The 61,358-nt window shown below is 37.0% G+C and overlaps 1 long non-coding RNA gene and 1 pseudogene across 1 annotated transcript; both read left to right on the plus strand.

The window, feature by feature from the left end:
* The first annotated feature begins 10,572 nt into the window (after positions 1–10,572).
* On the plus strand, positions 10,573–41,757 carry LOC121019142 (uncharacterized). Its single transcript, XR_005785471.1, has 3 exons — positions 10,573–10,722; positions 31,383–31,503; positions 41,639–41,757. It is a non-coding gene; the product is annotated as an uncharacterized LOC121019142 (long non-coding RNA).
* Positions 41,758–49,387: 7,630 nt separating this feature from the next.
* Positions 49,388–49,674, plus strand: LOC121019122 (small nuclear ribonucleoprotein F-like; annotated as a pseudogene).
* Positions 49,675–61,358: the final 11,684 nt, after the last annotated feature.

Consider the following 61,358-nt stretch of genomic DNA (forward strand, 5'->3'; position numbering starts at 1 on the left):
GCATTAGTTCCTCAGGGCTTCTACAACAAAGTGCCATAAACGGAAAGACTGAAACAACTGCTATTTGCCTCACAGTTTTGGAGGCTACAAGTCTGAGATCGAGGTGCTGCCAAGTCCACACTGTCTCAGAAGGTACTGGGAAAAAAAGCTGTCCCAGGCTTCTCTCCTAGCTTCTGATACTTCCTGAATTTGTGGCAATATAATTCCAATCCTCACATGGTGTTTTCCCTGTATACATGCCCAAATTTCCCCTTGTCACAAAGTTGTATTAGACTGGGGCATTTTCTAATGATCTCATCTTACTAGAACATCTGAAAAGACCTTATTTTCAAATAAAGTTGCATTCACAGATACTGAATGTTAGAACTTCAGTACTTTTTTTGGATGACACATTTTAACCCATAGAAAGGTCGACCTGTCCTATTGAGAACGTAAACAACTTCCGAGCAAGAACATTTTATTAAACATATGTTTCACTGAGAGCAGGTAGCAGAAGGCTTTAAACATAATCATTACTTAATAAATATTCTGATTGATCATGATTCGAATCATCCTCTCCTGACTCAGTGTTAACCCAAAATAAGGTCCAACAAATTTCAATAAATCTTCTATGAAGGAAAAAATAAATTACCAAGGATAGAGATTCGGCAATAAGAATGGAGTACCATGGGTTAAATTCTTTTACACAGTTTATTTCCCCTCTGGGAAATTTCAAAGACTTTAACATGTCATATAATGTGGATCTTTCAAAGGTGGGGGGGGGTGAGTTATTTGGTATTTCTCAAACATAAGGGCCATTTTTAGTTTCCCCACACAAAACACTTTTTAATCTCCACATGAACAGTATCATGCTATAAATACTATTTGGGAAATCTGTTCATTAGGAACTGGCTCAGAGATAACAGCTAAAGAAACAAATAGATCTAACTTTATCAGTTCCCAATTTGTATGCTAAATCACACATCTAATCCATTTTTAATAGATAAATCTTTTGGTTTTATGATATACTATTTTTAACGAACACAAAGATTTAAATATTTTGCAGTCTTAAAATAAAAACCATCCAAAGAGAGTATGATTTTTTTTTTTTTGTATAAAGACAGATTTAGATGATCTTATTATCTTTACATTCTGTTTAGATAACTAAAAGTGTCTACTGCTATTATTATATATTGGATTATTCATACTTCTTCCTTTTACAATATTTCATATGTAGTTGGTTGTATGATTTGTTCAATTGGTAGTTTTCAGATTTGGTCACATTTAACTGTGATCATGTAGGAATATGATAAAAAAGGCCTCAAGTTAGAACTGAAAGGGATAAGAGAGAAAAGAGGAAAATATGAAAAGCCAAAGGTATGCACTGAGGAAGCTTATTTAAATGTTATTTAGATCAGATCACACTAACACTCAGAAAGGCTGGTGCACCAAGAATAAACTCCTCACCCCAACATTCCAAATTCCTATCTGTTTTTCAAAACCCAGCAAGATGGCAGCCCAAGAAGCCTTCTGCCTGTTTTTTCTGGGAATATTGGTTTTCCCTTCTCTGATCCTGGAGGGAGTTGCTCTCTGCCTTAAAGCCAAGCTAGAAAGGCTTGACTCCATGTAGTTCACAGAGTAAGATGAAAGGTTAATATCCAAAAAGTAAAGAGTTTATACAGCTTAAAAGCAAAAGAACAATCTGATTAAAAATGAAAAGAAAATCTAAATAGACATTTTTCTAAAGAAGATATAAAAATGGCCAAAGGTATATGAAAAGATGCTCAACATGAGTAATCATCAAAAAGTGCAAATCTAAATCACAATGTGATATCATCTCATACATGTTAGAATGGCTATTATCAAAAAGGCAAGAAATAACAAATGTTGGCAAGGATGTGAACAAAAGGGAACCCTTGTGCAGCCACTATAGAAAACAGAACAGAGATGCCTCAAGAACCTAAAAATAGAACTACCATATGATCTAGCAATTCAATTCTGGGAATATATACAAAACAATGAAATCACTAACTCGAAAAGATTTATGTACCCACATGTTAACTGTAGCATCATTTACAACAGCCAAGACACGGAAACAACCTAAGTGTCCACTGATGGATGAGTGGATAAAGAAGTTGCGATGTATACACACAATGGAATATTATTCCACCATAAAGAAAGAATGAAATCTTGTCATGTGCAATAATACGGATGGACTTGAGGTCATTATACTAAATAAAGTAAGTCAGAGAAAGACAAATAGAACATCATCTCACTTATATGTAGAATCTAAAAGATCAAGAAATAGGTGCGCCTGGGTGGCTCAGTTGGTTAAGTGTCCAAATCTTGATTTCACTCAAGTCATTATCTCACAGTTGGTGAGATCGAGCCCCACATTGACTAATAATAGCACAGAACCTGCTTGGAATTCTCTCTCTCTCTCTCTCTCTCTCTCTCTCTCTCTCTCTCTCTGCACCTCCCCCACTGGTGCACACACTCTCTCTCTCTCTCCTCTTTCTCTCAAAATAAATAAACTTTAAAAGGATTTTTAAAAAGACCAACAAATAAAAAGAAAACAAAAAACAAGATCATGGATACAAAGAGGACAGATGGGTGGTTGCCAGAGGTGCGGATGGAAGGAAGGGAAAAATGGGTGAAGAACGTCAAAAGGCATTATTTCCAGTTACAAAATAAGGCCTGGGGATGTAATGTACAGCATGGTGACTATAGTTAATATTACTATTATTACATTTTTGAAAGTTACCTAGAGTAAATTTTAAAAGTCTTCATCCAGAGAAAAAAGAATTTTGTTACTATGTATACTGATGGATGTTAACTAGACTTACCATGGTGATCATTTCACAATGTATACAAATATCAGATCATTATGTTGTTCACCTGAAACTAATATGTCACTTATACTCCAATTAAAAAAAAATCTAACCTTCACTCAGGACTCTTACTCTAGCAAGGCTGAATTTTTTACCAAATTGATTTGATTGCAGAAACCATGACAGCTTGAGGGTTCTGAAATAGACACTCAGGGTTGAACCTCAAGTCAGTGGATCCTCAAGTTGGTAGAGTTTGAACTCAAAAGAGACTTTGTTGAACACTAGTTGTATTAACCGCAGGCTTTGTATTTTTGGAGCATGCTACTTAGACTCTCTATTCCTTAGTTTTTCCTTCAGCAAAATGGATTCACGGATATTGATTAGGTTGAAGAGTATGAAATTCCTGTTTTTGAAAGTCAAAATATTCAAGTATGACAATTTCCCATACTTCAACTTACTGTACAGAATATTATTATGAAAATTTTTCATGAACGTGAAACTAAAGTTCTTGGTCTGCTGCTTCAGAGCAGCAGTAACAGAAATTATTATCTATAAGTTTTTATCTAAAGGAAACTTTATTCCATATTAAACACTGGAAGCTACAAAAAGGAGGTACTGGTCACTCCCAAGGAAACTCCTGATTTTATCAGAAACTCCAAACTCAAATTTCAAAATTTCAACTAAGATATCAGTACATCTTTGCATTCATTTATACTTTAAAAGAAAAACAATGTAAATATAAGAAGACTCAACATGTGTTATTTTCATGGATATTTGATTCACAAACATATTAGCTTAAGCCAGAAGGTTTTCCTAAAGGCTCAGCCTCTCTTCCTAAACAAAGGAGTTAAGAATAAGAACTTAAATTGTTTTTAAACAGAGAAAAATGATTTATTGTCACTGCCTGAAACAAATCTGCCTAACAGCTGTTCGCCAACCATACAACAGAAAAATAGAATCCTATTTTGAGACTCTGCTAGATCTGGTGCTACTTCTAAGGCCAAAGTTGCAGTTTGAAACAGTGAGATTAGAGTTGGCAGAGTCTGCTCTGGCCACCTGGGCTCAGGTTTGGAAACAAGGCTGGACATGCTGTTGCCCTTAGCATGACTTCAGGCAAAAGTTCTATACTCCAATCAGCACCAGCTATACGGGTCTACGTTGGCTACAGAAAGACCATTCTTGGCTAACAATGTAGGCAGTATATTAAATCAGACTTCTGAAGCTGACTCTTTCAGTTTCAAGGTTGGAGGTATTACACGTGATAGACAACAGCAACAACGACAACCAAGAGTCAGCATTTGGTGCTAGGAAGTCATACATTAGGATGAAAAAAAATGAGGGACAGACTTCACCTGCAACAATACCTAGGAAATATGAGGTCTGGGCTTGACACTGATCATCACTGCCATTGAGTTCTGCATCCCTAGTCCACCCCGAGAGAGATGCACCTGGTTCCAGGACTCTCCAAGCAGAGGCTGATAATGATGTTTTTGTCTCTTTGGTTGCCATCCTTTCTCCTAAATTTGATGAAGCCTGTTGGTCTTGAAATATATACAGGATGACACAATGATGTTTTTATTTTTGAATTTAGATACAAATAGAATGTTTAACTCGAAGTATGACTGGTTCTTAGTGATTTCATTTGAGGGATTTGGAAGGTTGTCTGTGCTTGAACAGCCAGCACTGTGAATTGGCTGCCGTAGATAAGAGTTAAAACCACACTCAGTCAATATCATATAAATGAAGTTCTCTGGTCCTCTTCCCAATGCAATCCAAAGTAATAGGAATCGTGTTCATTTCTGTTTCCATGCAGTTAGTTGGTAGAAGCCACTTGTGGGATTTCTGTCTTCCCCTACCTAATCTCAGATAACCCAGTACTCCCAGGGTCTGGCAAACCTATGGAAGAATGCTTCCTTTCTTTCTTGATTTTACTTGCCTTCTACATGTGCTTACAGTTACAACTCTTTTTTTGTTTTCTGGCTAAGGACCTTTCTACTCTCCCCTTTGGGTTGAGGAGGATTTGCTCATACATGATAAATCCATATTCTATGTGTAAGGCCCTCCTGGGTCAGAGGACAGAGCCTACTCTTTTTCTCTTTAAAGTGAGGAAACTATCCATTAACTAGATAATCCCAAGAAATAGCTGTTCTTAAGGTGAATTAGTCTATCTTCTGTCTTTTAAAATAGAAACATATAGGGACACCTGGGTGGCTGAGGCGGTTGAGCATCCGACTTCGGTTCAGGTTATGATCTCACTGTTTGTGAGTTTGAACCCCATGTCAGGTTCTGTGCTGACAGCTCAGAGCCTGGAGCCTGCTTCAGATTCTGTGTCTCGCTTTCTCTCTACTCCTCCCCTGTTCACACTCTGTCTCTCTCTCTTTCTCTCTCAAAAATAAATAAACACTAAACAAAATTAAAATAGAAACATATAGACTCCCTTGTTAGTGAACTAGAAGAGAGATTTTAAAATTCAGGACTATTATTCCAACAATTTATCAACCTCTCTTTTTATGAGTTTCAATCCCTATATTTCAAATTTTAATAGTTTATAAAAAGACAGTAATAGACATCCTTTAAAACTCCACTGCTCAGGGTCAGCTAATTTACTCTTCTCCCCACATTAGAGTCTTATTCTTTTCCCTTCCCAATCTGCCTCTGGGATCTCTCTTCTATGGTCTCATTCTGGTGGAAAGTTTCTGGTAAAACTTTGCTTAGCCACCAACTATGATTTTAACTAAGGTTTTCTGGATTCACAGATTTTGTTGTCACTTCTGCTAATAAACCTGGCAGTAAAAAAGTCAGGCCTTAGCAGATTGTACATTGGGTTTGTGACCTTTAAGAATCCTTGGCAATCATGCTGGATAAGAGATTTGTTTACGTATATGTTGGGCCCAGAATATCACTTATACATTTTTTTTTTCTTTTCTGCCACCTTATTTCATTGAGTCTATAGGAACGAGGGAAACTTCTTTGAAACACAAGCCAATATATGTAACCTGAATTTTTTACATGTCAAAATTAGAATAGTCACCATGTGAATTAGAACAGTAGTTCAATTATGATTTTTTTTTTCTCAATTTTAGAAGAAAGATGTACGCATGACCTGAATTAACTTCTACAGGTATCAAGACCATCTTATGCTTGACTAGATCACTAAGATTACGCTTGGTCATGAGAACCAAGTTAACTATAAAATTTGATTTCAATTATCAACAGTAAGTTCTCAGCCTTTATATGGTCAGTATAAGAGTAGAAAGAATGAAAAAAATATTTATAACTAGGTGCTCAGAGATTGAAAAGCAAAAGAAACTCCATTTTGAAATCACAGGTGCCAGAATCGACTCCCTTCTTATTCTTAAAGTATGTTTACACGTCATTTAGCCATTGTCAAAGAAATTGCCCTGGACAGAATTAAATAGGCAAGGAAACTTTAAGAGTATTGCAATAAGGGAGAGAAACCAAACTCAATTTTACTGAAACAAAAGGCAGAAGCATATTTAAATGTTGGGGTGAGCTAGTGGAAGGGTACTAGAGTGCTTTAGCTGGGAGGTTGGTCAGTGTGATTAGGCCACCTGTGGTTGTTAATTGTTGCTCTTCTAAGTTAGGTTCCTACCCATTCACAGAGATTTGGGAGGTAGGTCTACTATCTTCCTTGATTAGGTTTCAAAAAGTTCCCAGGTCTTTGAGAAAGATATTCCTACATCTTAAAACTGGCAACTGGCTTTTAAGATTTATACTTCTCAGGGGCAGAGAACAAATTTTGCATTTCAAGTATTCTAAAGCATATGCTCTAAGAGGGAGGAACCTACAATTATGAAGAAACCTATCTAAAATTTAGTCAAGCTGATGGGGACATTAAGGTCATGTTAGCCACCATCCCACTGATCAAAGTCATTCATGCAGCCAGGGTAATTGTGATCATAACAAATTACTTAAACAGATGACAATGCGTATCCAACCAAACTATTAAGGGCTAATATTCCCTTCACTTCATCAGTGCAGAAGCTAATAATTTGATTCCTCACCTCAAACATATCAGCATAAATGGGTGTCTGAATGGTTCAGTTGGTTGCACATCAGACTCTTGATTTCAGCTTAGGTCATGATCTCAGGGTTGTGGGATCAAGCCTCACATCAGGCTATGCACTGAATGTGGAGCCTACTTAAGATTCTGTCTCCCTCTCTCTCTCTCTCTCTTTCTCTCTGCCCCTCTCCCCTGATCACGTGCTCTCTCTCTAAAACACACAAAAAATTTTAAAAACTAAAAAAAACACATCAGCATGCCAAATTGGAATACTTCTTATTATGATTATTAATGCTGTATAAGGAGAGAAGCCATTCTGTCTTTCATATTTTTTTTCATTTCTCTTAAGAATTTAAGGTGGTAGGGGCGCCTGGGTGGTGCAGTCGGTTAAGCGTCCGACTTCAGCCAGGTCACGATCTCGCGGTCCGGGAGTTCGAGCCCCGCGTCGGGCTCTGGGCTGATGGCTCGGAGCCTGGAGCCTGTTTCCGATTCTGTGTCTCCCTCTCACTCTGCCCCTCCCCCGTTCATGCTCTGTCTCTCTCTGTCCCAAAAATAAATAAAAAACGTTGGAAAAAAAAATTAAAAAAAAAAAAAGAATTTAAGGTGGTAAACTATTTCATGTTTGCCTGTTTTGCAATATTCAAGAACACTGTTTAAAAATTGCTGTAATGACAGATTTTAGAGAGTATTTGAATTTAGTGTCCACAGAAAAGGGGAAATTCAAAGAATCACCTCAATAAACCATCTCTCATTTCTCCAGATCCTTTGGAATTTTAGGAACAGCAAAGACATGTACTACTAAATAATGAAAATTGGTTCATACACTGGCAACCTGGGAATCTGCCCAGGCAGCTGCACAGAGACCCTTCAGCCAGGATTGCCCTCAAATTCTCTGAGCACATGGCTGATTAATCCCTTCATAACTACATTTACATATAGTCCTATGAAAATCAGTCTAAATGATTTCAGGGACACGGTCTTCTCTGTCAAAATAATAGTTCCAGAACACGGAATTCCAGAGGAGAAAATGCCACCAGCAGTGAGTACTTTGTTTTTGATAACTTTTAGGTAACTGCCTGTCTTCCCTTGAAGCACTTTTTTTTCAAATGGATTTGCCTAGACATGTTTGCTCGTTTAGCCCTTGGAGACAGCGGTAAATGGACCCTCTGTCCATTTCTCCCTTCGAGGCAGTCAACATCTTTCACTGGCCACTTCCCTAATGGCTTTTACAAAGCAGGCAAATAAAATCATTATGCATTTTATATCAACACACAGATTACATTTTGTTGTGTCTATCCCTTCTATTCCCAGAGATACTCTCAACTTTATTAATATATCTTAATTAATACATTAATATCTCTCTGGCCCAAGAAATATCACTAATCATTTAAAATTCCTCAAACAGAACTTTGCACAACTTTATGATAAATTTTTACCAGGTAAAGTGGGGTGCAGCAAAAATGCATTTAAATATTCCATTTGCATATAATGTAAAACTTGTTTTTCTAGCATAAAAAAAGAAAAACTTCTTACACTTCGCTTGTTTTGGTCAACAGATGAAATTAAATCACATATAATAATTAATTTTAATATTTTAATCTAAGTTTCTATTTTTCAAAATAGAAAAAAATTATCTACCTTGCAGCTATGTTGTAAATACCAAATGTGATTATATGTAATATTTGTGTTTGTATATGTATTTGCAAATGAATACATGTATGTGCACAGATGTGTGTAGGCATATGTGTATATAAATACACATACATATTCCTTAGCCACCATTTGCATCATACTATGCATTTCATATACTTTAGATAGAGTAATTGTTTTTTTCTTGTAATTATTGTGTACCTGTGGTATTACTTCAGACTTCACTGGAATTTTAACATGACCCAGCAAATTACCTTACAAGAATAATTAAGGAAAGTTTTAAGAAAAAATTTTGAAAAAAAAAATTCAAACATATCAGGGATAACATGCCAGACAGATGGAGTAGAAGGTGAGGAAAAATAAATGTAGATGTACAAAATGGTGCATCTGACCTAAAGAGATCATTTGGCAAGGCAGAGTAATAGGAGTATGAGATGTTTACTATAGGAAATTATGTAAGGGCTTTGAATCCAGGCTATACTACAGTCATTTTGTGCTGAACAGTCAAATGCTAAAGACCTGTCTATTAAAATCAGACATATAACAATGCAGCTGTGTGTTGGAACAAATTAGTTACTACTTCTCTCAGGCTGGATTGGTGTTTATAAAGAAAATAAATATCATGAATAAAATGTGGATGGGGTATTGGTTCTTTGAATGAAGACTCTCAAAGAATAGGTTACCAAATTTAAACTGGATTGGAGGATATAACTGGGACCAATGCCAAAGTAGGGACATCTTATTTTCTCATCTTAGATTTTAGTACCTATGTATGGAGAAATCTAGGTCATAATGCAGTCTTAATACATTAACCAGCCAGCTGCCCAGAGGTCACTGTCTGCTTTACAGATCCATGTTCTACCAGGGCAGCGCCCCCAGTGCCTTCTCAACGATGAGACTCTGTCATCTGGGAAACACAGCCCAAGGAATATGAAGGTTTTACTATTTTCACATAATGGGAAAGTTATTCCTCTCAAGGAAAGAGTGAAAAGAGTGTAAGGGACCTTGATTTTGTAGGAACACAGAAGTTCCCATTTCTACGGCAAGATTAAGGTTTTTCTTTTAATCACTATGAAGCATCTACATTAAATGTCACTGTTGTGGAAGTTCTAGCCCATGTAAATATGACGTGGAAACAAGAATAGAAATAAATTATAATTAAAATATAATTATTTTATATAAAATGATTTAGGAAAGTGTTTGGAAGTGACTGGGCGCAATAGAGTTATATAAAGTAGTGTGTCTTTATGTCAGAAATCACAAGTTAGAAAATAAAATTTAATGAAATCCTATTCCCACTACAATAGAACATAGAAAGATACATGGACATATCTAAAACATGATCCTAGTGAAAAAGAGGGAGAAATTTTTATTGAGAGACAATATGCATATCTGATTAAAGGAGACACATAATGGTGATATATATTTGAGTGGGTTGATTAAAAAGTTTAAATATGGATATTATTCAAATATACCATTTGAATAATGATAGCGGAAACTAATTTTGTTCTTTAGAAAAAAAATTTTTTTTTTAGATAGAAAGCACGCAGGCGGGTGAGGGGGGCAGAGGGAGAGAGAGTGAGAGAATCTTAAGCAGTTCCACACCAAGCGTAGAGCCAGACGTGGGCTTGATCCTATGACCCTGGAATAATGGCTTGAGTCAAATACCGAGTCAGATGCTTAACTGACTGAGCCACCCAGGCACCTCAAAACCAATTTCATTCTTAAACAGAACTTACTTTTTATGTATGTTTCATCTACATAAAGAATAACTATCCATAGGGCACTACAGTACTGAATTTCCCATAGGAAACAGACTTCAGGCTTGAAGATCACACTCAATTATTGAGGAGCTATTCAGGAGGTATGAGCAGGTGAAGTCATAGACATGGGGTAGTGAAGCCACCAGAGACTGGCAGCAGTGGAAGCCATTTACCACCTTAGGCCTGATAGAAGAAGAGAGGGAACTGGGTCACTGGAGCTCATCTCCCTAGAATAGGGACGGCCATCTCACAGGATTTGTCCTGTGGAATGCAGCCTCTGTCATAATGGTGAGGGAGAAGGCTGGGGGAGAGGACACCTACCTGACTGACCTCTTACTCTTCCTGCATTTCTGGCTCTTGCTATTATTAACCCACTGTCCAAACCCAACAAATATTCACGGGGCAGGAGTGAGTGGATCAGGCCAAGAAGCATGGATGGGAGAGGAGGGGAAAACATCCTAAACAGGAACCACAGGTATTTCTAATATAATAAAAATAATGGTTAACTATGACATATGAGTAATACATTTATTGAAATAGTCATGTCTATGTAATCTGAGACAAGTAGAAAATGCAGAACAGGGGCGCCTGGGTGGCGCAGTCGGTTGAGCGTCCGACTTCAGCCAGGTCACGATCTCGCGGTCCGTGAGTTCGAGCCCCGCGTCGGGCTCTGGGCAGATGGCTCAGAGCCTGGAGCCTGTTTCCGATTCTGTGTCTCCCTCTCTCTCTGCCCCTCCCCCGTTCATGCTCTGTCTCTCTCTGTCCCAAAAATAAATAAACGTTGAAAAAAAAAATTAAAAAAAAAAAAAAAGAAAATGCAGAACACTACTTACAAATATACAACTATAGATTAGTAACCTTAGGTTACATTATGCAATGGAAACAAATAACACCAAAATCCCAGTGGTTTACAATGACAAGGGCTTATTTCCTGCTTAATCATGTGCCCACTGCCTGTCAGATGTGGCTTTGCTCCAACTGACTTCACTCTAGTCCTCGGCTGAAAAAACATACTCAATCCGGAATGCACTGGTCTCTTGGCAGAGAAAAAAGGGACATGGTAAACTATATGCTGGCTTATAAAGCTTATGAAATTTCACATGGAAAGCTTAATGTTATCCTTACTCACATTTCACTGGCTAAAGAAAGTCATGTGACCAAGCCCAATGTCACTACTGGTGGGCAGATTTAAGCATTCTTGGTGGGGAAGGATGGTGGTGGGCAAGACCCTTAAAAGTCTGTTTCTTTGTTTTTAAGTTTTGTGTTTTTTTTGTTTTGCTTTTTGTTTTGTTTAGTTTTGTTTTTGTTGTCGTTGTTTTTAATCTTGAGAGAGTGTGAGTAGGGTAGGGATAGAGAGAGAGAGGAAGAGAGAGAATCCCAAGCAGGCTCTGTCCTGGCAGCATGGAGCCCCATGCAGGGCTCAGACTCATGAACCATGAGATCATGACCAGAGCCAAAACCATGGGGCCACCCACGTTTATTTTAATTTTTGTTAACAGATAATATAATTTATCACATTCCATTATTTGTGAGTTGATATGTGATAATGAAAGCATAAAATATCAATTGAAAGCCCATGTAAAAATGTGTTCATATAATTACATAGCCATAGTGAGCTGAAGATAGAAGGGAGCTAAACCGATATCTGGATTTTACTAATGTAGGAAATGAGCCTCAGAAAGATGTAATGATGTGTCCAAGGTCATAACATTCAACAACTTGGATCAGATTGGTAATATCTAATTCTGCACTTAGGCCTCTTTCCAGCACAGGTCAGTTCTTTGTGAACAGGTTTTGTTAGGAAGGAAGGAGCTCGTTTTTCATGAATTTAATCCTATTTGTTGAAGGTCCATACCAATCACATTTAGGTATGAGGTATAATGCATTTTTAAGGACCTGCAGAGAGATCACTGTCAATTCATTCTTCTTCAAATCTCTCTTCTATATCTACCTCTGTATACAAGAGAGTGAGTAACAGAAAGATCACTTGGTGTTTGATGGGGATAGAGAATACAGGCACCAGTCTCAGATTTCAAAAATCACATGTTTTCTCTTCCATAAAATCTCCTAGATTAACTTTTGATAAGCAACTAATTTCTGGGCCATGATCTTTTAATGGAGAATTATAAAGAAGATACAAATAAACTGATATATTTAGGTAGAGAGGCAATCAAAACATCTTTGTTGCAAAGGTTGTCCAGAAACCTTTCATTAATGCTGTGTAACCACTGAGTTAATTGACTTCCCTGTTTGAAATAACAGGCCAAATCATAGTAGTGGAAAAGAAGGGACTGCAATAGCAAGCTTTCCCTTTGTCACCTGAGAGGACAAAACCCAGTACTAACCGTCTATCACCTTTATCCGTCAGAATAATGAGAAGACAGCTTTCAGATTGGCCTCCTAGGAATCACTACCCTTTATAAGATAATCAAATCTGACGTGTTGTTTATAGGTTGAATATTATTAAGTTTGGGATGCTTATAATGTACAGTTGTAGGTTATATTCTAATTTGTTGGCATTTTCTCATCTGACAAAACAAAGTGACTAAAAAATTAACAATAGCCACTCCAATGTGTGTGTGTGTGTGTGTGTGTGTGTGTGTGTGTGTGTGTGTGTGTGTGTAGGTGAATTTGTAGCTACTAAAGATACTTGCAACTTGCAATGATTTGGTAAGTATGTGACATTTATCCTTAACTGCTCCTCATAAAAGAATACTCAGAACTGCCTCTAACTCCTACTTCAATCTGTGTGGCATTATCAAAATTTGGTTAGACTGGAGTTTTCAGAATTTTAATGAGGTCGAGGAGTTAGACAAACAATGATTAATTTATAGGAAGGTCACCTTGGAAGTACAGTGAACATAGTTTTGTGATACAGCAAGAAAGATGATGCAAAAGAAAGGGAGTTAAAAAAAAAATTCTTATGTGCTCCGAACAGTAGGTTTACTACTGAATTATAACTCATCTGACAAGGCAATGGGATATTTTATTCATTGTGTTTAGACATTTTGATAAAAGTTTGGCTCAACTATAATGGGACAATTTGAGTGGAGACAAATCATCAGAGCCCACCAGACTGACTGAACATCTTTGTGCTTATTTGGTGTGTCTACTTCTCATTCTTTAAATATAACTGGCATGCTATTCTCAGAGACCAAAAGTACTTGCTTGCCATGAGCAGAATCTTGCCTGTGACCTTTGGTGTTCTCTCTGTTAAGCCATGTCAGTTCTCTCTCTCTCTCTTTTTAAATTTTTTCAATGTTGATGTATTATTTTGAGGGACAGAGAAAGATGGAGCATAAGCAGAGGAGAGGCAGAGAGAGAGAAGGAAAGGGAGATGCAGAATCCGAAAAAGGCTCCATGCTCTGAGCTGTCAGCACAGACCCCAACGTGAGTCCTGAACACACAGACTGTGAGATCATGACCTGAACTGAAGTCAACTGCTTAACCAACTGAGCCACCCAGGCATTCCCATGTCAGTTCTTATATAGATGCTCTCATGTACTTCAAGAGAAACTCCACATACAACAGGAACTTGACCAGACAATGAAATGTATAAAACCGAACATGGGCTCTAATTCCTACCAGGACAAAGTGACTGCCTCACACATTTAAAAAGGTAGTTTCAAGTCAGTAAGCATTTGTCTAGGGAATGCAAACCAGCTTAACTATTCAATGAAAAAATATAAGAAGCAATTCACTGTTAAACACAGTAGATACATGCATATGGCAAAAAAAAAAAAAAACTTTTATTAACAATGGTTTCTCTTTCCTAGCTTTTAGAGCATCCAGTCAAAATTTGACTGGATTCATACAAAAACATTTCCACCTTCCAGAGGATGATTTTTGCCTAAAATAACCCAGAGAACATTTGGGAATGTCCCAAATTATAGTTGCTATGTCAAATAAATCACGTCTACTATTTTGTAATTTTAACTACTAGAACATATTAGGAAATATGGCCTGTCATTCTTTTGGCTGAAGCACATGATTAAGCAGCTTGGTGAATGGAATGAACAGGTGCTGGGATGAAAATCAGAAAGTCCATTCATCTTCATGCTTCCAGGGGAAAATAAACCTTTTGGGGATTTCAACCAGTAGGACACCACTTTCTTGTTTTGGTAGGTTAGTGTGTTTTGGGTGTTTCAGAGCTTTTTCCGATAATTTCATGTTAGCTAATGTGGGAGACAATCCTATAATGAATTGCTTGCAGTACGTTTGATGCCTCATTGTTAAATCATACCAACTATTAGGAGGGAAGAAAGTTGCTTCCCACCATTTGGGCATTACTGAATGATAAATATCTTTTAGATACTAAGTGATGATATTAGACAGTAAACTCTGAATTCAAGACTATGTCTAAATCCTTAATATCACATGTTCTTTACATATAATAGCTATCAAAAATGTTGGTTGAAGGACTGAATAGAAAGTAACAATTAACTCAACAGGTAGATATTGCTTCTGTCCCTGGGATATCCTATATGCTGTCCCCTATACTTGGTTCAAGCTCATTCATCTTTTATATTTATCATCAGAAATCACCTCTAACAGGTGTCCTTCCCTGGTCATACCCCAAAGAGAGATGATTACTCTCTTTTCCGAGCTATCTTGATACCATCTGTATGATGTTATGTTGTGTATATATACGCTTTTAAAGTTTGTTTAAATGTATCTTCACTTCTGTGACTGAAGAGAATTCCTTTTGGTCATAGAATAGGGTTTTCTCTACTTAAAGGTGTGTGGTTATAAATATTGTATCTTGGGACGCCTGGGTGGCTCAGTCGGTTGAGCCTCCGACTTCAGCTCAGGGCATGATCTCACAGCTCGTGGGTTCAAGTCCCACGTCGGGCTCTGTGCTAATGGCTCAGAGCCCAGAGCATGCTTGGGCTTCTATGTCTCCTCTCTGTGCCCCTCCCCTGCTCGTGTTTTGTCTCTGTCTCTCAAAACTAAATAAACATTAAAAATCAATCAATCAATCAATAAATAAATAAATAAATAAATAAATATTCTATCTAGTATAGGCTATGTAATAGACTTTTGCTATAACTGGATAAATCCAGGATGGGTAAATGGGTTGAAGGAAGACGTGGTATCTTTACATCTGAATTTCCAAATATCTTAAAGGTTTTGTTGTTGTTGTTTATTTATTTTTGAGACAGAGACAGAGACAGAGAGAGAGACAGAACATGAGCAGGGGAGGAGCAGAGAGAAAGGGAGACACAGAATCTGAAGCAGGCTCCAGGCTAGGAGCTGTCAGCACAGAGCCCAACGCTGGGCCCAAACCCATGAACCATGAGATCATGACCTGAGCCAAAGTTGGACACTTAACTGACTGAGCCACTCAGGTGCCCCTAAATTTCCAAATATCTTTAAATAAATATGATCTGTCATTAGCATGAAATCAGTTGAATGTGATATGTGAGCTATTAACTTTCTCTCCAATTGCTAAAGAAGAATCCTTTGAAGATCTACTTTTATCTAAATCCTGGAAAATGTATATGAGTATGCCATAAATATAAGGGAGGAATGACATTTAGGGCAAATGTCATTGCAAATACAAAGCTACTTATCTGAAAGTTAGTCTGATTTATCCAATGTGATGAAGAGACATTCACTGTTATACTAATAATAATAAATGAGAATATAAATGTAGTCAGGAACAGGAATAAAGGTTTTATCCTATGACTATGGAAATGGAAAGCCAATTTATTTATTTATTTTCTTTCTAAGCAGAAAAGTGATGTGATAAAACTTTAATCTAGAAAAAAAATGGAAGCAATGTGACAGATGGTTTGGAATGGGCATAAATCCATTTCTATGGAGAGGAGTTAAGAGGTTCAAGCACAAGAAAATGAAGACCCTTGGTGAATAAATGGCTTCATGGTTGAAGGGGAGTGGGAGGGAGGGGAAAGTGGGTGATGGGCATTGAGGAGGGCATCTGTTGGGATGAGCACTGGGTGTTGTATGGAAACCAATTTGACAATAACTTTCATACTGAAAAAAGTATCAAATGACAAAATGGAGGAAAAAAATAAAAAATAAAAAGAAAAGAAAAGAAAAATAAAGATACACCTAAAATACAATTGACCAAATATGTGACTATTTACATAGGGTTGAGAGACATATTGTACATTGTTTTTTGTTGCTACTTTTTGTTGTTTGTAATTCTAAGGTACTTGTTGGACTGTAGTATCATTAAGATATAAATAAATACAAGAATTGGGGGAGAAATGGTACATTACTTATAAAAGACTAAATTCTCTTACTGAAATATTAAATGTTACTGTATTTGCAGATGGAAATGTTCAGTAGGCACTATGAAAGGAGTTTATCTCATGGGAGGGTTATCAGATTACAATTACAGATTTTGAATTTAATGACCTAGAGATAGTAGTTGAGGAAGTGGTAACAAATAAGGTCACTCAGTGAGTATGGGACAAAGAACAAAAAAATTAAGTTTAGAATTTTGAAGATGATATTACTTTTGCGCTTAAGGATTAAATCCTGGAGAAAAACATCAACAAAAATGAACACAGCTGAACACAAGAGGTAAGCACTCTAGTCAAAATATGTTTGGCTGCTGGCAGAACCCCTGACACTGAAAAACTGCTTACATGCCTGTTTAAGTTTAGAGGCATGTTGACAGGATGCTACAAACAAAATTACTTAAAAATGTTGCCATAAGACAGTGTTCCCAGGCCATAATCCAGTCTTCAGGTAACAGTGATGAATCATATAGAGTTACAGGAATTCCTTCTTTTATATGTCACATCTCCTTCTTAGTATGCTTGCTTCGGTCTTACTTTAGACACTACAGATTTTGCTAATCCAATGATGAGGAAAGTTAAATGCAAAAAAAAAAAAAAATGCAAACCAAGGAACACAAAACAGCACAAGAGAAGGTATTCCCCAAAGGTCCACAGCAATTCTTTTCTAGTTAGCTCATCAAAGTGTGTCCACGGAAAAATTAAAACTAATCATGAGGTGACTACTCAAATTTTCGAGTTTAATACAGTAGAGCATTGAACTTTTCCTGGAGGTCAGTATCAAATAAGGGCAACAGATTGGAGATAAGGAAGAGAGAGTTACAAGGAATAACATTCACTCAAAAGTGACCACACACACACACACACACACACACACACACACACACAAATAGATTTGATGAACAGTGACATTACATTTTGAAAATTAATAATTAAGTAGTAATAGGTGGCTTATGAAAAGTGACAGTCACCCACATGACACTCAAGCAAATATGACAAAATGTTAACAATTGACTCCAAGTGGAGTATAAACAGTTTCACTACCTAGAAGATGCAGTTGTGGAGAGTGAACAGTGGAGCATTTGGGACAATAGTGCAGTGTGGTTTCCCCTTACAATGTTAAGAAGAAGATAATAACAGGTAGAGATTTAAAGAACATGAAAAGCAAGATGATAAGTGTAAAATAATAATGAGAAACTATGTAGAATAATAATGGATGATGGAACTAATCTCGTTAAGGGAAGCTCTAGAGAAGCCAAAGGAAATTGATAGTTCAATAAGAAAAATGAACAGTGATGCTGAATGGGTCAGACCCTCTGAAAATTCCAGAGACCTAAACTAGGTAAAATGTCACATTAGGGAAATCACGGGGTTAGCTGACAGTATATAGGGTTTCTCCCTATACAGAAGAATATTTCACTTGTTCTTCAGTCCTCTCCTCACTGTTAATTTTGAGAATTCACTCAAAAAAATTAAAATTGATATGTGAATCCAAACGATAAATGAGAAAACTCAATATTTTACATTTAGTTACATTTTGTGCACCATGACTAATAAATTAAGGGAACTTTAAATTTTCTCAAAGCTTTGCTTTGAATATATTTCCTAAAAATGCATTTCAAAGATGAACAGGTATAAAGCTCAGTCCTTTTACTCTAGAATAAAACATCTTGGGCGCAAATGTAATATAATCATCTCTCAAAGAATTTGCATCAGTAGTCTGCTCAATTCAAGTTGTCTGGCTAATGTAGTAGGGAAAGGACTGATTACTATAGAGAAAGAAATCTCTGAATGTAAAGAGCATATCTGCTACTGGATATTTAGCTAATTAATTTGTTTCTGTTGGCATTTTCAACAGTCTCATATTTCACAAACACTGAATGATCTTATGGTAAATATTTCTTGTTGCCCAAGGAGGCAAAAAAGAAGCAAGAATCATACTCTGTAATAGGAACAGAGCTCCTTACTCCATACTCATTTTATACATGGGAAAGTGAGTCCCAAAGTCACTCAGTGAGTTGGTGACAAAATTGGGACAAGAAGCAAGAACTTCACTTTTCTAGTCTAGTATCTTCTCTGCTGCATAAAATAGAAATTAAAAATAAAAGGCTTGGGGTTTTGAATTTATGTCTCCTCTATGGAGTCTCAAGACAAACTATGATGGTGGACTCCTGAAAGATTTAATGAACCTAGTTCCTCCAGTCTTTCAATCTTTTCTCATTAGCTTGCTTTTGTGTAGCAACCCTAGTGAGCAAGAACAATCAACCAGGACTTTCACCATATTTTTGGTCTTTTATCCACCTTAGTACTAACTTTGTACTTTAATAAATACATATGTAAATGAACAAATAAAGTCCCTAGTTGCTAATTCAGTAGGATCTGTCTTAAGAACATTTCTGTTTAACCCTTATACTCCTAGATTGGCTCCACGTGACCAATTAGATTCTCGTGACCCTGCTGGTAGATAACAGGTATAGCCTGGATTTGGAATAGCACGTAGCATAACTGACTCGGTTGACATTTAGAATCATAAATTAGCTTCATTTGGACAAAAATTATGGCACTTGTTTCTGTCAGGGTCCAAACTGGAAATGAGAAACTCACTCTCAGTATTTGAAATAGATGACACTTAGCACAGGGAGTTGGTTCAAATCCTGAGGGAACAGCAAAGAAGCCAAAAAGGGAAGGGTATCGCAACCCAAACACGAGCAACAGCAAGGGAAACTTTCACTCCTAGGAATATAAGGACAAAGGGAAGGAGTTCCTAGAGCCCAGGGCTGAAGAGTCAACTGGTAGAAGATGGAAACAGTGTGTAGCCCTCAGGTGGGAGGTGGAACTGTGAAGACCCTACCCAAACATATACCAGGACTGTCAGGGCCACAGGGTGAGGTGGGGCAGCAGGACATTCCATTTTCTCTTCCTCTCACCATGTAATCTCCTGCCAGTGTCTGCAGCACTGGGCAGCACAAGGCAAGGAACTGAGGTAAAAAAAAAAAAAAAATGAAGACCAGATCAACATTGTTTCTCAAAATGTGATCCACAGAGTAACCACTAAAGAATCAACAACTGGTGAAAATTCAGATTCCTGTCGCAGAAATCTGCATTAATTATGCAGAATCCTTGGGGGCTGACTGAGTGTGATTTAAAACCCTGCATGTTTAATGAGCCAAAAGGTGTTTGAGCTCCAAATAGGAAAACTCAGGAATTACAGCTGACTAGAAACTGCTTAGGAATAAGAAGACCTTGGCCCAAAGTCTGCCTTACTGACTGTGGGGTCTTTGAAAGTTTAATTATCCAGGTCTCATTTTTTATATCTAAAAACTGGAACACTATCATGTGTCATATATACAGTATAGGTCTGTGTGTGAGTTAAATGAGACAGTGTGGAATGTTAGAAATTAGAATATTAAAAGTGCTTTCAGGAGCCCTATCATCTATAACAACCAAATTAAATTCAATTCTACTATGATAGCTCCTTATTTGGTTTCTTGGGGCAATACTATATGGCCACCTTTATATACGGACCATATTTTAGTTACTATAACCATGATTTTTCTTGGACTTTTTAAACTTACATTTTATGTAACACACCAACTTTTTTTTTTTTTTTGCACAATAACAGTTGTGGAGAAAATAATACTGGATTAGTATCTTTCAGGTGAAACTCAATTTATAATTTCTCTTTGATGTATTTTTAACATCTATTACCTGTATGTTCACTATGTTAAGTCAAATTCCCAATATAAATTTTTTCTTTCTATAAGTTATAGTTAATGATACTTCATGAAATCATAAAAAAAAAAAACCTTTCATTTAAAAAAGAATATGCACATATTTTGGCTATTTTGAATAAGAAAATGAAAAGATTCTCTGAATTTCCTGTTAAATAGAGAAATTATTAATGTTCTATCTGATTGCAAGATGATATTATAATTTCATCATTTTAACTACTCAACACAATAACCTCAGCTTTGCAGCATAACAAATATGGTGGGTGGAAAGGGAAACAGCATTTATAAATGTGTATTAATGGCATAAATAAGATCTATACATCATATGGATCATTAAAACACACTTCATGGAAATATATACTCCCCAGTCTTACAGTTATACTGACTGAGGCATTGATATTTGATATACAATACTCCATGCCCATGTCTGGTGTAGGACTGGGTGAAGGTTTGAATTCATGTTACTCAATTTTTTAAAAAGTCCATGAAAATTTTCCTGTATCAACTAGAAAACTATTACATCTTTGTCTCTTTATTTCTTTTGTTAATTACAACAAGTCTATAAAGAAAAGTGCAAAAATTGTTAGGTGCATAACTTGATGAATATTGAAAAAGTGAACACACCGAAGGAATCAGCACCTAGATCAAGAGACGGAACGTGACCAGCACTCCAAAAATACTCATTATAGCATCTTCCGGGCTCTAGCCACCTAAGGTTAAAGAAAAAAAAAATCTGTCCCTATTTCTAACATGATATATTTTTGCTTATTTTTGAAACGTAAGTAGCATTACATTGCCCGTACTATTTCACATGTAGCTTCTTACTTTCAGCATGCTGTTTCCCCCATTGTTTTGAAGTTATAGTAGCAGTAGCTAGTTCATTCTTGTGTAGCATTTCCTTCCATGAATAACCACAATTTAGTTTTCAACAGCCAGAAAAGTTTTGCTGCTTATTAAAAATGTTACATGGGGTGCCTGGGTGGTGCAGTCGGTTAAGCGTCCGACTTCAGTCAGGTCACGATCTCGCGGTCCGGGAGTTCAAGCCCCGCGTCAGGCTCTGGGCTGATGGCTCAGAGCCTGGAGCCTGTTTCCGATTCTGTGTCTCCCTCTCTCTCTGCCCCTCCCCCATTCATGCTCTGTCTCTCTCTGTCCCCCCCAAAAATAAATAAACGTTGAATAAAAATGTTACAAATTAGTTCTGAGCATACACATAGGGGAAGAATTTCTGGGCCACAAGAATTAGTCTGATTTGAATTAAAGATCAAATTGTATACATGTGTATATAATTCTGAATATATAGTTTTATACATATAGATACATGTATATAAAATATAAATTTGTACACACATGTAATTTTATATGCATACATATTCGATATGCTGAATTCAAGACAGATACCTTGAGCACAAAAAATACCACTTCACATTTGCTAGAATGGCTATAATTATTTTAAAGGGAAAAAACAAGTGGTGATGAGAATGTGGAGAAATTGAAACCTGAATACATTGTCGGTGGGAATGTAAAAAGATGTAGGCTATATGGGAAAAAAAAAATAGTGGTTTCCTAAAAAGTGAAACAGAATTATCCCAAGCAATTCTATTCCTATATCTCCAAAAGAATGAAAAAAGGGACTAACTGATGCTTGAATGCCAATGTTCACTGCAGTTTTGCAGCTTTGCTCACAACAGTCAAAATCTGGAAACAATCCAAGTGACCTTCATTACATGAATATATACAATGCGGTATATATATGGAATATTATTCAGCTAGAAAAGGAATGAAGTTCCAGTATACATAAGAACATCAATGAACCTTGAAAACTTTGCTATGTGAAATGAGACAAATTATATGATTCCACTTACATGAAATATCTTCAGTAGGCAAATTCATCAAGACAGAAAGTAGATTAGAAAGTTATCAGAGGCTGGAGGGAGGCGGGCAATGGGGAGTTATTGCTTAATGATTATAGAGTTTTTGTTTGGGATGACAAGCTTTGAAAATGCACTTAAAAATAGTTAAACATGGTTTTGTTACCTATAGTTTACCACAATTTTTAAAAATGTGTGAAAATTACTGACTTAAGGAACTTGCTATTTATTTGAGAAGAAAAGACGGAGACATATAAGGTAATCTACAATTTATAGTAATTATCAATGACATTTTTCTTCACCATTTTATCCCCTCTCCCTGACAGTTTACACCTCCACACAAATACACAAATACACATACATATATCCCTACATCCCAAGTCAATAAATCTTTTTGTATTAACTGTGTCAACATAATTGCTTATCAGATTTCTGCTATCCTAGGTCTGGTTTACATTTTCTCTTATGTGATTTACTTAGTTTCTCCATCTACTCCCCTGTGTCCAGGCTTGTAGCCACTCTTCTGAGCTGTCTGACTGAATTTCTATTCATATTACTAATCTATTTGAGACCTTTAATAGATCTCCATCTTGTTTTATTTACATTTTCAGATGTCTTAGAATTTGTTATGAGACCTTTTTTGATATGGCATACAACACTATTTCTAGCCTCTCTACTCACTGTACAGTACTTACTTTCCACTTAAGAAATGTGGGCACCTGGGTGGCTCAATTAGTTAAGCAGCCAACTTTGGCTCAGGTCATGATCTCACAATTTGTGAGTTTGAGCCCAACATTGAGCTCTGTGCTGACAGCTTGGACCCTGGAGCCTGCTTCAGATTCTGTGTCTCCCTCTCTCTGCCCCTCCCCCCCCCAAAATAAACATTGAAAAAAAAAAAAGAAATGTGTAAAAAACAAAAAGAAAGAAATGTGTTCCCTTGGGGGAGGCTGGGTGGCTCAGTAGGCTAAGCATCTAACTCTTGATTTCAGCTCAGGTCATGATCTCACAGTTTGAGGAATTGATCCCCACATTGGTCTGTATGCTGATGGTGCGGAAGGAGCCTACTTGGTATTCTCCTCTCTCCCTCTCTCTCTCTTTCTCTCTCAAAATAAATAAATACACTTTTAAAAAATGCCAAAGACTCCTTGGCTTTCCTAGAAAGAAAGAAAGAAAGAAAGAAAGAAAGAAAGAAAGAAAGAAAGAAGAGAGAGAGAAAGAAAGAAAGAGAAAGAAAGAAAGAAAGAAAGAAAGAAAGAAAGAAAGAAAAAGAAAGAGAAAGAAAGAAAAAAGAGAAAGAAAGAGAGAAAGAAAGAAAAAAGAGAAAGAAAGAGAAAAGTAAAGAAAAGAATAGGAAGAAAAAGAAAGAAATATGTTCTCTTGGGCTCTGTAGTTTTGTAGATGCTATCCCACCTATCTGGAGCAATCACTATATCATCTATCTCTTTTGGAAAAAAGTCTTAGCACTTTTTTACTCTGAGCTATATCATACCTTAATTAATTAAAACAGCTGTACTTACAACAAATGGTTCCAATCCTTTACATGTCTGTTTTCTAATGAGTTTTACAGACTTTCAGAACACAGCATGTCTCATTCATCTTTGTAACCTCAACACCAAATAAATTTGTGTTAAATAAATACATTAAAAATTTGACGGATAAAAGAAAGAGAACTCATTTCCAGCTGAAGGGAAACATTTTGTAGATAAAAGACAACTTTACTTTCAAAATCATGTGATAACCAGAATACATTGCTTAGGAGCTGTTTCCAAGGAGGACTCTTTATAATATATCTATTGGTCTCATTAGCAGCAGAATCTATCTTCATAGAAACACTTACTGTGTTAGAGACAATAGATATTTTGTTCCTCTAAGTTAGCTGAACACATCTTCTACAATCTCACTTACAAATGGGGTTGTTCCTCATATTTTCCCACAATAGATTGTGCACCAGACATTAAGTCCTTAATAAATTGAGTCCTCACAAATCTGTGTTGCTCAAATTGAGTTAATGACGGTGGGGGTCACAAAGTTCCATAACAAATCAGATGAACTGTTACCATAGTGACATGTTCAACAACTAGAAAGCTAGTGAATCACTGAAGCCAGAAGCCTAAAATGAAGTTCTAAAATATGTCTACAGTAACGCATTGCAAAATCATACATTGGGTGTCCGGGTCTCTGTAATTTTCAAGAAAGAACCACAATCACATTTTAAACATTATCATTTCTCAAAGAAAAAAAAATAATGCAACTTGAAAGGCCCAAGTGTAAGGCAGAAATAGCCTCAAAACGGCTAATCCTAATTTTGCTAGTATAATTTATTTCCCAAGAGGAAAATTCTTTGTTGTAACATACAAGCAAATTTATCTAAAAATGCCAAGCCACACAACTTTACCAAAGCTTTTGGAACTTGTCTTTTAAAAATAACCAACATACACGTAATAAAAGGAAATTATATAGAAAATAAACAAGCAAGTTATTGCATAGAAAAGCAAAACTGTCCTAGAATTTTTAAAAGGGGACCAATGAAGAGTTTTCCAGAAGTTATTTATGATATGGGAGACCACTGGGCAGCAGTAAAAAAAAAAAAAAAAAAAAAGGAAAGAGAGGGAAAGAGAGAGAAACAGAGAGAGAGAGAGAAAAAAAAGATCCTATTGTGCTGCACACACTTGGGAATCAGTGATGAACAATTTGTAGCAAGCATGCTAGAATGGCAGAGGCTGATTATAATAAACACAGAAGTGGCAATCAGCATTCTCTTTCCTCCTTTTTCCTCTCCATTTCTACAAGTATTCTCCGGTGTCTTTGGTAACATTATGTAACATGAGAGACTACATACAACTCCTTCAAAACCTCAACTCAAGAACACCACAGTCTGAATGTGTCAACACCTTCTGAAGAAATGCCCAGTGTCTTACTTTATGTTTTAATCAATGTAGAACATGTATAAATTATAAAGTTAAAACTTAGAATAGGGCTAGAATGAAGAATAGCAACTTCCTCCCAGTGTCCACTTTGAAACCAAATTCAGTTTACCCAAAAACTGCGCGCGCGCGCGCACACACACACACACACACACACACACACACACACACCATATCCATGTAAACAGGTGACCTTTCTTATATCCTTGAAAGCATTTAACTATTTTGTTAAATGCATATTCTTTTTATATTATCATGAGTGTGCGCTACTGTTCCCTGCTGAGTCCGTTATGAGCTACATATATGGTTTTTTTTCTTGATCATTTTTCACATGCAGTTAATAATTACCACTTATTTTATAAGATATCTAGGGGTGCCTGGATGGCTCAGTCGTTTAAGCATCCGACTTCACCTCAGATCATGATCTCGCCATTCCCGAGTTCGAGCCCTGCATCGGCTCTGTGCTGACAGCTCAAAGCCTGGAGCCTGCTTCAGATTCTGTCTCCCTTTCTCTCTGCTCCTCCCCCACTTGCACTCTGTCTCTCTCTCAAAAAAAAAACATTAAAAAAAAAGATTTCTATATGCTTATCACTATTACAGGCATAAATTTTTTGACAGGAGTCAATCTACTATCCATAAAAGCAAACACATGAGAGTTAATCATCCCCTTTTTGTTACTGTTTGGGGATAGAGCCTAAGTTCTCTGGTACCATTTTGGATGGACTGTTCTCTTGACCAGCTGCAGAGCTGTGGACATGTGAAGTCTACACACTTCACTTCTATCTCCAGTTCCCTGTTTTACATACAACACGAGCTCTTTGTGAGTGGTTTATTTCTTTGATTTTTAAGGACTACACCCTACCTTCTTACTTTCCTAAGATAAGTTTCAAGAAGATTTTTTTCTTCTTTTTTAGAATATGCATGTATATTCATGCCTTTCTTCCCCTTCTATTTGACAGTTTAACTGGATATAGAATTTAAATTGCTTTTAATGTTTATTTATTATTGAGAGAGACAGAGAGACAGAGAGACAGAGAGACAGAGAGACAGAGAGAGAGAGAGAGAGAGAGAGAGAGAGAGAGAGAGAGAGAGAGAATGAGAGGGGAGGGAGACACAGAATCTGAAACAAGCTCCAGGCTCTGGGCTGTCAGCACAGAGCCTGACACGGGGCTCAAACTTAGGAACCAAGAGATCATGACCTCAGCCGAAGTTGGATGTCCAACCGACTGAGCCACCCAGGCACGCCTAGCTGGATATAGAATTTAAAGTTCAAAATAATTTTCTCTCAGAATGTAGAAGGCATTGCTCTATTGTGAGGTATTGATAGTTGGGAGTCTGATGTTATTTTGATTCCTAATTCACTTTTGTGACCTGTTTACGTTGTGTAGTTTCATAGTACGTGTTGTTTTGAGTTTTCAAGTTGTTGCTGTTTTTTGTTTCTTTTTCTATGATCCGATTGAAGTCTCTGAGGATAAAATCAAAATATACTCTCTGGTGGTAGCCAGGACAATGTTAATTTTTTAAATTTAATTTTAATTTTTTATTTGAGTATAGTTGATATACAATGTTACATTAGTTTCAGGTGTACAACATACTGACTCAACCTCTCTATATGTTATGCTATGTTCACTACAAGTATAGTTACCATCTGTCACCATACAGTACATTACAGTATCATTGACTATGTTCCCTGTGCTGCACCTTTTATTCCCATGACCTGACACTAAAGAAGCATAAGATAGTTGAGAACATAGCAAAGGCAGTTTCAGTAGACTTCTGTTGGACATTTATTGCCTCTTTTCAGTATCAGAGTGGGCTAACAATATTCACTGCATTGCTGCTATAGGTAATGTCTTTCCTAAACCCATTTGTTTCTGAAAGGGGGGGGGGGGAGAGAAGCTATTTTCGTGCATGTTTTCTGGTTCATGTGACATTTTTGTTCTGATTTTTAATTCATCACCTAGACCCATCTCCTCCTGACCATGTTACACTGTTTAGGAGACCAGGAACCAAGGGAGTGGTATAATTAACAGAGTCTATTTCACAGAAGCCTAACCACATTAAATTGGTCCCATTAGGATTCTATCCTTGCTTTAACTCTTTGAGCTAAGCAATCACAGACCAAAAGGCATTACAAATATCATGAATAAGATTCAAACTACAGGGGAGATTAAAAAAAAGTAGCAACTAACCAAAACACAGAAACAAAACAACATTCAGAAAACAATCTACTCCAAAGCCACTGAGTCATAAATCACAGGTGCATACTTCTTCCATTCTTGCTCTTTAATTATCACTGCTGACTCCTCTTGTTCTTCCCACTGAGAGACTTTTGCTCATGGGTTTCATCAGTAATACAAGTTGCTATGCAGGTGTGTAAGTGAAGCTCATCCCTGATAATCTAACAAATGTTAAGTGGGCTCCCAAGGGAAAGAAAAGCATAAAGGAGGGGCACGCACCTTCTGGATTATTTTCCTTGTTTGTGATGAGATGGCATCTCAAGCCACAAAACAGCTCTGCATTTTTATCTCTTAAAATTCATTTTTATCTTAGTATGTTCCATTCTGTTCTTCATCTTGGAAGTTTCTACTTTAAAGCTTCCTCTGTCTTTTTTGTATGTCTATAAATGAATTCATCCCTTCCCAAATCAGACTTTTCATGAACATTCTTGCTACTTTTTAAAAACAAAATGTCATACAATATCCCATTGTGAATGGTACGAGGTATTAATTTGCCTGTCAGATGAGTCCTTTCTGAAGCTGGGGCCCAAGAATACTGCTGTGAAAATACTGTAAATGATGCCCTCTGGAGCTGTCCATGTGATGGTACCAACTGCACAATATCTGTGATTATAACAATTTACTTGATCTATTGTTAAAGGATTATAGTCCAAGGCTTTTTTCCAGAATAGTCATGTTCACTTGGGCTTATACAGTTCTAAAAAAATTGTTTTTTTAAAAATAACATTAAGTGGTAGTTTATGTGTTTAAGAAAAATCAGGAAAACTCCACTGGTACAAGAGCCAAGATGTACTGTCTGGGGCTAGCTGTAACAAGACAAGGGAGGTAGACTAGTGGGTCATACCCACTATGGTCATACCCAAGACAGCTTCCCCACTAGCCCACCAGAAAGACTATTATTACCTGCACATTCTCAAAACCTAGCTTCCCAGTCATGATGAGGAACATCGTTTCAGGGTAAATGTAGTAACCAGCACAAGACATTCAGTTACTGATTTTTTTTAACCCCAATGTGCCCTTGAACATGTTTTTCTCTAAGAGCCTAAGTTACTTATTGTGTGATTAATACAAACATGCCCTCCTCACAATGTATATACTCCAGGAAGTTCCTGACTGTCCCCTAGCATCAACTCCCCACGAGCAAGCCTGCTCCTCCATAGAATTCCTGTCTCTTTTTATACAATGCTATACTGTTCTTTTGCACGCCAATTTCCACACAGGATTGTTACTCTTATGTGCTTTATATCTCCTCAGTGGTTGCTGAAAGGATTATTAGACACATTATGGATGAATAAATGAATGAATTAAGCTATTATCACTTAACATTTGAGATCAAGTAAATTTATAAAATTTGCCAGTTTTTAAATAAGCCCTGAAAAAAGCATAACTCGGGACAGGAAAGATATGATAGGGAAGACGGAAGTCAAGGTATTCAGTAACAGTTTTATAATTTGATTATTATATTTGGCAGTGCTGTTAGCCCTTAAATAAAATTTATATAAAACTCTATAAAACATATAACAGAGGAATGAAAAAGGAGATTTCCAAGTGTTTGACCCTTTTGCCTTAGGACCACGAGTATTTCCAAGAAACTCTACAGGTATGCAACTCAGTTTGTAAATCACTGAACTAACTTGCACTCAAGATCATAAACTCATAGGACATCCAACCAGCAGTGCATTACAGCTTTAATGGCTCTCCTGACTCTGCCCATATACTCCTGACTCTGCCCACACTTAAACTAACATTGCTGAGGGCCCATCACCCACTGCCATTTCCTATATTCCCTGGGTTTAGCAACCTATCCTTAAAGTAAGGAGAAATGTAAAGGGCTCAATGCTGGGTCTTGAGGCTCAGCATTAGTTGACCCTGTTAGCTGGTTCTACTGTTATTTATGGCCCGTTACTAATTACTGGGTGCTTATTTTATTTCTTATTCCCACAACTTTCTACAGTTGTGCTGTTTTAAGAAGGGGTAACCCTCTCATTATTTATTCATAATCCAGTACAACAATTCTTCTAAGGCTGTGCTTCTGCTTAGATCTCTATAATATCATGCTGTAGCACAAACTCTATTTGCTAGTCTCAGGTTGGGCTCCAGTGGCTGTGCTGGCATCCCGTTTGCCTGATGAACCTGCTGCTCCATGTAGAAGGCTCAACTCCAGGGATTCTTGGCTATTGTCCTGTCCATAGATACTGTCTAGTTACCAACTTCTGATACCTCCTAGTTTGGTCCATTCTCTAAAAAAGAAATTCAGACTGTTGGGTCAGGATGGGGTTAGCAAGGAGAAAGGAAATCAACATAAATGAAAATAAACTAATACTGCCAATGCTAGTTAGATAGGGCCAGCTGTATTTCTATGAGTTCACTAGACTGGGAGCCAAGTGCTGAGCACACTCTTCCAATTCTTCTAGGAGTTAAGTAAGATGTGATATTGATAAAACTACTTTCCTGAATATTGAGCTCTGTATCTGTAAAGTGAGTCTGCTCGACGAAATAATCTCTAATATATTTATAATAAATATTAGCAGGACTGGTATTTTAGAGTTTCACAATTATACCACAGAAAACAAGGACACTGTGTTTTTCATCTTTCTTCCACTTACGCTACAAATACTTCCCCAGATTGTATTATTATATCCACTCATGTGTATGCAATTGATCTCCTAGTGACACAGAGGAGCATGTACTCCACAACTTTCTTTCCCCTCAGAATCCCAAGTTTACATGTGGAACACTTCATCTCTGAGATCCTCCTCATTCAAGCTTTCCTCATCAATAATTCTTAATTCTCCACTGAACCAGAAAGATCAGGACACACACAATCCTCCTGGAGGCCACTGCCACAATTACTGAGAGTAATCTTAACTTGGGGATTACAATATGCCATGCACTTCATCTAAAATTAACATACTGTAACTGCACAGTGATTTAAGAGATCATTTATTGTTCTCAGTTTTCAGATGGGATATCTGAGCCACAGAGAGTTTAGGTGCATAGATGAAGGTCACATAAATAGTAAAAGGCTAGGCAACTCCAGCATCTGTCTGTTTAAGCACTATGCCATCCTACTTCATTGGCTGACAGAGGAGGTTATAAATAACCTCTAATAGGCACATCACACAGACCACCTGCTCTTGTCTCTGCAGCTTCTTTCACTACCTCTCCCACTCTCCTGTCTGAAGCCCTTTTTCACCACCAGCAAAATCTCTATGCTGTCACATTACTTGTTTGATTTCTGCAAAAATCCATTTCCTCAAAAAAAGGCTCAGTGAAGTCAACCTTAAACTCTAAATGTCATGTCTGCCAATTAGCATTATGACCTTTACCAAGTCACTCTCCCTCTCTGGGTCTCAGTTTTGCTTTTCTATAGCCTATAAGGTTTGTTGCATCAGTGATTTTTTAACAATATGAACAAAGGAATTTGACTTTTAGCATCTCATAGGAAGAGTTCACACATTAGCCGTCTATGAAATTATTTGTTATAAGTATTTCATCATTTTCAAATAAATCACTACATTTAGGCAATAATGACAGGCTTTAAAAGGAGAGGAGTTTTAAATATTTGTAGAACCTTGATAATGCTTTGATATATCCAAAGAAATCAATATTTTTTTCTTAATTGGTTAAAAAAAACAAGTGCATGTATTGGTGGATTAATAAAATAATTGTTGTCAAGTTTAATAAAATCTTATTCTTATAAATTTATTATATGGTATTCTAAAAAAAGATTAGTCCAAAGACTCTTGGCATCAATACCCAACAGACCAGACTTTGTCAGAGAGTCTCCCTGCTACCAACTCTACCTTTCCCATCTATAGCTGCTGAACAGGTTCTTTTTTATCAGGTCATGGAGATTTGACAGAGCTCTTGTTGCTCACTAAATAACATCACCTACACGCTGTCCTTGTTCTCAACTGATTCAGTCAGGCTGACTTCCCCAGTGCATGCTCCCCTTGCCCTTGGAAGCACCTCCATTATAATAGTTATCCTGCTTCATCATGATGACTTACTGTTACACCCTCTAGACAGTAAGCATTTTGATACTGGGGACTGTGTCTTGTTTAATTCTTACTCACTTTCCATTCCTCCTCCCATGCCAGGCCTATATTACCATGAGAGAACTGCAGCTTGAGATCAACCCCAAACCACCTTGCACACCTACAAAACGGATTTGAGGATTAACACAACAATCTGCACAACCTGAACCAAAGAACTCGACAGGTACACAGCATGGAGAGGTGAACTGGGGGAGAGAGTAGCCGTGGAGGGCAGGGAGCTGTTTTTGCTTGCCAAGAGAGGACAGAGACAGGGGAGAATATGGGAAAAGCACCCCTCGCCCAAAAGCAGCTGGAGAGAAAAAAGAAGAGTGGAAACAGCTGCAAGAGACTGAACAAAAAAGGAAGAAAGGAGAAAGCAGAGGGTTTAAATTCCATTAAGACTCTATAAACAGAGGGATCACAGAGTCTGAAACTATGCAGCTCAATACCTGGCAGTGCTCTGATAGGAAGGGTGAATCGCCAGGAGCAGAGAGCAAGGTCCAAGGGGTCAGTGGGCCACATGAGGAGTGGCGGTTCCTCTGCTGGGAGGACATTTGGTAGAATTTGTGTGGCCTCACCAAAGGCCTGGGTCCCAACAGACGGTAGAGATCAGCAACATTTGCTGGTATTGGAACAAGGACATTGGAAGTGAAACCTGGTGCCAGATGTGTGTTGTGATTTGCCATAGTCTCTGAAATGCTGATGCTACACGATCCCAAGAACGTTTTCACGCAGGCTGGCACCAGGCTGCAGTCTCTACACATTGGCAGCACCACAGTCACATGAAGATTCCTGGGTGCGGGCTGGCATTTCTTGGCTAGACCCTCCCCCAGAGGGTCTGAACAGGTCAAGGCTGCAGTCCCTCAGAAGTGAGGGGTTGCGAAACACAGCCCCATCTGAGATAAAACTCTGGAGACAGGTTGCACCTGGCAGACTGATGGCTTGGTCCCGGACAGTGAAGAAGCGGGGAGTGGACAGAGGCCAGAGACAAAGGAGGGGTTCTTGACTGCCAGACGGGGAGAGCACATAGTTCCAACAGTGGAGACTGGGCAGCTGGGTGATGCCATTTTTACCCCTCCCGCGCATGTGCTTACACACCTACAAGTGCCACAGAAATCCACCCCAGTAAGCTAAGCAGCACCATCTAGTGGAGAAAGGAGCCATTACATTAAGCCCGCCCAACTGGGCTAACTGTGCTCTTGAAGAACACCAAAAGTCTCTCCATCAGCTTAGTTTATGGCTTATAAAGTGCTTCCTAGTTTGCCTTCTAGGGGAAACTGGAGGTAATTTAAATCATATTTCATTCTGTGCAATGGTCCATCTATTCAATTATTTTTCCTTTTTCTTTCTTTATTCTTGAATACAGAAAGACAAAATTTTTATTTTTATTTTGTTTTTGTATAAAAAGATTCTCCTTTAATTTTTTCTACTATATTTTTCACTTTTTTGTAAATTTTTAAATTTTATTTTACTTTCATCATCACAGTTCATTCTATTTTATTGTATTTGTTTTTTCAAATTCTCAAATGTTTTCCTTTTTTCTCCTTTTTTCTTTTCTTTTCCTTTTTTTCTTTATTCTATCAAGCTTCTTTTAATAACCAGACCAAAACACACCTAAGATCTAGCATCTTTTATTTGATTTTTGTGTTGTTTTAAATTTTTAAAATTTTATTTTTTTACCTTATTATTTGTCTTCCTTCAAAATGATGAAATGAAGGAAGTGACCCCAAAAGAAAGAACAGGAAGTAATGACAGGCAGGGACTTAATCAACATAGATACAAGCAAGATGTCTGAACCAGGATTTAGAATCACGATAATAAGAATATTAGCTGGCATTGAAAATAGATTAGAATCCCTTTCTGCAGAGATAAAAGAAGTAAAAGCTAGTCAGGATGAATAAAAAATGCTATAACTGAGCTTTAATCTCAAATGGATACCATGGCGGCAAGGATGGATGAGGCAGAGCAGTGCATCATCGATATAGAGGACAAACTTAAGGAGAATAATGAAGCATTAAAAAAGAGGGAGACTAAAGCAAAAGAACATGATATAAGAATTAGAGAACTTAATGACTCATTAAAGAGGAATAACATCAGAATCATAGGGGTCCCAGAAGATGAAGAGAGACACATAGGGATAAAAGTTTTATGTGAGCAAATCAGAGGAAAACTTCCCTAACCTGGGGAAAGGCACAGACATCAAAACCCAGGAAGCACAGAGAACTCCCATTAGATTCACCAAAAACCACCCATCAATAAGGCATATCATAGTCAAATTCACAAAATACTCAGGTGAGGAAAGAATCATGAAAGCAGCAAGGGAAAAAAAGTCCTTAACTTACAAGGGACGACAGATCAGGTTCACAACAGACCTATCCACAGAAACTTGGCAGGCCAGAAAGGAGTGACAGAATATATCTGATGTGCTGAATCAGAAAACCATGCAGCCAAAAATTCTTTACCCAATAAGACTGTCATTCAAAACAGAAGGAGAGATAAAAAGTTTCCCAGACAAACAAAAACTGAAGGAGTGAATGACCACTAAACCAGCCCTGCAAGAAATTTTAAGGGGGACACTCTGAGGGGAGAAAAGACAAAAAAACAAATAAAAAATATAAACAGAACAAAACAAAACAAAACAAAAACAACAAAGCAACAAAGACTAGAAAGGACCAAAGAATTCAACCAGAAACTCCAATTCTACAGGCGACACAATGGCAATAAATTCCTATCTTTCAGTACTCACTCTAAATGTCAATGGACTAAATGCTCCAATCAAAAGACATAGGGTAACAGAATGGATAAGAAAACAAGATCCATCTATATGCTGTTTACAAGGGACCCATTTTAGATCTAAAGACACCATCAGATTGTAGTAAGGGGATGGAGAACCATCTATCATTCTAATTGTCAACAAAAGAAAGTTGGAGTAGCCATACTTTTGTCAGACAATCTAGACTTTAATATAAAGACTGTAACAAGAGATGGAGAAGGGCATTATATAATAATTAAGGGATCTATCCACCAAGAAGACCTAACAATTGTAAACCTTTATGCTCCAAACGTGAAACACCCAAATATATAAATCAATTAATCACAAACATAAAGAAACTCATTGATAGTATCATAATGGTAGAAGACTTCAATACCCCACTTACAGGAATGGACAGATCATCTAAACAAAAAATCAATAAGGAAACAATGGCTTTGAATGACACACTGGACCCAATGGACTTAACAGATATATACAGAACATTTCATCCTAAAGCAGCAGAATACACATTCTTCTCAAGTGCACATGGAACGTTCTACAGAATAGATCACATACTGGGACATAAATCAGCCCTCAACAAATACAAAAAGATCCAGATCACACTGTGCACACTTTCAGACCACAATGCTACAACATTTGAAATCAACCACAGGAAAAAAATTAGAAAGATGACAAATTCTTGGAGACTAAAAAACATCCTACTAAAGAATGAATGGGCTAACCAAAAAGTTGAAGAGGAAATTTAAAAGTACATGGAAGCCCAATAAAGTGATAAAAACACAACCCAAAACCTCTGGGACACAGCAAAGGCAGTCATAAGAGGGAAGTATATAGCAATCCAGGCCTTCCTAAGAAGGAAAAAAGGTCTCAGATACACAACCTAACCTTACACCTTAAAGAGCTAGAAAAAGAACAGCAAATAAAAACAAAAACCAGCAGAATATAGGAAATAATAAAGATTAGAGCAGAAATCAATGCTATCAAAACCAAACCAAACCACCCAAACCAAACAAAAAAATAATAAAACAGATCAATGAACCCAGGCTTTGAAAGAATTAACAAAACTGATAAACCTCTAGCCAGTTTTATCAAAAAGAAAAAGGAAAGGACCCAAATAAATAAAACCAACCATGCAAGAGGAGAGATAACAAACAAGACAGCAGAAATACAAACAATAATAAGAGGATATATGAGCAACTATATGCCAATAAAATGGGCAATCTGGAAGAAATGGACAATTTCCTAGAAACATATAAACTACCAAAACTGAAACAAGAAGAAATAGAAAATTTGAACAGACCCATAACCAGTAAATAAATCAAATTTAGTAATCAAAAATCTCCCCAAAAACAAGAGTCCAGGGCCAGATGACTTTACAGAAGAATTCTACCAAACATTTAAAGAAGAGTTAACACCTATTCTTCTGAAGCTGTTCCAAAAAGTAGAAATGGAAGGAAAACTTCCAAATTCATATTATGAAGCCAGCATTACCTTAATTCCAAACCCAGACAAAGACCCCCACTAAAAGGGAGAACTACAGACCAATCTCCCTGATGAATATGGATGCAAAAATCCTCAACAAGATAGTAGCCAACCAGAGCTAACAATACATTAAAAGAATTATTCACCACAACCAAGTGGGATTTATACCTGGGATGCAGGGCTGGTTCAATATCTGAAAAACATTATACCTGGGATATAGGGCTGGTTCAATATCTGCAAAACAATCAACATGATACATCACACATCAATAAAAGAAAGGACAAGAACCACATGATCCTCTCAATAGATGCAGAGAAATCATTTGACAAAATACAACATTCTTTCTTGATAAAAACCCTCAAGAAAGTAGGGACAGAAGGATCATATCTCAAGATCATAAAAAACCATATATGAAAGACCCACAGCTAATATCATCTCAATGGGGAAAAGTTGAGAGCTTTCCCCCCTTAGGTCAGGAACATGACAGGGATATCCACTCTCATCACTGCAATTCAATATAAAATTGGAAGTCTTAGCCTCAGCAGTCAGGCAACACAAATAAAAGGAATCCAAATCAGACAGGAGGAATTCAAACTTTCACTCTTTACAGATGGCATAATACTCTATACGAAAAATCCAAAAGATTCCACAAAAAAATGCCAGAAGTGATCCAGGAATTCAGCAAAGTCACAAGATAGATATAAAGTCAATGCACAGAAGTCGGTTGCATTTCTATACACCAATAATGAAGCCACAGAAAGAGAAATCAGGGAATCTACCCCATTTACAGTTGCACCAAAATCCATAAAATACCTAGGAGTGAACCTAACCAAAGAGGTGAATAATCTATACACTGAAAACTATCGAAAGTTTATGAAAGAAATTGAAGAACACATACACACACACACACACACACACACACACACACACACACACACACACACACGAAAACGATTCCATGCTCCTGGATTGGAAGAACAAACATTAACATGTCGACAATACCCAAAGCAATCTACAAATTAATGCAATCCCTATCAACAATTACACCAGCATTCTTCACAGGTCTAGAACAAACAATCCTAAAATTTGTATGGAACCAGAAAAGATCCCTAATAGCCAAAGCAATCCTGAAAAAGAAAACCAAAGCTGGAGGCATCATAATCCCAGACTTCAAGATGTATTATAAAGCTGTAATCAGGACAGTATGGTACTGGCACAAAATAGACATTCAGAAAAATGGAACAGAATGGAGAACCCAGAAATGGACCCACAAACGTATGGCCAACTAATCTTTGACAAAACAGGAAAGAATATCCAAAGAATAAAGACAGGTGTCTTCAGCAAATGGCGCTGGAAAAACTGGACATTGACATGCAAAAAAATGAACATGGACCATTTTCTTACACCATACACAAAAATAAACTCAAAATGGATGAAAGACCTAAACTTAAGACAGGAAGCCATCAAAATCCTCAAGGAGAAAGCAGGCAAAAACCTCTTTGACCTTGGCCGCAGCAACTTCTTACTCAACATGTCTCCAGAGGCAAGGGAAACAAAAGCAAAAATGAACCATTGGGACCTCATCAAAATAAAAAGCTTCCACACAGAAAAGGAAACAATCAACAAAACTAAAAGGCAACCAATGGAATGAGAGTTGATATTTGCAAACGATATATCAGAAAAAGGGTTCGTATCCAAAATCTATAAAGAACTTATCAAACTCAACACCCAAAAAACAAATAATCCAGTGAAGAAATGGGCAAAAGACATGAATAGACACTTCTACGAAGAAGACACCCAGATGGCTAACAGAAACAGGAAAAACCACTCAGCATCACTCATCATCAGGGAAATACAAATCAAAACCACAATGAGCTACCACCTCACACCTGTCAGAATGGCTAAAGTTAACAACTCAGGCAATAACAGATGTTGGCGAGGATGTGGAGAAAAAGGATCTCTTTTGCACCGCTTGTGGGATGCAGGCTGTTGCAGCCATCTGGAAAACACTATGGAGGATCCTCAAAAAATTAAAAATAGAACTACCCTACAACCCAGCAATTGCACTACTAAGTATTTATCCAATGGATACAGCTATGCTGTTTCGAAGGGGCACATGCACCCCAATGTTTAAAGCAGTGCTATCGACAATGGCCAAATTATGGAAAGAGCCCACATGTCCATCAGCAGATGAATGGATAAAGATTTGGTATATATATACAATGCAGTATTACTCAGCAATCAAAAAGAATGAAATCTTGCCATTTGCAAGAACATGGATGGAACTAGAGGGTATTATGCTAAGTGAAATTAGTCAGAGAAAGACAAACAGTATGTGACTTCATTCATATGAGGAATTTAAGATACAAAACAGATGAACATAAGGTAAGGGAAGCAAAAATAATATAAAAACAGGGAGGGGGACAAAACATAAGAGAATCTTAAATATGAAGAACAAACAGAGGGTTGCTGGAGGGGTCGTGGGAGGCGGGATGGCCTAAGTGGGTAAGGGGTATTAAGGAAGACACTTGTTGGGATGAGCACTGATTGTTATACATAGGGGATGAATCCCTGGAATCTACTCCTGGAATCAGTGTTGCACTATATGCTAACTTGGATTTAAATGAATAAATAATAAATAAATACATACATACATACATACATACATACATACTGCAGCTTGAACTTTATACCCAAGGAGGCAGTGGATGTTTTAAAATAACAACAAATACCCTCTCTTCTATAGTTATGAGTCTACACTTGGGAGACTGTAAAAATTCTGTAGGGACTATGTTTCTGAAACATCTGCTGGGATATCAAGTGGGAAGTATCTCATCCTAGCATCCCTTCTTCTAGGTATCCCTCTTCTGCAATCATTTTTGCTCCAGAGAGTGTCTCTCCCTCAAACAGCAAGCTGCTGTCTGAAAGTCACATGCTTTAAAGCATTATGTGGACCCTGGAGCTGACTAAAATGATCATGAGCAGCAGATCCTTTCACTACTGTATATACATTACCTAAACTAGATTTTCACTTCTTCCAAAGTCCTATTGCATATCTTATTTCTTCTGTTTCCACTGCTACCGTCTTTTCTTTTTTTAAAATATAATTTATTGTCACATTGACTAACATACAGCGTGTAAAGTGTGCTCTTGGTTCTGGGGGTAGATTCCCATGGTTCATTGCTTACATACAACACTCAGTGCTCATCCCAACAAGTGCCTTTCTCAATGCCCATCACCTATTTCCCCCTCTATCCTGCTCCTTCCCCCCCATCACCCCTCAGTTTGTTCTCTGTATTCAAGAGTCTCTTATGGTTTCCTCCCTCTCTGTTTGTAACTATTTTTCCCCTTTCCCTTCCCCTGTGGTGTTCTGTTAAGTTTCTCAAGATCCACATATGACCACTGCTATCATCTTATTCCAAATTACTCCAAACCTGGACCCTCTCTTCTTTCTAAAGGTAATTGCCTTCTAACCACAAGTATTAGAATTTGCTTTGTCTTATGTGATAATAGGGTATATAATTCATAGTGTGAATGCAAGATATTTGTAGATAAATTGTGAAAACTAATTTGGACATTGATAAGAATTTGATTTTCCTGTAATATATCAAATAAATCTGAACAACCTATAGTAACAATGATACTGGAAAGCACTGTGAAATAAAAACTTGAAGATGGGAAGAAACAGAGATCTAAATTTTTAGACTGCCCCAAGTCTCAATATGCCCTGAATTAGCCACCCTGAATAACTGCTACAGACTGAATATCTGTGTACCACCCAAAGTCATATGTTGAAACCAATGTGATGGTATTTGGAAGTTGGGGCTTAGGGATGCAATTAGATCATGAGGGTTGAGGCCTCATGAATGGGATTAGATCCCCTAAAAAAGAGACCCCAGGGTGCTCTCTTGTTCTTTCTGCCATGTGAGGTCATAGTCAACAGTTTATGAACCAGGAGGCTGACTCTCACAAGACTCTGAATCTGTTGGTACCTTGTTTTTGTACTCCCCAGCCTCCAGACCTGAGAAATAAATGTTCATTGTTTACAAGTAACTCAGTGTATGGCATTTTTGTTTTAGCAGAAAGCAGAGACAGAAAATTGATGCCAAGAGATACAGGTGCTACTATAACAGATACCTAAAAATGCGGAAGTGGTTTGGAACTAAGAAATAAACAGAGGCTGAAAGACTTTGGAGGTGCATGCTACAAAAAGCCTACATTGCTGTAAATGGACCATTAAGGAAAATTCTGGTGGATCTCAGAAAGAAAAGAGGAGATGCAGAGAAAGTCTCAATCTTCTTAAAGAACCAATTAAGAATTGAACAGAATGTTGGTAGAAATATGGATAGTAAAGGTCATTCTGGTCAAGTCTTAAATGGAAATGAGAAATATGTTATTAGACAATGGAGAAGAAGTCATCCTTATTATAAATTGGCAAAAATCTTGGATGAATTGTTTCCGTATTCTAGTGTTTTTTGGAAGGCTAAATTTGTGAGTGGAAAAAAAACCTGAATATTTGAGAAAATATCTACGCAAATTTTGAAGGAGCATCCTGGTTCCTCTTGATGACTTAAATTACTTAAATGCTGAATTGTTAAGCAAGAGGAAGTATAACTTAGACTTGGAAGAAAAAGAAGGAAGAAGTGAAATTATCTTTGTTTGCAGATGACATGATGATATATGTAGAATACCCTAAAGGATCAACCAAAAAGTTTTAGAACTAAAAAGTGACTTTAGTAAAGGTGCAGGATACAAAGTCACATAAATCATTTGTGTTTCTACACATAAACAAACTATCTGAAAATGAAATTAAGAAAACAATCCCACTCAAAATAGCAACAAAAAGATAAAATACTTAGGAATAAACTTAATCAAAGAGATGAAAGATTTATACACTGAAAATGTAAAACATTCGGGAAGAAAATTAAAGAAGACAGACAGATGATGGAAAGACATCCCATGTTCATGGATTTTTTTTTAATTTTTTTTTCAACGTTTTTATTTATTTTTGGGAGAGAGAGAGACAGAGCATGAACGGGGGAGGGGCAGAGAGAGAGGGAGACACAGAATCGGAAACAGGCTCCAGGCTCCGAGCCATCAGCCCAGAGCCTGACGCGGGGCTTGAACTCACGGACCGCGAGATTGTGACCTGGCTGAAGTCGGACGCTTAACCGACTGCGCCACCCAGGCGCCCCATGGATTTTAAGAATTAATATTGTTAAAATATCCTTATCACCCAAAGGTATCTACAGATTCAATGTAATGCCCATCATAATTCCAATCAATGGCATTCTTTGCAGAAATGGAAAAAAGAAAACAAACAAAAACAATTCTACAATTTCTATGGAACCTGAAAAGGTTTAAAATGGTCAAAGTAATCTTAAGCAAAAACAACAAAGCTGAATGTATCACATTTTCCGACTTCAAAATACACTATAAAGCTACAGTAATCAACAGTATGGTGCAGGATCTAAATAGAGATTTCTCAAAAGAAGACATACAAATCTTCAACAGGTATATGTAAAGTTACTCAACATCACTGATCATTAGAGAAATGCAAATTAAAACCTCAATAAGATAGCATCTCACATTTGTTTCAATGGCTATTACTGAAAAGATAAAAGATAGGGGCACCTGGGTGGCTTAGTCAGTTAAGCGTCTGACTTCAGCTCAGGTCATGATCTTACAGCTTGTGAGTTTGAGTCCTCTGCTGAGTTGAGTCTGATGACAGCTCAGAGCCTGGAACTTGCTTCCGATTCTGTTTCTCCCTCTCTGCCCCTCCCCCTCCCTCTCTCTCTCTCTCTCTCTCAAAAATAAACATTTAAAAACTTAGAAAAAAAAGATAAAAGATAACAAGTGTTGGTGAGAATGGGGAGAAAAGGAAACCCTTGTGCACTATTTTTGATAATGTAAATTGGTTCAGCCATTATGAGGTCAGCCAATATGGAGGTTCCTCAGAGAATTAAACACAGAGATACCTTATGTTATAGTAATTCTGGGTATACATGCAAAGGAAATTAAATCACTTCTCAACAAGACATCTGCATACCTGTGTTCACTGCAGCATTATTCACAATAGGCAAGACATGGAAACAAACTAATTATCTGCCAGTAGATGGATGGATATAGAAAATGTGTCATTTGCAAGAACGTGGAAGAACCTGGAGGTCATTATACTAAGAGAAATAAGCTACAAAATGACAAATACTGCATTACCTCACTTATATATGCGGCATCTAAAAAAGATGAATTCGTGAAAGCAGAGAATAGAACTAATTGTGTTTGCCAGGGTTGGGGGGTGGGGGAAGTGGAGGGATGTTGGTCAAACATCAGAAAGTTTCAGTTAGGTAGAATGAATAACTTCTGGAGATCTAACCTATAGCATGTTCACTGTAGTTAATAATATTGTATTATATACTTAAAAGTTTCTAAAAGAGTTGACCTTAGGGGTGCCTGGTGCCTGGGTGGCTCAATCAATTAACCATCCAACTCTTGATTTTGGCTCAAGTCATGATTTCATGGTCTTGAGATCGAACCCCTCTCTCTCAAAAAGACAGAGAGAGAGAGAGAGAGACAGAGAGAGAGAGAGAGAGTTGATATTAAGTGTGCTCACCAGACACACAAAAATGTAAAGTGATATTATTATGCTAATACATTAATTAACTATGGCAATCATTAGCTAATTGTGGCAATCATTTCACTATTTACATATATTTCAAAAACTCACATTATATACCCTAATGCACATTATTTTTATGTGTTGATTATATTTCAATAAAGCTGGTAAAAATAAAGAGGAGTATTAAAATGTCCAACTATTATTGTTGAATTGTCTATTACTTCCCTTAATTCTGTCAATTTTGCTCCATATATTTTAGGGTTCTGTTTTTAACTGCATGTGTGTTGGCAATTATGTCCTCCTAATATTCTGGCCCTTTTATAACTGAAATTAATTCTAGTAATGATTTTTGTCTTGCAGTCTATTTTGTCAGTTATTAGGATACTTTTGGTTTGTATGGTAATCTTTTTCTGTCCTTTTGTACTCCACATATTTGTGTCTGTATATCTAATATGCATTCCTTGTGGACAATGAATAATTAAATGATATTTTAAAATCCATTCTTCCAATATTATTTTTTATCAGATTGTTTAGGCTACTTGCATTAAATGCAGTTGCTGATATGATAGGATATATGTCTGCATTTTGGTATCTCTTTTCCATACACTTTTGTCATTTCTTTATTGCTCCATGACTGCTTTCTTTTGTGATAAACAGATTTTCCATACCATACTATTTGAATTTACTTTTTGTTGCTTTGGTAATATTTTAGAAATTATTTTACTTCATGGTTTCCCATATAAAATTATAACAATCTAGTTTGGATTAATATCAATTTACATTCTTTATTATGCAAAAGTTTTAACATATCTACATTTCTCACTGCCCTTTGTAAAATTATGAATAAACTAATTTCATCTTTACATATTATGAGCCTAGAAACATAATTGGTAATTGTTTTAGGCAACTGCCTTTTAACTGAGAAAAGAGAAGAAAAGTCACAAAAAAAGATACCCTTATCCGATCTTCGTATTTGACTATGTATTCAAATTTATCAGGTTATTTGTCTTGTGGATTTATTTTTTTATTTTTTTTTTCAACATTTATTTATTTTTGGGACAGAGAGAGACAGAGCATGAACGGGGGAGGGGCAGAGAGAGAGGGAGACACAGAATCGGAAACAGGCTCCAGGCTCTGAGCTGTCAGCCCAGAGCCCGACGCGGGGCTCGAACTCAGGGACCGAGAGATCGTGACCTGGCTGAAGTCGGACGCTTAACCGACTGCGCCACCCAGGCACCCCTGTCTTGTGGGTTTAAATTACTGTTTAATGTCCTTTGATTTCATCTTGAAAGCCTCCCTTTAGTATTTTTTGCAGGACAAGTCAGCTAGCAACAAATTCTCAGTTTTTGATAATATGGAAATGTCTTAATTTCTCTCCTTTGTTTTAATGAATAGTTTTTCTGAATATAATTGCTTAGTTAATAGTCTTCTGGTCAGTACTGTGAATATGACTTTTTATTGCCTTCTCATATATATGGTTTTCAGTAAGAAGTAAGCTGTTAATTTCATTGAGGATTCCTGATATGTGATGAGTCAATTTTGTTTTGTTGCTTCCAAGATTGTGTCTTTGTCTGTTAACAATTTGATTATAATGTGTTCAGAAAGGATCTATTTGAGTTTATTCATTGAACTTGAATGTGTGGATTTGTATCTTTCACCAAATTTGGGAAGATTTGGTCACTATTGTTTTCAAATATTCCTTCTGCCCCTTCCTATCTTCCCATTCTGGGATTTGCATAATGTGTATGTTTGTATGGTATCCCCCAGGGGTCCACTTTTATTTATTCTTTTCCTTCTTTTCCTCACAATGGATAATTTCAGTTATCCTATTTTCAAGTTTATTTATTATCTTCTGTCTGCTTATAGATGTTGTTGAACTCCCAAATGAATTCATTTTAATCGTTACACTTTTCAGTTCCAGAATTTTTGTTTTGTTTCTTTATAATTTCCATCTCTTTATTAGCATCCCTATTTTGTTCATACAATGTTTTCTTGATTTCCTGTAGTTCTTTGTCTATGTTACTTTGCTCTTTAAGCATATTAAGATAGTTGTTTTGAAGTCTTTTTCCAGTAATTTTGATGTCTGAGTTCACTTGGAAAGAGTTTGTCAACTTATTTTGATTCTTTGAAAGAGGTGTATTTTCCCGTATCTTTGAATCCTTCGCAATTTTTTGTTGTTGTAAAACTGAACATCTGAGTATTATAACGTGGTGACTCTGGAAATCATATTTTTATATTTACTCAAGATTTCTCTTTCTCTGTTTTTAAATTACTAAAGGCTTTAAATTAGAGACTTTTCTCAATTATTTTTGCAGAGACTATATTTCTTTTTAAGGACTGTTAGTGAAGTCTCTATGAAATCCTAGCTAAGTGGACTTAAAATCCTAAAAAAATAAAAAAAAATAAAAAAAAAATCTATCAAATTATAACATATGAGGTGAGGATTAACCAGGAGACCTGAATTCATGGTCAATAGCAGAAATGACTGAGGTATGTGGAAGATATTGTTGACAGCCCTTCAGAAACTAAGACTATGAGGAGATAGGCAACAGGAGCTTCCTCTTCCCATGATTCTCAGTGCATGCTATATTAGTGAACTGACTTCTTAACAAGGGTTTTGTAGCCCAGAGGTTATATTCACACTGGTTTAAAGTAGTTCAGGCAAACAAAAAGAAAAAAAAAAAAGTATAGTATCCAGGACACTAAAATGTAGGATGTGTAAACATGGTAACCAGTGATATAAAACCAAACAAAAGTTTGAATTCCTCCCTTTGACCTCTTGCTCTTTGCTTTATAAACAGAATCCATGAAGCCAAGACTGGAAATACTGAAATATAAGAGAGTAGTTGAACATAAGAGGAGAAGGAAGTGTCTTGAGAAGAAAAATACATCACATAAAGCAAAGCTGAACTTCTTGAGCTTCTGAAAAAGTTGCTTTCGAGCACAGAGCACAAATTTCTCTCAATTCTGCATTTGATTTTCCAATCAATTCTGCTTGTCTTCTGTCTCCAACTACTAGATTGTTTGTTTGTTTTGTTTTTGTTTTTGTTTGTTTTGTTTTGTTTGTTTGTTTTTTGGCTGGCTGTACAATTTAATCAGTGCAGATTATTTTACAGAAAGAAATGTATGGGGGTGGAGATGGACCTCCAAGCCCCATCCCTTAACTCACTCTCTGGTTCTGAGGATGGAGGGGTAGGTAGGAAGACAGCCTGTGAGAAGCCTCTCCCTCCAGGGGCCTTGGGGATCTGGGTGGCAGACCCATTTGCCCTGGGCTGAGGGGAAGCAGAGGGGACAGAGCCGGCTGTACAGTACCATTTCCACAGCAGCCTTGCTGCCTGCTTACTTTGGGAAGGAAAAGAAGGAAGAGGTGGCTCTGCCTTTAGGGCTGACCCAAGAAAAAGGGGAGTCTCCAGGACCACAATGGGCTCCTTTGGGGGCTCCACAGCCACATTCCACAGTCTGCGTGAGGGGATGAGCTGCTGGCCCTTCTCCACAGTGTCCCCTCTCCCAGTGCCCTGGGGGACAGGGAATGGAGGGGAGGAACCCCTGAGCCTGGTGCCTGGTGCACCCGTCAGCACCCTGTCTCCCTGGGGCAGCTGGGACCCTGGCAGTGGGTGCCAGAGGCCGGTGGGGTTCTGAGACCCCTGAGGGTGGTGGTGTGGGTGAGGGTGGGTGGGAAGAGGCCCAGGAAAGATGCCCAAGCACATCACAGCTCAGAGAGTAGTGGATGGGGGCTGGAAGCCCAGACTTGGTGGGAGTGAGGCTCCTAGGTGGAGGGGCCTTGACAGACCCCCTTTGGTCCTGGGTAAGGCAGGCCAGGAGGTATGGGCTCCAGGAGGTGTGTACATACCAGGAGGTGTGTTACCAACACTCAGCTGCCCCCTTCCTCATCTGTCCCCTCCCCAAAGTTCCCCTCTCTGCCACCTGGGCCAGCCTCATGGCCCTCATCGCTGCCCTCTCACTTTCACTGCCCACCCCGGGCTCTGCACACCCATCAGGGTTGAAGGGCAGACAGGCCACGTGGGGCCATTGGAGTCCTGTGTCCACATGCTCTTGGCAGCCTGTGAAGTCCCACAGGGTGGATTTGGGGTAGTCCAGTTCCACTCGCAGGTGCTCATTGTCAAACCTTCAGTACTTGGTGCCCTTGTAGAAGGATATGTAGGCTGTGTCTTTGCTCAAGAAGGCAGATCATTGATTTTAAGAAATATATTAGGGCTTGGGGTATAATAGATAATTTAAATGGATAGAGATAGATAATTCATAGTAAATCTAAACAATGAATCCTTAGACACACAGAAGATACTCCCTAAAAATTAATGTGTGCAAAGCACAGATTAACCCAAATAAATCTAGTATTATCTACATCTTAAATTCTACACATTTTGCCCATCCAAAAAGTGTTTTGTCTGCAATGATTCTATTTCTCTTTAAAGTCACCTAATTTATATTTTTCTTACTCATGTGCATTTAATCATGGAAACAATGTTTACTGAGGTTCCTTTGAGTCCTCTTTTTTTAATAATTACGTGAAAAATAAGATTTTACTACCATTCAATACAGTTTGGTTACATTTAACATAAAAGCAATGAAATGTTAATAATAAGGTTGGTATAAATTTTGCTTTAGAATTTAGAATGAATAATAAATTTTTAAAAAGACAAAATAAATATATAAAGATCCATATACTATTCAGGCTAATAGATGTGTAGCGGAAAGCTTAGGGGAAATACTTAAGCCTCAATCTATTTATGATCATATCTTTTGCACAGAGGCAAATGCTTTCTAAAATGTTCTCACATATCAACTACTTAGAATTTTAAAACTTTCACAATATTGCCATTAAAATATAAACATTTAGAATAAATTACAGATGTCCAAGGTCATGAAAACAGGCAATAACAAAGCCAAGATGCAAACGGGATTCTCTGGACTCCTTGATCAGCACTCACTCATTCCAATTTCCTCCTGCTGTCCTGGACATTATCCTTTTTTCCCTAGAGAAATCCGTTCTGCTATGCCTTCTTACTCAACTTTTTTCCTACAAGATCTACCCTTTTTCAGTGTTTTGCTATCAAAGAAAAATATCAAAATGAAAGAAAAATATGCTGCTTTACTAATATGAAAATGACCATAACCTGGTATGTTAGCTTCCCCAAGAGCATGCCATTTTCAAATAGGACACTTGTTTTCCCTTTAGGGATAATATCTAACTTCAAACTATAGACTCCTATGGCAACTTGTGGTGAAGAATATTAGGCAGGGATTCATTCCTATTGCCAACAAAATAACAATGTGATCAGTTACACAGCTTGTCTGGTCTGAAACATCGCACTTATTCATGAATAATGCAGTAGATAGACTAATACTCAGTCTACAACTTTCAGAGTGTTTCTACATGAATTATCCCATTTAATCTCATGTCATAGGACATCACATATTCTGGCCTGATAAACTGACAGAAACAAAGATGGTGAGAAAAAGCAGGTGGAGTCAATGACCATGTTCCAGACTAGTCCCAAAATATGTAAAGTAGTATGTAATTAATGCTCAAGCTTTTACTTAACATAATTAACTTGACACAAACCTACTGATTTTGTATACAGTTAGGTGAAGAACCCACCACACTGTTCAGGATATACTGTTGACATATGTCATAGTCTAAAAGCCTTTTTTGACCATTTTTATCCTCTGTCCTACACTCTGAAAATATGAAGTTTCTACTGATAACTTTGACATGAAAAGTTCATCAATGAAATAACCTCAGGCTTAATAGGTCTTTAAATAAAACTAATCTGAAACTCATTAATAATGTTACTCTTAAAAATATAAAATAACATAAAAACAAAAATAAAGTAAAATAAATTAAAAAGTCTCCTTCATTTCATCCTATTTTCCTAAAAAAGTCTCCTTCATTTCATCCTATTTTCCTTTTGCCTCCAAACTGTAGTTTGATTGAAACTTGTTTCACAGCACTTCAACCCACAAAGCTAGAGTCACTTAGTAAACTACCCACACAAATTAACCCCAAATTCTATTTGTTTCCAAATTCTTTGTTTCTTTTCTAATGCTGGATTTTCTTTTTATTACTTGTAAAATAAAACCATAATACCAATAACAGAAAAAACCATTATTTGGATAAGCATTTTAGTTCTTGTTCAACTTGTCTTAGCTTGAGATCCTGCCTTGCTGTCTGAGGGACTATCGCCAATGTGGTTCAGAATCCATGACTTGTTTCCTCCAAACCTGAAGCTAGACCACTGAGCTTACAGTGAAAATAATGCTTATTCTCTGAAAGCAGCTGGTAAAGATACTGTGAACTCTGTTTTATTATAAAAGAAAGATACCATAGTCATTTTTATTTTCAGTGTGTAGGCTTCAAACATAGGATTGAAGGATTTCCCAACAGATATTTGTTGAGTTATGAATAAATAAACAAGCAAATGAATAAAGAATGTTTCTCATTATTTAGTAAGCAGCTCACACTCTGGGATTATGTATCTGCATGTCTGTGTATATTATCTAGGTATTTCTTGAATACCTTGGGTATTGCTGACCCATCTGAGATGTTTTATATAGTCTTGTCACTCAAGTCTTCTTATGTCCCCAACAAATATACTCAGTTTCTGAGATGAAATGTGAGATTAAGAAAACTGTCTTCTGGGAGCACCTTGGTGGCTCAGTCAGTTAAGTAACTGACTTTAGCTCAGGTCATGATCTCACAGTGTGTGACTTTGAGCCCCACATCAGGCTCTGCACTGAGAGTAGATGCACTCACATGTACACACTCTTTTTCTCTTTTAAAAATAAATAAATATTAAAAAATAAATTAGGGGGCACCTGGGTGACTTGGTCAGTTAAGCGTATGACTTCAGCTCAGGTAATGATCTCGTGGTTCCTGAGTTTGAGCCTGGTTTTGGGCTCTGTGCTGACAGCCTGGAGCCTGGAGCCTGCTTTGGATTCTGTGTCTCTCTCTCTGCCCCTCCCCACCAAAACTAAATAAACATTAAAAAATTTTTAAATAAAGAAAACTGCCTTCTGTTATATCATACCAAACATGTTTGAATTTATTATTTTTTTGTAGAAATTAAGAAAGTGAAAGCAAATGTGCCTGCTGTAACTACTCCAGTCATGAGGGACAGACAGCAAGCAGTTCAGATTGTGGCAAGTAGCCTGCAGCATTTGATTGTAGTCGCCATGAGTTTGCCCCTAAATCCCAAAACCTTCCTGAAAGGATTAACAGGAAGCCAGTAATGACAAAACTCAAGTCCAGAATGGAGTACAAAGACCACCTGGTATCTGCAGACGGCTATATGAACATGCAGCTCGCAAATGCAGAAAAATACATAGATGGATCACCGTCTGGACATTTCAGTCAAGTTATAACAGAGTGTAATAATGTCCTTCATATCAGGGGTGTTGAAGAAGAGGAAGAAGATGGGGAAATGCGAGAATTGCAGCTTTTGTGGGAATTTTTTTTTTAAATATATATTTCTAGACGATAAATAGGTTTTTTTTCCCCTTTGGACATCAATGCAAGGTATTTCCTGAAAGTAAATGCAAGATATGTAAGTCTAAATCACATCTTGGGAAACTGAGTAATTTTCAGCAAAGTATCAGCCACGTGACCATGATAGCTTAGATCTGCCTTTTGTCTAAACTATCTACTCAGAAGTTACTTTTGATAGATCCTATGCATTTTGTACTCACAGAATAAGTTATTCAGAATTTTGAGCTGGAAGATATCAGTCATAATTATTTTAAATTGTGAAAATACCAAATCTCCAAATCTGGCAGTGATATAGATACATGTGTAATGAACTTGAATGGACTGATTTATGTGAAGGATAATATACTTCTCATAAGATGAGAATCTTAGAGAGTGATTCTTAACCAAAAGTGAACATCAGAATTATATGTAATTTTTTTGAGATGTACACATGCCTGCTCTGCTCTCACCATCAACCTAAATTGACTGGCCCAGATATTCATTTTAAAAGAAGTTTTCCAGGTAAATCTCATACACATCTCAAAATGACTATGGTTGGTGGTTACTCAATTTCTAATCTAATGGTGACAAGTGAAAAGCTGCATTAGTTTATGTAAATCATGGAAACTGCTGAAATAAGCATTCCCCAAAATGTCAGTGGCTCAGTTAATAAAGGTGTATTTTTTAATCAGATTGCAATTTGTTATGGGTCATTCAGAAACTAATATCCTTTCATGTAGTAGCTTCTAGTGTCTGCAGTTCTTTCCCTTAATACTATACATATAGCCTTTCGAGAGGAGAAGGTAGGCCTGCTTTTAATCACTTCATTCCAGAGGAACATTTTGTTAATGGGACACACTACATTGTCCCAACTAAATGAAAGGGAGACAAGAAATATCAATTAGCAATGATCCAAAGGAGAAAGCGACAAACTTTGATATGGGTGATGACTAATAACATAAGAAGTAGCCAATAAAAATTGAAAGATAAATATAATTCTGAAACATGATTTCTTATATGATCCTTGATATTCTTACATCGACTATGTCTTACTACAGAAACTTAATACATCAATATGCTTAATACTGTAAAACAAATCTCATACTAGTCTAGTCCTGACTATAAAAATAAATAAATTACCGACTTCCTCAAGAGTTCTAAAACAATTATTTGATTTGTTCAGCACTTTTAGTATCTCCATTTAGTTTCATTGAGAAAAATAGGTCAAATCTATTTTTCATTGCATCTATTAACTGCTCCAATGATACACGGTCTTCCACCCAACAACTACTAGTGAAGGTGATTGCTCCAAGTGTTGCAAAAAAAGGGAAAAGATCATTTCATTATGGGAAATTGTACTGGTCTATGAAAATTATACTTAGGCTACAGATACGTATTTACTTTGTATTCTCCAATATTTGGCTCATTTTCTTCCATGTGAGTAAGCTCTGATCTTTAAACTCAGAATATACTTCAGCGCCAAAGAAGGAATGAATGACCTTTGGTTATCAACTTGCAAGTCTAAAGATAAAAGGGAATATATGCAGGGCCTATAGGTTCGGTGAGTTAATTACAACTTCTGTATCATAAATTTCTACCTGCTTTGTGTTTTTTTTTTCAAGGATGATGTGAGGATAATGTATAACGTGCATTACATTACGAATAGCAGCTATAAACAAACAAACCAAAAACTTAATATATAAGGTTGACCCCGTGAAATTATTTATGATGATGTGGTAAAGCTAATAGAGAAGTTTACTTATCAGTATTTGTTGAAATTAGTATCAGTATTAATTTGATAGGATCTCCCTACAACTCATATAGGGATATTAGACTTAGGAGATTTGACACCATCAGGAGCTAGATGTTTTTTACCAGGCAAGTGATGCATTTATTTTTTAACAAATTCTTATCTTTTCTTTAAGAGAAAGAGCTACTGTAAACTCTGAGATTTCCGCTATTTTGAGTCACACAGAGCATTTTTAGAAAGTAATTGGGGACAATTATTTGCAATCTGGAACTAATCATGATTTGATCCATTTAGCTAAAATCTTTTCAAAAAGTCAAAGATGAAAGATATATGAAACAAATGAGGTCCCTTATCAATCCTAATCTAGGCATCCTGAAATCACATAGAACTAACCAAATTTTAAGTGGATTATGTTAAATGGAAGAGTTTAAATTGATCACTAAAAGATAGTATTGTCTAAATGTGAAAAATGGAAGTTTAAGAATAATTGCTATGAAAAAAAATAAAGCTACTACCAGGGAGAACTACAAGAAGGCTACAAAAGGACATTCTAAAAAAAGAAATTCTTATATACAAATATTCATATTTAAGAATGTCAACGTTTACATATTCACAGCTGGTAAAGCCCAGTTAGGATTATAGTTTCAATTATTGTTACTATATTAAACTAATTCTATTTAAAACATAATTTATTATTTCTATATGCATCCCTCTTGTGTTTTTAAATTTTTACTTGAGTGCAGTTAACACACAATGTATATTAGTTTCAGGTGTACAACATAGTGATTTGACAAGTTTATACATTATGCTATACTTACCCCAAGTGTAGCTACCATCTGTCACCATTCAATGCTATACAATCTCAGTGACTACATTCCTCATGCTCTGCCTCTTATTCCCATGACTTATTCATCCCATAACTGGAAGCCTGTATCTCCCATTCCCCCTTCATTCATTACATCCATTCCCCCTACTCCCCCGCTCCCTCCCTGCCCCAGCAACCATCAGTTTGTTTTCTGTATTTACAGGTCTGATTCTGCTTATTTTGTTTCTTTTTAAATGGCATCATCAAATTCACAAGTAGTGGCTGATTTCACAAGTAACAGAATAAAGAGTTATCCTTAACCTCTCTTTTTCCATACTACTTATTCATGGCATTTCTAAGGAAATACCAGTCCTATTTACTGTACTTCTTTAGCTCAGAGATTATTACATCCACTGATCGCTTCAAGAAAGTCCTAACTAGTTTCACTGTCACTAGTTTTGCCTCTCTTCCCACAGTGCTGTCAGATTTGTCTTTTCAGACCTCATGTCTGATACGTGTTTTTTCCTAAATAAAACTTTCTTTTAATCATTGCCTATAAAGTTCAAAATATTCTACTGCATCAATTACAATTATAGCCTATGGGGCAAATCCAGTCCACTATTTATTTCTGTAAGCTAAAATGATTTTTACACTGATTATATTTTAAATAATTATATAGTTACTTAAACAATGTGTTTGATTATGCCTCTTGGTCTGTAAAGCCAAAAATATTTACTCTCTGGCCCTTTATAGAAGAAGATTGCAGAGCCCTGTGCTAGGAACCTGTGGAGAGCCCATTACATACACCATTACCATTGCATTAGCCTTACCTCTTACTACAACATTGACACCTATTTTCTAACCAAGACGTCCCTGGAAACTGTTGAATTTTTAGAAAATAAAATGTTCCTTCTCACCTCTGGGCTTTACCTCAGTTCTAAGTCTGAAACATTTACCTCTGCTATCTTTCTCATTGGATAAGCCCTTTCTTCCTTCAAAATCAATTTACCTTCCAGGAAAAACTTTACAGAACTTCACTGTTCTGAGTAGCTGCAGTTTGGTTTTCTGACAAACTGTCATCTTTCAATCTGTATAGTACTTTTTGTGCAATAGAATGTGTAGTAGTTTTCATTTTCCTAAATGGCTGCCACGATATCTCCCATCTCGTATGTTCTTCCGCACTATGACTCGCCATATTCCTGTGAGGAGGTAGAACCTATATCTCCACCCCTTGGATCTGGGCAGGTCTAGTAACTGACTTGACTAGTATATTATGGCAGAATTAACACCATAACAGATATGAGAATACCCTTATGAGGCCTGGCGGCTTTTGACTCCTGCCATTTTGAAGCCAGTATCCAGATAAGAATTGTCATTATTATGGGTCCATCAGGTATTAATTAGCCTATTACCTAAAATGTCTATTTATGATGAGGCCATCCATGGTGAGCGAGATGTCCTGCACAGAGAGGGGGTGAAGGAGCAATGAGACACCAGCCACATGAATGAAGAAGCCACTGTGGAGGTGGATCTGCCAGGCCTGACACGGTATCTTATACTATGTGCATCACAGGCACATTGCCCACCTGAGCTCGTTCTACATTTCTGATTTACAAAATGTGAGCAAAATGAAATTGTTGCTTTAAACCAATAGCTTTTGGGGTGGTTTGTCATAATGCACTATATAGCCAGGACAAAATAACTGCCTCGTTGCTAATTTGTTTTCTCCATTTGAATGTAAGGTTTAGATGACTGAATAGTTTAGATGACTCTCTTACTAAGTCTGTTTCATGAAACCTGGCATATGGGAAATACCTGTTACATGCTTACTGACTGAATGAGTTTTCAAAGTGGAATGTAAGATTTAATATGCAAATTAATTAAGTTGCAGGAAAGTGTATAGCTAGCAGATGCTGTCTTCTGTGGAGAGAAGCACGAATAAGGGAATGGAAAGAAAGTGGCAAGAAAGAATGGTAAGCAGACATAAGGCAGATTTACATAGGGAAGCGGGAAAATATTGAGAAAGAGGTGGTATGAAGGTGCACTGGGGGTCACCAAGACCAACCCAAGTTTGGTGATTAATTAAATAGATCTAACATATAGTCTAACTCCTGACTATGATTTATTGTAGTGACTGACTATAAAGCAAAATTACCAAAGGGAAAACACACGAGGTGAAGTCCTGGGTAAACCAGGTTCACATTTCCAAAGGTTCTCAGTCATTGAGGATGCACTTAATTCCCCAGTTGCAAGTTGTGACAGCATTTATGAAATCTTTCTAAGGAAGCACTTTTAAGACTCAGCATCCAGGTCTTTGTTGGGGTCTGGTCATGTAGGCAGTTTCTGTCTAGCACTTACAAAAATTCTAGACATCCAGCATAAATCAGGTGTTCAGTATTATTTATACTGTTTATACAAATAGTTTAGACATAGTAAATAAGCCACTCTTGTCAGTTCTGGGGATGGTGGGAATCCTCCCGAAATCTAAGTTCCCAAGGCTAGCTAAGGGGCAAAGTTATAAGCAGAACTTTCAAAGAATAGCAGTCAGGCCTTCTATTATAACTGTTTTCTGCATAGAAGGGAAAGGTTATAGTCATTAGCGGCTACCCTCAGCCCCTGGGTGGCTCAGTTGGTTAAGCATCTGACTTTGGCTCATGTCATGATCTCGCAGTTCATGAGTTTGAGCCCCGTGTCCGGCTCTGTGCTGACAGATCAGAGCCTGAAGCCTGCTTCAGATTCTGTCTTACTCTCTCTCCACCCCTCCCCACTCATGCTCTGTCTCCCATTCTCTCAAAAAATAAACATTAAGAAAAACTGTAAAACTGATTTGTAACTCTACAGAAAAAACCTAGTAAGTATTATGTTAGCCTTATATTAAGTAGATCCATTTTCAATTAAGAAACCCTCAAAGGAAAAAAAAAAGACAACCTTCTGGTTGTTTTCTGCAGAACATTTAAAAAGTTAGTTTTTACTATGAATGATAAATGATTTCCAAATAATTCTTACATTAAAGTAGAATCTTTGATATACCCTTAATACTACAAATATTTACTATCTGCCATGTACAAGGCACATGCTAAAGTCTATAATGATACCTGTGAAACAGGGACTTCCTATTAGGACTTAAGAGAAATAATGACATTGTAATCTGGCAAGGCTACACCAGAGGACGACATGGTTTGTTTTTTGCACATATCAAAGGAGACAGCTAGTGTTGCTGGAGAAAATGCTGGGACTATCCCTCTTCTCAAGTGCCTAGTGGGACAAAAGCTTAATTATGAGCGGAACTGATTAGGGCAGAAACAGGAAGGATTTTGATTATTCAGTAGAGAGAATAATATAAACCAAAGGCTTTACAGTCTATAACACATTTAATAATTGTAAGTAAATCTGTACTAGAATGCAGATCTTTGAGGGGAAAAATTAGAAGTGAAAATGGAGGCTCAGGAAAATTGAGATTATTAAAAAAAATTCATGGGCACACTAACAGGTCTAAACTTCAAAGAAAGGCAACAAGCAATCAATGAACATCTTAAAGTGAAAGGACAGGGCTGGAGTATTTAAAAATAGATTTTCAAAGGGTCCAACTTCGGCTCAGGTCGTGATCTCACAGTTCACGGGTTCCAGTCCGCCATCAGGCTTGGTGCTGTCAACATGGAGCCTGCTTCCAGTCCTCTCTCCTCTCTTTCTGCCCCTTCCCCGCTAACACTCTCTCTTCTCAAAAAATAAAACACAGAAGATTCACATAGCCTCGCAGTAAATGATGCATAAGTGATCTTGCTTCCAAATTGACCATTTTCATCATATATATAAAACTTAACTCATGTACTCTAAAATACTTTTGTATCACCAATGATAGAGGGTACTATAATATTTTTGGAAGCAATGGCAAGGGAAGTTCTATTTCTGGTCATAGAACAAACTGGCTATTTAAAGAAATCATTCCAAATAAAGTAACACATAAGTTTTCAGTATAAATTATTATTTTTTTTTTTTTAGAAAACCTTAATGCCTGGCTTAGCTCACGGCAAATAATGGGATTCATGAGAGAACAGAAACTACAAGAAAATGAGAGTTCTGACTGGAAGCAGGGACGTCAGGTCAGCATTTCCTTTGGGCTTATATTCAATTCCTGGTGGCCTAGAGTCAGAATTTGAATGAGTTACACAACTAAGTTATTGGGGGACAAAAAGAGAGGCCCAAAAGAATGGGAGTTCAGATTGAAGGACCCCACATAAAATCAAATAATTCAAGAAGCAATTCTCTCAATAAGTGAAGTTGAAAGAAAATCCAATTTTATGGAAATGGGGAGGATGCCCGAGTGATTAAGCCTTGGTCCTGAGTCAGAGTAGAAGGCATCCTTGGAGAATTTCTAAGTCTCTATTCACACAGGTTTATATTTGTTTGTATCACTCTCCCCCTCCCCCTGCCAAAAATACTTTGAGATTGAAGAGCTCAATGTTGGTAGAGTCCACAGGCACTTGATAGAAACAAATGCAAGTCCTCTTTAGATTAAGATACCCTTAATCACAATTTCAAATAATTCTCAAAACAGAATTCAAGGAATAGAGGTTCACACTCAAAAACAACTAAATACCTGAAGATCTGCAGCCATAAATAGAAGCCATCAATGAAATAACAATATAAAAACCAACAACACACACACACACACACACACGCACACACAAAACAAAAAAAACTAAGCTGAATACTGTAGTTATAGAGTATAATACAAACAGGTTTTATATATTTAAGGAAATAGAAAATAAAATGAAAGTATGATAAAGGTGTAAAACACTTGGGGCGCCTGGGTGGCGCAGTCGGTTAAGCGTCCGACTTCAGCCAGGTCACATCTCACAGTCCCTGAGTTCGAGCCCCGCGTCAGGCTCTGGGCTGATGGCTCAGAGCCTGGAGCCTGTTTCTGATTCTGTGTCTCCCTCTCTCTCTGCCCCTCCCCCGTTCATGCTCTGTCTCTGTCCCAAAAATAAATAAACGTTGAAAAAAAAAAAAAAGGTGTAAAACACTAACAAATCTGACAGAATTGAAAATAAATTAAATAAATTTTAGGGTTAAAAAATAAAATAAGTTATGTAAAAATAAAACATTGAGCTTAAATTTCAGATTTGTCACAGTTGAGGAAATTAGTGACCTGGACATTTGTAGTAAGACAGTAAGCTATTACATGGAATGAAGCAAAGATATATACATATACGCACATATTTTAACAGTCATTTAAAATATAGAGTATATAATAAAAAGGTCCAGCATACATGCAATTTGTGTCCCAAAAAAGAGACAATAGACAAAAAATGGGCATAAGCAATATTTGGAGAAATAATATCTGGGAAATGTCTGGATGAATGAAATAGCCAAATTTCTACTTGAGTAAGTTTAATGCATCCAAAGCTAAATTACACACACACACACACACACACACACACACACACACACACACTCTCTCTCTCTCTCTCTCTCTCTCTCTCTCTCTGAGAAAAAAGTTAATGTAACTATAGAAAACCAACGACACCAAGATAATTATAAAAAATAGCCTGAGATAAAATATATCTAAAAAGAACGGTAATTATATGAAAGCTAAATGCTCAGCAGAAAGAAAGCCTATCAGAAGACAGCATAATAATATCCTCAGCTACTGAGGGAATATAATTGACATATAATAATTCTATATCCTGTGAAATTATTTTTCATTCTCTTTGATTTTTTAAAAGAAAGTTAAAACAAACCTGATTATAAATCTCATAGATCTATCTTAAGAAAAATTTTTAAATAAGCATTCTTGAAGAAAGGTCTAAAAATTGAGAAAGGTCATGTTGTAGTCACTCCACAGAAATGTTATGAATCTCCAGCCAAAATCTGGTTTGGGACTTATAATGCTTATAATGTGATGTACTGTAATAATACATTCTAATGCTCTGTAATGATGGTAATTAGGGTTGTGGGGCTGGAGTGCTAGTTCTCATGAGAAAGCAGGGTCTTGCATATTTTGAACTTCTAGGGCATTTGGGTTTTCTTTTTAGCTTGTCCTTTTGCAAGGCAGAAGAAGTACAGAGGGAAGGGTGGGCCTTAAAATGTATGGCAGATAAACGTAACAAATGGGGTAGGATGGTATTTCAGCTGTTAGCCAATGAAGATGTTAAGAAACAAGTACTTATTAATTAACAGTTCTGGTCCTATAATTTAGTCCTCTTTTAGCCTCTACCAGGATATATAAGAAATGATGTATCTTTAAAATGTGAGTGCATTAAATACTATGAAAACAGAGATAAAGGGAGGAACAGAGGCTCCAGTGCTATAAATAAGCAGACAAAGAAACAAACAGTATTTTTAAAATTTCCTCTTTGAATACTATAGATTGAAAACAAAACTTCTCTTTGGTATTTTAAAGTGTGTAAGGAAACAATATCATGGCAGACTCACAGGCATCTATGCAATTTCTTTATGTTACTAAATAGAAAATAAAGTTTCACGAGCATTTCTTAGAGTCTAATTTACCCCCAGGAAGAGATTTACACAATGCAATAAGCTTCCTCATTGTTCCTTTCTTTGCTTCCTGATTCATTTATTCATGAAACCCTATCTTAAATTCCTCAAAGATCCTGACAACATCTATTCTTTTGGACATCATACAGTGTCCCAAACATAGTGAAATAAATGGTCAATTTGGAAACAAGATCACTTGTGCATCATTTACTGCAAGGCTATGTGACTCTTCTGTGTCCAGCACTGTAAGAGTTGCTATGGAGAAGTGAACATAAGGAGAAGGTATAAAATAATTAAAGTAGAAACAAGAACAAACACAAAACACCTCAAGGATAATATTCAAAATGAAGCTAGTCAAAATATTCTATGAGGAAATGTGGCTTGAGTCAGGCATTGAAAAAGCCCACTGATTAGTAAAAATAGGAGGAGAATTCCTTGAATTAAAATACAACTATGGAGATGTCCAGGATACAAAGAGCAAGAAGGAAAGTAAGGTAGAGGTGGTGAAACTGAGAAGTCTTTTTCAAGATCTGCTTGGGGAAGGAAGGCTGGTGCAGCCAGCAGTAAAATTGAAAAACTATGACAAGAACAGACTGATAGAATGCTTTAGTATTTCTAATTCTGCTACTTACAAAATCATCTTCTAATTTGAAACTTTGCCTCTTGGCTTCCCTAATGGAACCAAATAAATTTCAATTGGCTCTCCTAATATAAATATTAATTCTCTGAGCTTTAAACAGTTTTCCTAGATTTTATCTTATTACATTCTTTTAAAAAATCTATAAACCTCATAATTGCCTTTTGAATAAAATCCATATTTCCTATGTGCCATTAAGAATAATAATGATAAGCTCCCTAAGTACAAGTCAATCTTTATGTCTAACAAAATCTCTTCATCTCTACTCCAATTATACTGATTTCCTTTTTCTCCTAGATTTCCATGTGTGGGCTTGCCTCCATACTGATTGATGATTTTCTTCCCATCTTTCTTATATTTGTATTTAATATTTTACTCCTACTTCTCCTGTTCTTCCTCCTCACTCTCCTCCTCCCCCACCTCTTTCTCTCTTTCTCTGTGTATGAATGTGTTTGCAAGGAAGAGCTCTTAGACTTATGATTCTAAGATTAAAAAGATTGGGGCATTACAAGACAGAGTTTGAGTGTAAAAAGAAACTTATTAAATAGTGTTGTGTCTGTAGGGCCCATCCATTTTAGAATCTGGTTCTTCAAACTCCCTCTCTTTAAAATTATGTTGTCTTATTTGCTTTCTCTTTCTAGGAACATGGGGAAAAACTAGCTTGGTGTCACCTCAATTTCACTGGGAAGTACATCTTATTTTGCAGAAGCTAAACTGGCCCCCAAGGAATGGAGAATCTATAGAGGTCACTTAAGTAATAAGCCTTTGCCTAGACCTAAAGGGAATTCTCATTTCACAGTTGACTCAGTGTATTCTCCTTGGTTCTGAGGAACCACACTTATATTTGGAGCTGATGTCTCATGACAGCAAGTAAAGTGATTCCATTTCCATAGCATTGTCCTCTATCACGATTGCAAAAGTGACATCTCTACCAGCACCACTACGTCTTCCCACCTGAGAATATAATTTTCATGACAGTTTTTACATGCTGTCTTTTTCAGCGGTGTTTTAGTGCATAGTACAGTGTCTTTCATGTATCAGAAACTCAATAATTACTTATTGGATGTGTGAAGTTCATAGAGAGATGATAAATAAAGCAGCTTACAGATATTTGACAAGCTTCCCATGATCACCAAGATTCATACAGCAAAGTTGTAGGCTTTGTTTAGGAGCTTGAGACACTACTTAAATATTTTAAGCAGGGAAACTACAATAAAATTTCCATATGCATTTGCCCCCTCTGGCTACAAAATAGATAATAAATTTCAACAAGATGGAATTGGATGACGAGAACAGTAATATAGTTATTACCACATATAAAAGTGGTCTCAATGGATAAGAAGTGGTCAGGTTCAAAGTAGTTTTATGAGACAAAATCAATAGGCCTTTGTTATGTGTTATGTGCAAGCAGGGAGGGAAAAAGAAGTTTCAAGGATATTCACATTTCCAGTTTTGGCAATTAGTTGAATATTGGTGCCTCTTACAAAGATGGACAGAGAGAAGCAAAGCTTATAGGAAAGTATGAATTCAGTTTGGGGCCTTTTCCTTTCGGAAGTTTTCTTAAAATGTCTGAAAAAATATTTTATCAGGTTATATACATGACTCTTCAGGTTGGAAAAAGGTTTGTGCAGGGAATAATAGTTTAGAAGTTATTATCACTGAGTAATCTGCACCACAGGCATAGACAATATGGAGTAGGGAGAAAAATAAGGGTGGGAAAAAAAGATGGAGTCCCGGAGAGGAGGCTTAGACATTCCATTACTCAACATCATGGTGAGGAATAATGAAACACAGGGTGCCTGGGTGGCTCAGCTGGTTCAGTGTTTGAGTCTTGATTTTGGCTCAGGTCATCCTCACAGGCTCCTGGGATAGAGTCCCACATTGGGCTCCATGCTGAGTGTGGAGCCTGCTTAAGATTTTCTCTTCTCTTCTCTTCTCTTCTCTTCTCTTCTCTTCTCTTCTCTTCTCTTCTCTTCTCTTCTCTTCTCT

Source organism: Herpailurus yagouaroundi, unplaced genomic scaffold (genome assembly GCF_014898765.1).
Source record: "Herpailurus yagouaroundi ecotype Mexico unplaced genomic scaffold, PumYag 221, whole genome shotgun sequence".
NCBI lineage: Eukaryota > Metazoa > Chordata > Mammalia > Carnivora > Felidae > Herpailurus > Herpailurus yagouaroundi.